Source organism: Monodon monoceros, unplaced genomic scaffold (assembly GCF_005190385.1).
Source record: "Monodon monoceros isolate NGI ecotype Baffin Bay Population unplaced genomic scaffold, NGI_Narwhal_1 Super_Scaffold_5, whole genome shotgun sequence".
Lineage (NCBI taxonomy): Eukaryota > Metazoa > Chordata > Mammalia > Artiodactyla > Monodontidae > Monodon > Monodon monoceros.
The window spans coordinates 14,367,573-14,429,313 of record NW_021703782.1 but is presented as its reverse complement, the minus strand read 5'-3'; the positions used below and the strand labels follow the sequence as shown (position 1 = coordinate 14,429,313).

General features: G+C 42.8%; 1 protein-coding gene across 4 annotated transcripts; it reads right to left on the bottom strand.

The window, feature by feature from the left end:
* Positions 1 to 2,809: 2,809 nt before the first annotated feature.
* ENTPD4 (ectonucleoside triphosphate diphosphohydrolase 4) lies at positions 2,810 to 42,920 on the bottom strand. Of its 4 annotated transcripts, none has more exons than XM_029201965.1 (13): positions 42,745 to 42,920; positions 34,076 to 37,153; positions 32,709 to 32,906; positions 31,991 to 32,196; positions 26,280 to 26,430; positions 25,426 to 25,529; positions 17,026 to 17,085; positions 16,613 to 16,743; positions 14,834 to 15,000; positions 11,192 to 11,516; positions 9,421 to 9,506; positions 8,346 to 8,507; positions 2,810 to 7,106 (listed from the first exon to the last, which is right to left on the bottom strand). In XM_029201965.1, exons 2-13 carry the CDS (start codon positions 34,081 to 34,083, stop codon positions 6,878 to 6,880), a joined length of 1,827 nt encoding a protein of 608 aa, XP_029057798.1. In that variant the 5' UTR covers positions 34,084 to 37,153; positions 42,745 to 42,920; the 3' UTR covers positions 2,810 to 6,877. The 4 variants fall into 4 exon arrangements, with proteins under 4 accessions (XP_029057798.1, XP_029057796.1, XP_029057795.1 ...); XM_029201963.1 differs by having other exon boundaries at positions 6,740 to 7,106; positions 16,589 to 16,743; XM_029201962.1 differs by lacking the exon at positions 2,810 to 7,106 and having other exon boundaries at positions 7,199 to 8,507; positions 16,589 to 16,743; positions 34,076 to 34,166; positions 37,058 to 37,153.
* Between the last annotated feature and the right edge of the window lie 18,821 nt (positions 42,921 to 61,741).

Sequence of the window (61,741 nt, the reverse complement as noted above, 5' to 3'; positions counted from 1 at the left end):
TGGCTGTTAGCTTTGACTGTGATGGCTGTTAGCTTTGACTGTGATGGTTGTTAGCTTTGACTGTGATGGTTGTTAACAGAAACTGTTACTTTTGATGCAGCTAAATCCATCCTTCCCCTCTCCCTGCATTTGGTGCTTTTGGGGGTGGGGTTTAAAAGGTGACTAACTTTAGGACGATTTAGAAGGAAAAAAAATTCTGAAGTTATGCTTAGAATAAGATCATATACAGAGATTATTTCCTCCAAGCTGGGCTTGGAGAAAATCCCCATCTTGTTTTGCCTCTACACATCAATACCTAATTTGGGGCGTTCTTTTTCCTTTTTTTCCCCCAGACTAAATGGTTAAGAAGGAAACCACCTGAAGTAAATTTGGTTCTCCTAAGTTTTTCTACATAAAGCTTTAAAATGCTTCACTCCCTTGACAAACTTTATGGCGAGAGGGAAGAGAGAGAGAGGCCTGGGATTCCACCCACCCTTCACACCACACTGCACGTGGTTTTAAATCTGCACGAAACTCTGCCATCTGGAAAGAAGAGAGAAGATTGAGAATAAAAGATTTGTAAAATATGTGTTTCCCAAACCCTCGGGACCTAAAGAGTTAGTGACTTGACAAAGCAACTAGCATTTTTTTATTAGACTACAGATATTCATGAAACACTGGGCACTATGTGGTGTTTTCTTTGTTGGATTAGTTATAAATGTCATGATCCATGTTCAAAGGGATTCAGGGATGGAACAGACAGACCGATGGACAACAGGGCCACAGAACGCTGAAGAGGATTTTAAAATGTAATTTGAACGTTATGGAGAATGTCCAGAAAATTCTGTCTTGCTGCCATGACCCAAATAAAGAATTTTACAAGGCTGGGTGGAGCCCATTGAACGTTGAAGTGTCTCAGTCTTTTTGAATTTAAAATCTAGGTAATAAAACAAGCTTGTGCCACGTGGAGAAGATGGGCTCTTAGGAGGAGAAAGTGCTGAGTCTGGTTCCTGGAGTTTAAGTCATGTGCAATCAGAGGCAAGAGGGTGATGAGTCCTTCCAAGACGGCCCGCTTCAAACTCTGATTATCACGAAAAGGGTGGAAGGTGGTATCAAAATTACCAATTATAAACCTGGAGGGACAGCGAGAAGAGCCAGCCTGGGACTTCTACAGAAATAATACAGTGAAAGAGTACGTCCCACCCTGGGAATTAGCAATGCACTCTGTCTTCTGGTGACCTGGCCACAGACCAACTTTTCCCCCTTCTCCTTTTCTCAGGAGAAAAAAAAAAAAAATCTCCTTTTCCCTCCCTTGAGTTTCTGTGTTTATACAAGAAGCCCGTCTTCTGTGTTCATCACCACCACGTTCTGTGAGAAGCTTTCAGCAGTTTTCTCAGGGTGGAAATCTTAAGGCCGGCCTTTCTTGTTTGGGCTTCTTGTTTGGGTCTCTGACACACAACGGGGCTGTTGACAGAAATGGTTAAGTGGCCGTGAAGTCTGGAGCCCAGATGCAATCCACCTGCCAAACAGGATCAAGGGTGATGGCGGAGATGGAAGGCCAAGCCAGCTCTTCAGCCTCAATGGAAGTGTTAACAGAAAGCAGGAGGGGGAGCTAAGCTTGCTGAAGACAAAGGAAAACGCAACAGATCAATCAACTCTCCTTTGTTAAGAGGCAGCAGATCACAGGCTGAGGCCATCAGGCTCCCAGACCAGATGGGGCTGGGAGGACCCTTCGGGGTGTAGCGTTTCCTCGGTGGGACGCTCAGCTCCAGGCAAATCCCCAATCTGCACGTTGGGCTTTGCAAAGGGTGCTCCTGTGTCTTTGATGACTTTCCATAAGAAGACAGTCTGTCTCGGACAGAGATGACGTTCACTTCCCTGCTCCCAGGCCAGTGAGCGCACCGCAAACCCCTCTGTGCAAACTATTAGCATTTCGGGATCTCAGGAAAAAAAAAAAAAAAAAAAAAATCCACTTGTGCATTCCAGACTCATGGGGCAAATGGAAACAGATGAAAAACAAACCAAAACCCAGAACAGCTGCCTTGCAGATGTTAACAGGGGCAACCACTGGAAGCAGGTACTTCCCTTCTTCCCTAAGATGTGGAATAAGATGTAGACATCTTTAGATGCCTTTGGTATATTTTAATGTATTTACCCTTAGACACAGAGGCCTATATTTATTGCATTGCCTCAAAAATTATTTAAGCAGGTTTTCTTTTAACATTATTATTCTTTCCTTTCCGTGGTCACAGGCTGGGGCTCCGCACTCCTGCGCTCACCATACGCCCACATTCCCATTTGTTGTTGTTTTTTTTTTGCAGTACGCGGGCCTCTCACTGTTGTGGCCTCGGCCATGGTTCATGGGCCCAGTCGCTCCGCGGCATGTGGGATCTTCCCGGACCGGGGCACGAACCCGTGTCCCCTGCGTTGGCAGGCGGACTCTCAACTACTGCGCCACCAGGGAAGCCCCTATTTTTGTTGTTCTTAACAGCCAGTCCCCTTCCCTTTCCATCTGTCTCTATCATCTATTCTCAGGTTATGGCTCAGGCCCCTCCTCCTGCAGGAAAAGCTCTATTTATATATTCTCAAGTAGCTGAAGAAGAGGGGCAGCGTCTAACAGATGTTAGCCACATGAACAACGGGATTCATGTTTCTCTAGAAATAAACCAACGGCTTTAAGCTTAGATCTAATTGCAAAACTGGCAGCAATGATTTTACTATTTATAAGACAAAATACGTAAGGTTGGATAATTTCTTTTCTTTTCCTTGTAGGTGTATATATAGTTAACGGGTACTTTTAAATGATAACCTTAAAAACCATAGTCTCGGGATGGCCTTTATTGTTGATGAAGGGGTTGCTATTACGCCATGGTATATATTTCTCCTTGTGAAATGCTTGGTTTCCCTGCACACAGGGAAACCCGCACACAGCAGAGCTTCACTACACGCACGCCAGATACAGCAAAGGCATGGAGTGCACAGTCAGACTCAGACAATTTATTTTACTGAATGTAGGTTCAAGTTCAACTAAGCATTCTAACAGGTAACATGATTCAAACATCAGAGAAAAATCTCTTTAAATCCCAAGAAAGCAAGCTCACACAGAATCTGCGGGCCATCGAATGAACTTTTTATTCTCGACACTCACCCGTGTGGAGTGTGGCCATGTGAGGTTGCCAAGTACAGAAAGTGATAGACACCACAACCATCTCCCGAAGATAATTATTCTTTGAATGGAAAACATCATTTAAATAAAAAACATTTAAAGATGCTCCCTTAGTTTGTATAATTCCTAAACGTAAAATGTAATCTTAGTAACAGAACAAAGAACTCTCCTTGGTTGGTCACATCATTCATTACGGAAGGGGAAAATCAATAAAAAATCATAAAAAACAAAACCCTGAAGTAGAAATAAATAACTAAATAATTTACTCATAGGTAGTTTTGCTGCATTGCACATTACCACACAAAATTCTAAAGCTGACTTTTTTAAAAAGCTTGGAAAACACATTTGCCTGTCGGAGTTTCTTGCTAAGTAGTGCATGCTTCTCAGAAGGAAAAGTATTCTATGCAGGCCTGAGTTTCAAATTTAAACACTGGGTAATCTAGAGCTTGCCCTCCTGGGTGCACAGCTGTGATGATGGGAGAGCAAGCGTCTCCCCAGCCCCCGAGGTGGGGAGTGCTGCAGAAAGCCAGCAGTTTAGGGTGAAAATGGGCAGAAACCACAGGTACAAATCAGTCTGTACTTTTAAATGGACTGTAAAATCTTCGAGACCATCCTCTGGAGGTTCAGAAAGGAGCAGCACAGATATGACGATGGAACAGAAGTGTTTACTGGAGGAGTCTTTCCACCAAGAGTTAACACAGAACATTGCTCTTTGCGAGGCTTTTAGCAAGTTCCCACCAGTCCAATTTCTCTTGCTTTCTGTTGCTAAAAGTGCTCAGAGTTTACGGCCTTCTTGGCCAGCCCTTAATTGATATTCTTTGCTTCCTGAGTTAAGCCCCTCCGGTGTTTGCCTCTCACCCCAGCCTGCACCTGCATCGCTGAGAGAAAGTTCCCGGCCGTCTTCTCGTCCCTGGTGCTGGGTGGAGAGAAGCTACTGAGCCCTTCTCATGACTGCAGACATCTCAACACAACACTGTGAGCCCTCCTGAACAGCACGTTTTAAATTTGGGTGGGGGGAAGGAGGAGTATGCTACTTGGTTTATTAGAAAACCGATCTTGAAAAGGATCTAGAGGAAAAGGTAAGTGAAATTCTGGTGCATAAACAACTATTTTGAGATTGAAGTTTGGTCACTTCTCTTGCCCCTCTTTTTGTGCTCACGGGTGGTAACTACCTTCCTGAATGAAGAGGACGCGGCTGTGTATCTGTTCTTGAACGGGACTCTCCACGCAGGGTCAGCAGATGTCTTCCGTAAAGGGACACTTAGTAAATATCTGAGGCTCTACAGGCCACGTGCAGTCTCTGTTGTGTATCCGTCACTTTTTTTTTCTTTAATGACCCTTTAAAAATTGAAAAACCATTCTTAGCCCAAGGGTCTCGTAGATTTTCCCTGTGGGCAAGTTTGCCAGGCCTGCTCCGGGAGTTCTTTGGCACGGGACACGGCACCTAACTGTGCAAAGTACAAGGCCGCTGGGCCTTGGAACCCTAATTTGGGGACTTCTTTTGGAGAGTGAGTTAGGTCCTTGCAGATGGATGCTCAGGCTTGGATCCTCCATGCTGGTCTCTACTGCACTCCCCAAATGGTACAGAGCTGGACCAGGTTAGCATCCTTTATTTAAAAAGTGACTATTTATCGTAGGAGGTCTTAATTTAGGCCTATTTAGATCTGTGCCTATGCTAGCTTATCCTTGCCTTGATTTGAAAGGCCAAATCACATATTCTAGGCATTGGAAAATTTTCATTCTGCAGGTCAGGGCCTTACTACTCCAAATGGCTGGCGGCAGAAAAGCTAACATGTAAACTTACTTCTTCACCACTAATGCCACCCACAGTCCGCAGGGTAAGCCTCCTTTAAGAAGTCAAGGAGAAGCACGCCAGTTCACTATGCCCCTGGGGTACCCATGACACAGCTCGTGTGTGGCTGCGTCTTGAAAAGGAACAGTGTTTACCAGGGACCAAGCATTTAAATAGCTGGAGACCAGCATTTCAGAAGCTGGATTTTTCGAGAGACATCTGTCTCCACCCTCTCTGAAACAAGTCTCTCTGCATATCAGATGCTATACCACCATGCAGCTCCCCTAACCTTCTTTATATTGGAGAGGCAAACTTTCTACCAATAATTTGTCCGTTGTTAGAATATTCACTTTGAAGAGCAGAATCACAGGATTTGCTTGTCTTTCATAAATCTGTAATCTTTTAAGTCATCAATATACGTGTATGCCACATTTTTAAGTAATTAATGGACGAGATGAAAATCTAAAAATTTTTTCTGAATTACATAAGGGCTTCCGTACCTGAATTCTTTCTCTCATCATTGATTTTTTAAAAAAGCAGTCGATGATTCTCGAAATATACATTTGTTACCAACTAGACGAATCTAGCTGTTCTGGAGTTAAGAAATAGCTTGTGCGCGCACGCGCGCACACACACACACACACACACACACACAGAACATCGCCTAAAAAACTATGTATGAGAATTCCCAAAGCTTCTAAACTAAACGAATAGGTGAAAACCCACTAATCTCATACATGCCAATCCAGTTGTCCTTTTCAGGTTTTTGTTTAAAACGTCAAACGTGTTTTCTTCAAAATGTGAGTTGATTTCTTGTGTTCAGTTCTTCTCTTCATTTGGATTTACAGTGGCCCTGCCAGCACAGCCTCAACCGCGACAGTAAGCTAGGTCTCTGAAATACGAGGGCAGGGGGGTACCAACTTGAAGATGGAAGAAACCGGAGCACAATTAAACAAGCACAAACGAGCTACTGAGAAATAAGGACGTGCCTGTTGACAAGCACCAGCTCCAGTTCTAACAACACCGAAACCAGTGAACTATGAATTTTCCAACTCAAAAACGTAGTGTTCTAAGGCCGCTGAAAGATGGCATGAAGAAAGTAACTACCTGTGGTCAGAAGAAGTAACGGTAACGGGGAATGATTCCTCTAAATGAAATGGAACAGTGCATTCTGAAGCGTGTGCTTTTAAAAGTGAGAGCACTGCACTCCCTCACTCTCTCCCGTCGGTGGTTTTCATACACAGACACGCGCACACTCTCACCCTCACACACACCACTCTCACCCTCACACACACACACACTCTCACCCTCAAACACACACAGCGCTCTGGTTATCATTTCACATTTTTCAGGTCTTTCACTATCAATTTTAAAAACTGTTACCTCTTGGTGCCTATACCTCTCTATTTTGGATATAAACAGTTCTGATTTTTTTAACCTGCAAAGAAAACAAACAGCAACAGCCCTGAACAATAAATAAAACTAAACATCTCCCTCTTTAGGTTAGCGCTTTCAAGACAGACAGAAAAAGGGGATGATCCGTCCAGTTGGTATGTGTGTGGTTCTGTGAAAGCGTCACCCCTCGGTCCCACCTCCCCTGACAGAGAAAAGCCTGCCGTTTCCCTCCAATATTAAAGTGCATCTGTTTAAAATCAAATATACCTTAGAGAACAACCAAAAATCTTAGTAATTTTTGGCAGATATCCTATGCAGCAAAAATGAAGTGATGTTCCCTTTTCCCTATTCCGCAACTTAAAGCTGGACACAGAACGGCTAAAGGCAATGCTTCTAGGACAGCAGAGTTTACAAACAGTGGATTTTGGTTTTGTTTCAAGGAACGAAAAGGGAAAGGAAAAACAAAACAAATGAGAACGAAGAGGAGAAACCCTGAGGCAAATATGGCTTTTCCGTTAGAGTCTTTCTGGGGCTCGAACTCCGGTTCATAAGGTGCTGGCGATCCTCTGGGACGGAAGGCCGTCCTCCAGCCAGACGGTGGTGGCCGAGCCACTGCGCGGGGCCCGCCTGTGAATGCGCCGCAGCCGCAGCAGGTAGAGGAGGATGGCGAGCAGGACCACCAGGAAGCAGCCCGAGAACAGGTAGTGATTGTACACAAAGGAGAAGCCCCGCCAGTGCGCGTGGCTGGCCCGGAAGGTCTCCTGCTGGATATCTCTGCCCACACGGGAACAAGAACAAACATGAGAACTAGGCAGGCGGGAAGTGTGATGTAATGATGCGCAGGGTGGGGTGGGAGGGGCCTGGTTTAGGACTCAGCTCTACAGACGGAAGCTGGAACCTCCGTCTCCCAGACTCAGTTTCCCCTCCTCTAAAATGTAGGATAATGTGGCCCAGCAGAGGGTAGCTGTAAGTATGAACACGATAACGTGTGAAAGGGTATTCTTAAGTCTGTAGCTGTTACCAGCATTATACTTTGGGTAACAAAAATCAGAGAAAGTTAGAACTGTGAGTGTTTCACTAATACACAGAAGCTAATTGGAATCAAACGACATGTTTATGATCAGCAACACCCACTACTCACAAGTTTTGCAGTTAACCCAGCTAAATGTGCTGCTGGGAGATGCTTAATTAAATGAAGGGAAAAAACAAAAACAAAAACAGCTAATACCTCATTTGTTAGTGAACCAGGGTTCTTATGGGGGGGGAGTCAACTGACGGCTAAGTCTGTGAACTTGAGTGGGAAAAAAGGCGCATCTTTATTTTACCAATCTCTGGTTGTAATGCAGTATTTTCACTGAACGTGAATGCAGACAAAAAACTATCGCTACTATAGTATCAGCAGAACTAGTGACTCTGTCCCTAGAGAAACTCACAGATCTTTTACATCACACTGTGGTGTTTTGCAGATGCCTCAAAATATCATCAACAGGCATCATTACACTGAACCTACAGGAAGTAAGTTCATTACACTTATTCGTACGTTCATTACACTCAACGTACGAATTCTGCTGCCAGGTCTTGCTATTTAATGTGTTAATAAAGAAGAACGTATACCACTGTGTCACAAATTTGTCTTCTGTAATATTTTGATAAATATACTGCAATACGATGGTTTCCTCTATAGCCTATGTATTTATATTATGCATTAAAAACAAGATTTTGAGAAGGGGTCCAAGGCCATAAAGGTTAAGGACCCTGGAATGGACCCTTCTGTGCAGGGGCTAGGGAACAGGCAGCTGAGAATAAGCACTTTTGTGGCGCCTTTGCTGGGATGGTGGGCTGGGAAGGGAGGAGGCTCCGGTGGGGAAGACCAAGTCAGACCTCCCCGACTCTCCCATTCTGCCCACGGCCAGCGCCAACAACACCCCAAACAGCCACACCCACTGCCCACGATGCCTCGGATGCAGGGAAGCATCTTCTGTTGGATTCTCATTACCAAATTCGCAGCCATACCTTAAGGGTAAAAAGCGGGTCCTGTAGAGGATTGCTCCGAGGGTCCACTGAACCTCCTTGTCGTACACTTGCAAAGCTGTCTTCAAATTTTTGTAGTTGACGGGAAATGAGAAGCCCCTGTGGAACACCTCAAACATCCAGGCGGATTTGAAGCACTGATACCTACAAACAGCACAAACGTGTGAGTGCGACTGAGTCACTGGGTGGGTCCAAAAGCACGTTCGTGGAGTCGGCCTTGCCCTCTGTGAACAACGGGGTTGCACAGGCTTCACGAGGCCTGCGCTCTGAGGGCGAAACCATCCGTACGCATCTCCGGCTGATTTGCTTGCTTTACGCCCTCTGTCCCACACCATTCACCTGTTAAAATCAATCTGCTCATGAAGCTTGGTCTCCGTGTAATTTCATACGTGGCCGCGGGAGATTTTTCCCCTCAGGCCTTCCATCACTTACTCAATTCAGTTCTGAATAAATACTGAGCAAGTTCCACCTTCTCTGGACCTCAGTTTCTTTATTATAAAATGACAAGACAGGCGGGTCCTTTTCAGCTCTGATAATCTATGATTCTAAATATTTATCAGAGGGTTGCTTTTTGCAAAGCACTGGGCTAAGCAAGTACTAAGACATCATAATAAATAATAAGATAGCCAATGTGCTTAAATGACATAATGAAAGAGGATTTTTAAAAAGCTACAAGTAACTATAAAAACAGAATATGATAAACGCCACAAGAGGGACCTAATGAGTGCTCTGGAGACTCGCAGAGAGGGATGGAGCCTAGCCAAGTGGACAGAGGAAGACTCGGAAGGGACAGCACCTGACCTCTGAGGTCTGGGCAGGACATCAACGAGGAGAGCATGCACAGGGGAATTCCAGGTGGAAGGAAGAGCAAAACTGAGCCCCAAACTGCAAGATACGTTTGAGCACGAGTATTTGCCGTTGGTCTGAAAGGAGCCTGGAGGAGGTGAGGAGGAGTAGGGACCGATGAGGACAGAAAGGTAGATTGGGGCCATGGTATGGCCAAGAATGGACACACAGTTTCTTCAACACACCCTGGGCTCAGCTGTCTACGACTTACTTGAGCCTGTGGAGGTCGGCGTGAGAAGCATACAGTCCTCGGTCAAAGCGTTCCCGCAAGATCGACCACTTTGTTGCGCAATAATCCTGAAAGAAATTTCACCCCAAAGAAATCACTAGGAAAGGTTTATTAAATTTTTTTCATTTTAAAAGTTTTTACCAAATTCATATTCATAACAAACATATCCTTCCAATTAGGAGACACACAAGCTTGTGTCTGTGACCCATGAGGACGAGACACACAAACACTCTGTGAATGCTTACTGATGAGCTGAGGCAATGCTTGTTCTTTGTCTTAAAATTCAGCCAAAGTTACTGTTAAAGAGAATCTCACTGCCCACAACCGACCTCCTCAAAGCTGCTAAGTTTCTCCCCGCAGTGACTGCATGTGACAGGCACAGACTTTTGGAAAAGTGAAGCGGTCCTTCAGCCAGTTCAGGCTGAACACCTGTGTCTGTGGCTATATGGTGCAAGGTTCTGGGAACACAAAGATGATTACGAGAGGCTTTGCCTTCAAGAGAAGGGAAAGAGGTGCCACCTTCTCCTGAAGTTATCTGTAACGTTTATATTAACAGCTAACATTTACTGAACCCTGTGTTGGCACCTTTTCTAAATGTAATGCTTCAAACAACTCCTTGACACAGCTGCTATTCCAACCTCTATTTAAAGGATGAAGACATTGAGGCTCACAGAGGCAGTGAAACTCACAACAGGGGATACAGAGAATGGCACTCAGCCTGGGGTGAGAGGGTGAGGAGGCATGTCAGGCAGAGGAAACACGACGGATGAAGACAAGATGGGAGGGAGCACAGATGGGAGGGAAATGAACAGATGTCTGATACGATTAGAGTATCAAGTGCTAGGTGGGGAGATGAGGCAACAGCGTGGGAAGGACACACTAAAATATTTGAAATTCATCCTGGAAGCAAGAGAAAGCCACTGAAGACTTTCAATAGGAGAGCAGGTGGCTGCACTTGGGTTCCAGACAGAACACTTGGGAGTGATGTGGAGGATGAACCACAGAGCGGGGGCCAGATGCAGGAGGACCACGGGGAGGCCCCTGCATAGTGCAGGTGACAGAGAGCGGCCAGGGCTGGGACGGCAAGGGTAGGACAGAAAGTAGGGAGAGCAGGGCTCTGAGAAAATGTATGACATACAATGACACGCTCGATGACTGCTATTACCGGGTGTACAGCGAGGGATGGCTGAGTGACAGGGAGAAGTCTGTAACTCCTGGGTTTGGGGGAGGGGAACTAGATGGTTTAGTGATGCCATGACCGAGACAACATAGCAGAACAGAATGGGGAGAAAGGGGGGTTGTCTGCAGTTGTGAAATCTAGCAGGCGCTGGGCAGGCAGATGTGGAGCCTCCTCCTGAGAGGCAGCAGCAAACCACGAACACGGATGAGACCATCCAAGAACCTGAAGGTCAGAGGACCAAGGGAGGAAGTGTGGGGTCACCAAGGCTGAGAGCCTAGGAAAGTGTCAGGAAGGCAGGGAGAACAAGAGAAAAGGGGTCCTGAAAACAAAGGGTCGGAAGCTGCGAGGAACCGTCAGATCAGAATTACACTATTACACATAAAAGACTGTCATCTGGGAGCCACTGATGGCCAGTGCAGTCTCACAGGGGACTTTCTGCTTCTGCTGTGACTATTATCTGGCCCAACCAAGGGAGCAGGGCTGCTGAGGTGCTGCACACAGCCTTTGCCCTCCCCCTCGCCCTGCTCTGGACTTGGGCCCGTCGCCATCTACCCTGGCTTCCTGGGTGGTTACCTTTGCAGCTCTTGTAAACGCGGCAGCGCTGTAGTCTCCCCCCATCCGTAGCACATCCTCAGTGCAGTAGTAGAATTCGGAAAAGCCGTAGAATTCACTGTTCTGGAAGTGAATCGGGGGCTGGTAGACCCCATTGAGGGAGGTCTGCGTCTCGTTTGTTTTGTTCATGAAAGGCTGGATGGTCTCTCGGCACAGGTCAAAGGCTCCCGTCCCCCGCAGGTACAGTGTCTGTCCATTCTGCTGGATTTCATCTTTAATGTCCAGGGGTAGGCAGGGGTCCAGGTACGGAGTATCAGGAGTCAGCCCAGTCTGTTTCCCCAGGAGCCTACAGAACAAAGAGAAACTTCATCACGAGACCAACAGAAAACTGTGTGAAGAAGAAAGTGGCTGCAAGTCAGTGTTTCTCAAACTCTGCCCTATGGAACACAAAAGGGTTCCGGGGGCTTCCCTGGTGGCGCAGTGGTTGAGAATCTGCCTGCTAATGCAGGGGACACGGGTTCGAGCCCTGGTCTGGGAGGATCCCACATGCCGCGGAGCAACTAGGCCCGTGAGCCACAACTACTGAGCCTGCGCGTCTGGACCCTGTGCTCCGCAGCAAGAGAAGCCGTGATAGTGAGAGGCCCGCGCAACACGATGAAGAGTGGCCCCCGCTTGTCACAACTAAAGAAAGCCCTCGCACAGAAACGAAGAACCAACACAGCAAAAATAAATTAATTAATTAATAAACTCCTACCCCCAACATCTTCTTAAAAAAAAAAAAAAAGTGTTCCGGAAAAATTAAGCTGGAAAACACGGACTCAAGCCCCTCCTGGAGATTCATGATACACATGTGCGTACAGCAGACAGCTGAACGGGGTCCAGTGAAACTACGACTTGGTCAGATTACTGACGCTTTCCGTGCCCTGTGACATAGGCTGGTGTCCACAGCTGCTGAGCGTCTGCGGTTAACAAGCTCCTCCCAGTGTCCTGCTCACTGCAGTCCAACGCCCACCACTGTGCTGTTCCCAGCCCCGTTTCTGCCACTAGTGCTTGTGATTTTAATTATATACAGATGAAATGTGACCATGACAAGAAGTCGCTGGTGCTGTTAAAGCTAAGGTTAGATGGCTTAGAAAAATATAATAAAGGCAGATCGCTAGAAAACCAGTGTCAAATTAGGTGTTAGCAAGATTAAAAGAAAAACAAGTTGGGAAAAATTAATAAAAATCCAGACGAAATTGGTATCAAATTGCTTCACAGATGTCTTTAAGGCCCTGGTATCCTTTAAAGAGAGCCAAAATGACATCAAGATGAGTGGGTGCAGTGCCTGCCAGAGAAATAGCCTAAGAAAAGCCTTTAGTCCAGAGCAAAAGATTGGCAAATGAATATACGTAAGTTAAAACAAAGTGCTTGGGGTTGATTCTATTTTTATGATTCTCTGTTTTAACTGAATTTTTAAGTTAACCAACTATTGATCCCAACTGCAGCAAATAACAGTTTCTATTGTGCTCCAGGCTCTGAGAAGTCCTGTAGAAATCTTACCTTGTTCACTGAAATGCCCTATGCTTACTACCTGCCAATGAAATGTCCAGATCTGTCATCCTACTATGTGTCCTCACCATTAAGCAACTGAGAAGTAGAAAAGAGCATACAACAGCTGGAGTTATGTTACTGTTTGAAACCAGGAAATCCCATGGGCCTAAAAGGTGTTTAACTATTAGGAAGGCGCCTGAATTTGATATTCAGTCACTGACATTAAGTCAACTTTTTACCTGCCACTCAACTGACAAGTTGTTTATTTCTAAGATCACGGCAACTCAAAATGCACTAAAAATGTTTAAGTAATTTAAAAAAATCCATCATCACTACTAATGGCCAAGGGATAAATATGCATCTCAAGGCTCAATTCATGACATATGTAAAAAGTGATGACTAACATTTATAATTATTATAAAAGTCCAAGATGAGTCAAATGTATACTTCATGTTACAGTTTTTAGTTGCTCTACAGCTAAATTAAAAAGTAGCACTGCAATGTCCATTGTATAACCTTCTTGACATTAAAACCAATTAGTAAAACTTAGGGTTGCAGAAGAAGGTGTTTCTCCAAAATTCTAATTTAAACATCACTTATAAAATATTTCTATTTTAAGACTATTACTAAAAATAATTATACTAAAGTGTGCTATGTAACATACTATTTTTAAAAAGAAACGGGGGCTAGTTAATCTCTCTTAACTAACGCTAACGTCTGGAGCAGACAAAGAACCAGTTTTTATTGCTTCTCCTATTCACACATGTGAATTTCTGGAAAATGAGGTAATGAATGGCTCTTGACTTGACCTTTCTTAAAGTTCAGGCCTCCACAGGTTTATTAAGATTAAATTGTAGCCATTATTTTATAATAACTATAAATGAAATATAACCTTTAAAATTCTGAATCACTATGTTGTACACCTGAAACTTATATAATATTGTACGTCAACTATACCTCAACAACAACAAAAAAGGTTAAAATAGATCAAGGAACTACACTATCATTTATTTCTATGAATCAGGATTTTTCTCCTCAAAATCGTTTCGTCAAAACAGAACAAAGGGGCTTCCCTGGTGGCACAGTGGTTGGGAGTCCGCCTGCCAACGCTGGGGACAGGGGTTCGAGCCCTGGTCCGGGAGGATCCCACGTGCTGCGGAGCAACTGGGCCTGTGCGCCGCAGCTGCTGAGCCTGCGCTCTAGAGCCCGCGTGCCACAACTACTGAGCTTGCGAGCCACAACTGCTGAAGCCTGCGCGCCTAGAGCCCGTGCTCTGAAGCAAGAGAAGCCACCGCAATGAGGAGACCATGCACCGCAACGAAGAGCAGCCCCTGCTCGCCACAACTAGAGAAAGCCCACGTGCAGCAACGAAGACCCAGCGCAGTCAAAAACAAAACAAAACAAAACAAAGCACAGTAATTAATACCATTTTACAAAACCCCAGATTTCAGATTTTTTTATTCATCCATATGGCTTTTCTGTTCTTATGGACTAATTTCAAATAAATAATTGGTATACACTTAAACTTATAAAGTAAATTTAAACTGTTGAAGTGTTTTTGCATATTTTCTATACCAGAATTCTTCATGAACTCATTTTTTAAAGTTTCACTGCTAAAGAGGTTTAAAATCACTAACTTTGACTTCTAGATCGTTTCTTTCTCGTGAGTAACTTCCTTCACTACGGTCTGATTCACTCAATAACCGCCAGGCTGGTTTCCCATGACACCGCCAGGACATCCCGTAACTCAATGCTATCATCGTTTCCTGGGGGCCTCCAGGACACCTGAGTGGCCCAGGTGCTGAGTTTCCGCAGGACTTTGCAATCTGGAATAGCATCACCCCAGGGTTCGAAAGTATTTTAATATCCTGAAAGTGAAACCTCTAATCCAGCAGGGGAGCCATGGGTCTGAGAGAACGAGAGCCTTCTTTGGAGGCGGGTGAGCTGGGGCCAAAGGCAGGACCCTGCTGCCCTTTCATTTCTTCTCCAGCTCAGCGGGCGGGGCAATAAACAGCTAACCGTGCTCATATGCTTCTGCTGACTGAGGCCTCCCTGCTTGGCCTGGATATGTCTTCTGTGAGGACAAACCGCGGTTTCAAGGTGACGGCCGGGCAATGGGAGGTGCTTTACCTGTTCTTTTGAACTGTGCTGGCAAATATTCTGTCCTCATATCTCTGTCGAGCAGCATTGCCACCAAACCCAAGAAACGTGGCCACGTAGACGCGGTACACGTGCTCAGTTTGGTGAACGTCACATCCCAAGTTAAATTCGGCCAATAAGTTCTTAGCTACTTCTTCCTACAGACGTAAGGATCACAAACGTTAGTATTTTAAGCAATACAAAAACAATTACCTCCTGTCAAAAAGAGGGATCTACAAAAATTCTCGTCAAAAAGGAGCAAAAATTTCTGCATCTGCATTTCCCAAGGGTCCTTCTAAGCATCCCTCCTAATTCAATACGACAATCCTGACTTAAGAAATTTCAGATGGGCTGCACATTTGTGATACTGATAGGACTTTTTGAAAAGGGGCATTGGCAATGTGGTTTCATATCCTCTGATCTAGTAAATCTACTTATGGAATCCTGTGCTTTGAAAATAATCCTAAACATTGAAAAGTCTCTATACACAAAGATGTCCTTTGCAATTCTGTGACAGAAAAAACTGGATGTCACCTATATATATAATTTCAAGTAGGGGTTAGTTAATAATGGTAATAAAGTTTATGGAGGAATATGCTTATGCACTGCTAAATAAAGGACAAAAATTGTACAAACAGTAAGATTATAACAACCATATTTTAAAACACTATAAACAGAAAAAAGGAATAAAGAGAAATATGCCAAAATGCTAACAATAATTTTTTTGGATGATGCATCCATGGGAAATTTTTTTCCAAACTTACTTTTCTATGAGTTTCTTACTTTATCTGAGGGGAAAACATGGCTTTGTAAAAAGAGTGTAATAGTTTCTAGAGGCATGTCTGGATGGGAAGCAGGAAACACAAATTGTAATACTTGAATTTACAAAGCATTTTCTAAGGAGCTTAATAAATACTTCAATAATGTTTACTGAGCTGATACGAGGTGTCTAGCAGGCCATTAGATATACTATATGCACTGTCTCAATCAGCCTCATGATAACCCTCTGTTAGAGGTACTTGCAGTCACATTTATAGCTGAAGAGGCTCGCTCAAAAAAGCTAAGTGACTTGCATAAGGTCCCAGAACTAGTGAGGACAGGATGACAATGCAGCTCAGGCTTGTCCAGCTCCACTCTTTTCTAACCACTCACTCTGCTAGGTATTAATCTAGAGCTGAATGGAAACAGTAATAAAGACATAGAGCAATTCAGGAAAGCATCTGGACACCCTCTACAGAAGGCCACCCAGCCTACTGGGAAACTACAGTACCAAAGGGGATGTGCAGAAATCACAGAGTAAACCATGAATTCAAAAACGTGGAAGCGGTGGATACAAACCTCTATCCTTTCCAGAAAAATCAAAAGCTGTCTGAGCCACACACAAGAGAATTTCTCCCAATTATAACTTAAGAAATCTGATACTATTATATTGAGTTTTACAATACCTGTTGAGAAAAGAAGTGACTGGAAATAGAAACAAAAACTCAAGTGTGTGGCTGACATATACACCAAAGGAAAATTCTAAGTAAGTTCAGAAAACAAACCAGCTGACTTCAATGAACAAACACAAACGGCTTAGTGGAGGTTTGCCTTGGTTTCCTCCTGTCTCCTTTCTCCTGGGCTGTGAAGGTGGTACCCTCAGCAAGACAGTAAAGATGTGTTCAGACTCAGAAAACAAAACACAAATGGATGGAGACATGTTAAATGAAAATCAAACCAAACAAGGAAATTTGTACAGATAATAACCTGCTGTGAGGAGGCAAAGCTTACAGTTTTGGGGACTTCGTATGCTATCTGGGTTGAGACGCCTCCCATGTCGAGAATACCGGCTGTTCTTTTACGGAGAATGGCTTTGCTGCTTTCGCTACCAGGGATGTTAACTTCCACAACTGCCTCATCATCTGGAAAGAATAAGAAACATCCACTGGAATGGAACAAATGCAGAGAAGCGGGATCTTGTGAAGAGTCATCCTGCTTTGATGGTGGGTTCAAGTGTATCTAGGCAGACCCAGCTTGCTCCTCCCGACTAAGATCAAGTTTCCTGTGTGACACAGTAGCACCTCCCACTCTGCTCCTACACACCCAGGTGTGTCACAACACTCAGCTCCTTTTTTATGCTTTGCATGAAATAGAAAAAGCCGTAATTTCCAGTTAGATACATTTGCTGGAAACACGATACTTACCATCTTCAATATGCTCGAATCGTCCAAGGACAAAATTAATGCCAATCCAAGCATACACACCTAGAGGCGTTATAAGAAGAGTAAAGTTTAAAAGTATTTTATATAATCCTGATCATTGCAGTCAGTGCAAACATTTATTTCATTCCCTGATAAGCTGTGAAAACGTTATCTGAAAAAACACATTTCTGTTGATGTATTACCTTTTCCTAGTGGTTTTCCAAGAACTCTCAGCTTTTAATTTTGTAGTTTCATACCATTTGCATGGGTTGAAAATATAATTCCCTAGACACTCCTGTTCCTTTGAAATTTATAGGTTGTTTGGAAATACCGGAGTTTTCACTTTTTATGAGGTTAAACCTATCAAGTACAAGGTTTTAAGACAAGTGAACTCTAACCCTTCCAGTCTTTTATCTCACACTTTCACTCAGTTCCCAAGTCTGATTCTCTTTTTATAACATTTTCTACATCGGACCTTCACCCATTTTCATTACTGCCTTGATTTAAGCTGGTACAGAGATCTAATTGACTTTCCTGCCCCTACTCTTCCACTCCAACCCATGCTATCCTCTGCTGGGCTGATCTACAGAACAAAGTCCAAACTCCACAGCCCAACAATTCAAGACCTGTCCAACTTGTTTTTAATTGAATAAATTTGGCATGTAACAATGTGTAAATTAAGGGGTACAGTGTCTTACTTTGATACGTTTATATATCGTAATATGATTGCCCTTGTAGCGATATTATTATATTACATCATTATAGTACAGTATTATTGTCTATATTCACTACGCTGTGCATTAACTGTCTATGGCTTATTTACCCACTGTTACAAGCTTCTACCCTTGAACACCATCAGTCTTATCTCCTGACCCCATCCCCTAGTAACCAACATTCTACTGTCTTTTTACACGTTGAACTTTTTCAGATTCCACAAATAAGTGATATCATATAGCACTTGTCCTTCTCTGACTTAACTCGCTCAGCATGATGCGCTCAAGGTCCATCCATGTTGTCAAAAATAGCAGGATATCCTTCCTCCTTTCTCATGGTTGAGTAAGATTCCACTGTGTATATCTACCACATCTTTTTTTATCCATCTGTCTGTTGATGGACATTTGGGTTGTTTCCGTATCTTGGCTATTGTGAATAATGCTTCAAAAAACACGGGAGTACGTGCATCTTGTCAAAATTCTATTTTCATTCCCTTTGGGCATATACCCGGAAATGGAATTGCTGGATCGTATGGTAGCCCGATTTTTATTGAGAACTTATTTTATTGAGGAACCTCCATACTGTTTTCCATAGTGTTGGACAAATTTTCATTCCCACCAACAATGTATAAGGGTTCCCTTTCCATCACATTCTCACCAGCACCTGTTGTCTCTTATCTTCTTAAGGATAGCCATTCTAACAGGTGTGAGGTGATAGCTCACTGTGGTTTTGATTTGTGTTTCCCTGATGATTAGTGATGTGGAGCATCTTTTCATGTGCCTGTTGGCCATTTTGACATCCTCTTTTGAAAATGTCTTAGTTCTTCTGCCCATTTTTAAATCAGATTTTTTGGGTTGTTGTTATTAAATTGGATAAGTTCTCTGTATATTTTGGATATTAACCACTTACATGATAGATGGCTTGCAAAAAGTTTCTCCTATTCTGTAGGTTGTCTTTTCATTTTGTTAATTATTTCTTTTGCTGTACAGAAGTTTCTGAGTTTGATGTAGCCCATTTGTTGATTTTTGCTTTTGTTGCTTGTGCTTTTGGTGTCATATCCAAAAAAACATTGCCATGACCAATCGATGAGCTTCCTCCTTTCTTATTGAAGTTGTACAGTATTGAGTCTTATGTTTAAGTCTTTGATCCGTTTTGAGTTAATTTTTGTGAATGGTGTGAGACAGGGGTCCAATTTCATTGCTCTGCATGTGTTTCTCCAGTTTTCCCAGCATCATCTGTTGAAGAGACTGTCTTTTATCCATTGAGCTTTCTTGGCTCCCTTGTCAAATATCAGTTGACCATATATGCCCGAATTTAATTCCAGGCTCTGTACTGTTCCATTGGTTGCTATGTCTATTTTTGTGCCAGCACCATACTATTTTTATTACTATGGCTTTGTAGTATAGTTTGAAACCCAGATGCCTGATTGGCCTTCTTCTTTTTTCTCAGGATTGCTTTGGCTATTCAGGGTCCTTTGTGGTTCCACACAAATTTTAGGATTGTTTCTTCTATTTCTGTGAAGAATGTCTTTGTTATTTTCATGGGGATTGCACTCAATCTACAGATGGCTTTGAGTAGTATGGCCGTTTTAACAATATCAATTCTTCTGATCCATGAACACGGGACATCTTTCCATTTGTTTATGGCTTTGATGTCTTTCAGCAACGTCTTTTAGTTTTATTGTACAGATCTTTCACTTCCTTGGTTAAATTTATTCCTAAGTATTTTACATTTTGAGTGCTTCTGTGAGTGTGATCATCTTCTAGATTTCTTTTTCAGATGCCTCATCATTAGCATAAAGGAATGCAACTAATTTCTGTATGTTGATCTTGCATCCCGCCACTTTACTGAAATAGTTGATTAATGCAACAATTAATCAATATTTTTGACTGAGTTTTTAGGATTTTCTTTATATATGAACATATCATCAGCAAATAGTGACGATTTTACTTCTTTTCTAATTTAGATGTATTTCTTTGCTTTGCCTAACTGCTGTAGCTAGGACTTCCAATATTATATTGGATAGGAGTAATGAGAGTGGGCATCTTTGTCTTATTCCTGATCTTGGAGGAAATACTTTTGGTTTTTCTCCATTGAGTATAATGTTAGCTGTGAGTCTGTCATATGTGACCCTTATTATGTTGAGGTATGTTCCTTCTACACCCAATTTATTAAGGGTTTTTGCTTGTTTGTTTGTTTTACCATGAAAGGATGCTGTGTTTTGTCAAATGCTTTTTCTGCATCTGTTGAGATGAAGTGATTTTTATCTTTCATTTTATTGATGTATTAACATTTATTGATTTACATATGTTGAATTGTTCTTGTATCCAAGGGATAAATCCCACTTGGTCATGGTGTATAATCCTTTTAAGGTGTTCTTGAATCCAGTTTGCTAATATTGTGTTGCTTTGTCGAGAATTTTTGCAGCTATATTTATCAGGATGTTCGTCTATAGTTTTCTTTTCTTCTGGTATCTTTATGTGGTTTTGGTGTCAAGGTAATGCTGGCTTTGTAGAATGAGTTTGGAGTGTTCCCTGCTCCTTTCTGGAAGAGTTTGAGGAGGATTGATGTTTTCTTTAAATGCTTGGTAGAATTCTCCAGTGAAGCCATCTGGTCCTGGAATTTTCTGTGTTGAAGTGTTTTGATTACCAATTCAGTCTCTTCACTGATTACCAGTCTGGTCAGATTTTCTACTTCCTGATTCAGTCTTGGAAGGTTGTGTGTTTCTAGAAATGTATCCATTTCTTCTGGCTTATGTAATTTGTTGGCATATAATTGTTCATAGTAGTCTCATGATTCTATGTATTTCTGTAATATCAGTTGTAATGTCTCCTCTTTCATCTCTAACTTGGAGTCTCTTTTTTTCTTAGTCTGGCTAAAGGTTTGTCAATTTTATCTTTTCTAAGCTCTTTGTTTATCTAAACTAAGAGCTAAGAACCAGCTCTTAGTTTTGTTAATCCTTTCTATTGTTTTTCTGGTCTCTGTTTCATTTATTTCTGCTCTAACCTTTATTATTTCTTTCCTTCTGCTAACTTCTGGCTTAATTTGGTCTTCATTTTCTAGCTCCTTAAGGTGCAAAGTTAGGTTGTTTGAACTCTTTCTAATTTCTTAATATATGCATTTATTGCTATAAGTTCTCCTCTTAGAACTGCCTTTGCTGCATCCCACAATATTTGATATGTTGTATTTCCATTTTCATTTGTTTTGAGATACAGTAAGTCCCCTACCTACAAACCTTCAAGTTGCGAACTTTCAAAGATGCGAGCGTGCATTCGCATGTGCAATCACGTAAGTTAATTCACATGTCTGGCATACACTGCCATGTGTGTGCATCCTTTACAAGTAGCTGTGCTTTTGTGCACTTTACTGTACAGTACTGTATGGAATACAGCAGTACAGTATCTTTATTTCAAGCCCAGAACCTGTGCCATCAATGTCAGATGTGAGTGAAATTGCAGCTTGCCCTCCATCTCCTATTGCTGACGATCCTTCAGCTCTACCATCTCCCACCTCCTCTCCCTCCTCCAGTCAGTAACTCTTCTTGCCTGTTTGCTCCACGCCAGCCCCTGCATGCCAGCTGTTGTACCATACTACTGCTTTTCAAGGTACTATACTGTAAGATTAAAAATGTTCTTTATTTTTTGTTTGTTGTTTTTTATGTATTATTTGTGTGAAAAGTATTATAAACCTATTACAGTACAGTACTATATAGCTGATTGTGTTAGTTGGGTACCTGTGCTAACTTTGTTGGACTTATGAACAAACGGGACTTACGAACATGCTCTCAGAATGGAACTCGTTCATATGTAGGGGACTTACTGTAATTTTAAAATTTCTCTTTTGATTTTGATTTCTTCTTTGACACACTGGTTGCTGAGAAGTATGCTGTTTAGTTTTCACGTATTTGTAGATTTTCCAGCTTTCTTCATGCTGCCGATTTTTTGTTTCATACCATTGTGGTCAGAAAAGATAGTTGGTATGATTTCAACCTTCTTAAGTTTGCTAACATTTGTTTTGTGTCCTATCACATGATCTATCCTGGAGAATGTTCCATGGGCACTTGAGAAGAATGTGTATTTGGTTGCTTTTGGATGAATTGTTTTGTATATGTCTGTTAAGTTTGCTTGTCCTGGTTCAATTCCAATGTTTCCTTGTTGATTTTCTGTGTGGACAATCTATCCATTGATGATAGCGAGGTACTGAAGCCCTTACTACTGTTGTATTTTTGTCGACTTCTCCCCTAAGACCTGTCAGTATTTGCTTAATATATTTCGGTGCTCAGGTGTTGGGAGCATATACATTTACAATTGTTATATCTCCTTGATGTATTGACCTCTTTGTTATTATATAAGCGTCTTCTTTGATACTTGTTATTCTTTTTGTCTAGAAGTCTATTTTGTCTGATATAACTATGCCAGCTTTCTTTTGGTTTCTATTTGCTTGGAATATCATCTTTTATCCTTCCACTTTGAGCCTATGTGTGTCTGTAGAGATGAAATGAGTCTCCTGTAGACAGTGTATAGTTGGGTCATTTTTTTTTTTTTGATCCATCTAGTCATTCTGTGCCTTTTGATTGGTGAGCCCAATCTATTTACATTTAATTATTTATGTGTAAGGATTTACTACTGCCATTTAATCTTTTGGTTTCTGGTTGTCTCTCAATTGTTTCTTTTTCCTTCTGTTTCCATCTACCTTTGAAAGTTCGTGGTTTTCCATGGTGATTTGCTTAGTTTCCCCCTTTTTTATGTTACTTATCTCTGTTCAGATTTTTACTCTGTGGTTACCAAGAGGTTTACATAAAATGTCTCACAAATAGTCCTTTTTCTGCTGATAACAATTTATCTTCATTCACCTGTAAAGGTCCCATCCTTTTACTTTTTCCCTTTTATATTTTTCATGTCACAAATTCTCTCTTTTTATGCTGCAATTTTGTTACCAAGTTGTAGTACCTATAGTTATTCTTAATGCTCTTTTCCTTTAACCTTTATGCTATAATTGTTTAATATACTATTCTAAAAAAGATTTAGTTTTCTAATTCCATTTACCACCTTAATCAGAGTTTTGTGTACTTTCATCTTTTCACTTCAGCTTGAAGAGCTCCTTTCCACATTTTTTGTAGTCTAGTGGTGGTGAACTCCCTCAGCTTTTGTTTATCTGGAAAAGCCTTTACTTCTCCTTCATATCTGAAGGATAACTTTACTGAATAGAGTATTCTTGGTTGGCAATTTTTATCTTTCAATACTTTGAATATGTCATTCCACTCCTGGCCTATAGCATTTCTCCAGAGAACTCTGGTGATAGCCTAATGGGGTTTTTTTGTAGGTTACTGTCTTTTTTTCCCTGGCTGCATCTAAAATTTTTTCATCACTGACTTTGGACAGTTTTAATATAATGTGTCTTGGATAAGGTCTTTCGTGTTGAAATAATGAAGTGTTCCATCAGCCTTTGGACTTGTATATCCAGTTCCTTTCTCAGGTTTGTGAAGTTCTCAGCTATTATATATCTGAATTCTCTCTGCTCCCTTCTCTCTCTCTTCTCCTTCTAGGATATCCATTCATCTTACGTTGGCTTTTCTAATGAAGCCTGATAGTTTTCATAGGTTTCTCCACTTTTTAAAAATCTTAGTTCTCTCTCCTCTTCCACCTGAAACGTTTCTATATTCCTACCCTTGAGCTCACTTATTCTCTCTTCATCTGATGTGCTCTACTTTCAATGCTTTTTAATGCATTCTTCATCTCATTTATTGAGTTCTTCAGCTCTAGAATTTCTGTTTGGTTCTTTTTTAGAATTTCAATCTCTTTGCTAAATTATTCTGCTTGATAATTTTATTCCTGAGATCACTGTACTGCCTTTCTGAGTTTTCTCATACCTCATTGAATTTCTTCCTAATAGCTATTTTGAATTCTTTACCAGTTAGACTGCAATATTCCATGTCTTTAAGTTCTGTTGCTAGAAAAGTGTTTTTCTTCTTTTTGTGATACCACACTGCTTTGATTTTTCATAGTGTTTGATGAAAAGTGCCTCTGTCACTGCATTTGAAGTAGCAAATGACTTTCCTATTTAAGTAAAGCTTTGTTTACTATCATTCTAACAATTCAACACACTGGTCACTAGAAGCCTTTGTTTTGTTTTCTAGAAGGTGGTACTACAGCACAAGTTTTTGGTTTTTCTTACCTGAGCTGACTCATCACTAAGGTTGGGAGTATGAACATAAAAAAAGCCAGTGGAAAGGGAAAAAAATGGATGGTGACAGAGTTGGGGAGATGTGTGCTTAGTACGTGGGGCTTTGAGTGTGCCATAGCCCAGAAGAGGATCCTTGAGTGAAGGTGTGGGAGTCCCAGAGGTCTGTGGGCTGTCCTCTTGCTAGAATACCAGGGCAGACAGCAAGAAACTCATTCTTTCAGCTCTCTCTGCCTTCTTCTCTCTTCTTTTTCTGCCCCAAGTTGCTGTGGTCTCTCCTCACAGAGTCCCTCCAGCTGCAGTACTCAGCCAGGTAAGCTCCCCACCCCAGCTTACCACCTTCACCCTCCACCTCTGCCACAGGTCGTGCTGGCCCACTGCCACCCCTGCTGCTCCTGGCCTGGCTCTGTAGCTTCCTCTGAGGTCCAATCCACTCACTTTCTTGGGCACTGATGAGTTGATCTCTTGGGTGTCCTAGTGTGCTGTGCAGAGGCACTTTTTTTGGTTATGGATGTCCAATTAGTTGTAAATCAAAGGGGAGAGAGAAAAGGAACCATGCACGCCACCATGATACTGACATCACCAAGACCTATCCAACTTTTAATATTACCACAACCTTTTGAAAGGGCCATCATCCCACCAAATTAAAATATTTTTATTCCTCTGTCCATAGTGCAGCTTTTCTGACCTGTGTTGACTCAAATCATTTCTTCTGCCTAGAATGAGCTTCCTATCCCTCTCTCAGAGTCCTAGCCTTACCATGATTTGGCATGCTGTGTTTATAATTATCCCTTGAGGCCTAGTTCAAATGTCACTTTCTCCATGATGCCCCTAGTTAGGAAAAAAAAAAGTCTCCTTCTTTCAAATTTCCATGATAGTTTTTCCTTATCTTCCTTATGGCATCTAAAACTCTGCCTTATATAAGCAGCTAACTGTGTACCTTACTTGTCTATAAACAGCTTGACGGCAATATGTGAATTTCGCCCAATTACTGGCGAAATGATAGGTGATTTTGAAATAAATGCTTTTTGGCCTCCATTTCTAGCAAGCTATTCCCCAAATAATTTCAGTGATTTGCCCTTTCATTCTCAAGTAGAATTATTTCTTTGAAAACAGAACATTTCCTCAGTGTATCAAAGTCAAGAATAATTTCCCCTTCCTAACAAGTAAATCAGTAGACGGTTCCAACAGTTCAGTAATTATCATAATTCCAGAAAGCTGTATAACTTAGGCAAGGAACACAAAGCTTTTCTATCAAAACAAGTCCAAAATATACTTCCTAAATGTGATGAAGACAAACCAAGTTATTTTTTAATGGCTTAATGTTTGGATTATAAAGACCAGTCATGTAAGAAACTGATTTTTCCATTTAAAAATTATAATATTTGAAGGCATGGTTTCCCAAATTTTAAGATGTTAAGAGTAATTTAATAAAGTGTACATGAGGAAGACTGGGAGGACTTAAAGGAATAGCTTCCCAAATTTCAAGCTGAAGACTAACATACCGACCTTCTTGTTTCCCTGAAATTACTTCTGCATGAGAGTCAGAAAACAGAAAGTCGAAGTGCACGGGGATGTCAGTCAGAAGGTCTTCTAGAATGGCTTTCTGTTGACTGTAAGACAATCCAAAAATTTACATATCAATATATTATATCCTGAATTTTTCAGTTTTAGAAAGAAAAAAAAAAAACCCCTATGGCTCTGGTATATCTTATGTGAAAAAAAAAATTTTTTAAACCAAAGCAGTTCATTGAAAAGACTGTTTATTTTAAGAAGGAATTTTCATGTAAAATAGACGGCGAGTGGGAAGCAGCCGCATAGCACAGGGAGATCAGCTCGGTGCTTTGTGACCACCTAGAGGGGTGGGATAGGGAGGGTGGGAGGGAGGCTCAAGAGGGAGGAGATATGGGGATATATGTATACATATAGCTGATTCATTTTCTTATACAGCAGAAACTAACACAACATTGTAAAGCAATTATACTCCAATAAAGATGTTAAAAAAAGAGAGAAGGAGTTTTCAGAAGTTGTGTAAATTATGTGATTCCGAGATGTAAAACTACAACTGCAAACAATCCTTAAACAAATAAAATAGAAAATCAGTATTTTTATGACAACTTTACAGTTTACTATTTATAGTCATAAATAAGTACATTAAAAGATATTTGGTGAGTTCTGGCTAAGGGAATAGGTCTGGTACTACTCCAGATTTGAAAAAAGAATTTTTAATGTCTTCCTTTTGATGATGATGATGGAAGAGGAAGACAAGGAGGAGGGAGATGACGGGGATGAAGAGGGAGAAAACCCACCACAGCCAATACCACCACCAGGCTGGCTGGCCCTGCCCTCGTGGGAAGGATCACCTTTCGGGGAGGATTCTCATTCCAGCTGTGCAGAGAATGTAGAGAGGGGTCTCTTTGTGTTTTGCCCGTGGTACATGCTCTGCAGCGAAGTTCAAGAGCGGAGAAATGTAATCACTGACTTTCTCTGGAGAGGTAGCAAACTCTGAAATGCCTACAGAAAAAGGACACTCATGTTAACAAGTAGATACTTTAGCTTATAAGGTATGCTTCTTCATAAACTGTCACTGTTTGCAGATGACATGATACTACACACAGAAAATCCTAAAGACACCACCAAAAAACTACTAGAGCTCATCAATGAATTTGATAAAGTTGCCGGATACAAAATAAACATACAGAAATCTGTTGCATTTCTATACACTAACAACGAACTATCAGGAAGAGAAATTAAGGAAACAATCTCATTTACCATCACATCAAAAAGAACAAAATACCTAGGAATAAACCTACTTAAGGAGGTAAAAGACCTGTATTCTGAAAACTATAAGACACTGATGAAAGAAACTGACGACAACACAAACAGGTGGAAAGATATACTGTGTTCTTGGAATGGAAGAATTAATACTGTTAAAGTGACCATACTACCTAAGGCAATCTACAGATTCAATGCAATCCCTAACATTTTTCACAGAACTAGAACAAGTAATTTAAAAATTTGTATGGAAACACAAAAGAATCCGAACAGCCAAAACAAACCTAAGAAAGAAAAGAACTGGTGGTATTACACGCCCTGACTTCAGACTATATTACAAAACTACACTAATCAAAACAGCATGGTACCGGCACAAAAACAGACATATAGCTCAATGGAACAGAATAGAGAGCTCAGAAATAAACCCACACACTTACAGTCACCTAATCTACAACAAAGGAGGCAAGAATATACAATGTAGAAAAGACAGTTTCGTCAGTGAATGGTTCTGGGAAAACTGGACAGCTATATGTAAAAGAATGAAATTAGAACATTTTCTTGCACGATATACAAAAATAAACTCAAAATTGATTAAAGACTTAAATGTCAGATCAGAAACCATAAAACTCCTAGAGAAAACATAGGCAGAACACTCTTTGACATAAAAAGTAGCAATATTTTTTTTGGATCTGTCTCCTAAGGCAGAGGAAAGGAAAGCAAAAATAAACAAATGCAACCTAATTAAACGTAAAAGCTCTTGCACAGAAAAGGAAACCATCGACAAAACAAAAAAGACAACCTACTGAATGGAAGAAAATATTTGCAAGTGATATGACCAACAGAGTTAATATCCAACATATATAAACAGCTCATACAACTCAATATCAAAAAAAGCAAACAACCCGATTAACAAATGGTCAGAAGACCTGAAGAGGCATTTTTCCAAAGAAGACATACAGATAGATGGCCAACAGGCACATGAAAAGATAATCAACATCCCTAATCATCAGGGAAATGGAAATCAAAACCACAATGAGATATCATCTCACACCTGTCAAAATGGATATCATCAAAAAGACCATAAACAAAAAATATTGGCAAGGATTTAGAGATAAGAGAACCCTTGTACACTGCTGGTGGGAATGTAAATTGGTGTCACCACTGCAGAAAACAGTATAGAGGTTCCTCAAAAAACTAGAAACAGAACTACCATATGATCCAGCAATTCCACTCCTGGGTATATATCTGAAGGAAACAAAAACACTATTAGAAAAGATACATGCACCCCAATTTTCACAGCAGCATTATTTACAATTGCCAAGATATGGAAGCAACCTAAGTGTCCATCAACAGATAAAGATGTGGTATGTGTATGCAATGGAATATTACTCAGCCAGAAAAAAGAATAAAATTTTGCCATTTGCAACAACATGGGTGCACCTGTAGGGTATCATGCTTAGTGAAATAAGTCAGACAGAGAAAGACAAATACTGTTTATTATCACTTATATGTGGAATCTAAAAAAATACAACAAGCTAGTGAATATAAAAAAAAGGAAACAGACTCACAGATATAGAGAACAAACTAGTGGTTACCAGTGGGGAGAGGGGAGGGGGAAGGGCAAGATAAGGGTAGGGGATTAAGAGGTACAGAAGAAAAAAAAGTTATGCTTCTTTAACAAGGCTAATTTGAGAGCAATTCACACTACACACCATACACTCCTAGTTTTCCCCTGTCCCTCTGGCAACTCCTTCCACAGTGTCTCGGCTGTTAAGTGACGGTGGTGCTACCTGTTCAGTCCTATGCTCTCTTCTGAGTCATCACAGACCTAATTGAGCAACTATTGTGTGTCAGACACTTGGGATCAGCTGCACATGAGCTCGCCCCTGCCCTTGAGAAACATGCCCCCACTGTCCTCAGCAGGTTCACTCACTCCCATGGCGGCCATCACCATCTATGCCTCAGATCTCCAAACCTTAATCGCAGCCATCCAGCTCTCTTCCCCAACCTCCAGATCAGTATGTAGTAACTGTCCACTGGACACAGCCATGTGCTTGTCCTCACAGCAACATATGTAAACCCAAACTCAACTTCCACTGTAAACCTGGCTCTTACTGCTCGTGACCTACCTTAGCAGCCCCAGCCAGTATCCTGGATAAAATCCCTCTCCCTCACCCCAACGTGTGTTCTGGGTTTCACTGATCGCCTGTCCTTGGCTCTGCTCACACTATGTCACGTCTCATCTCTGCTGGACACCACCAGCCTCTACCAGCCTGCTGCAGCACATCCTACTCTCAAGTCCTGGCAATCCCCAACCACTCTCCGTGGTCTGAGATCTTCCTGGTCTGAGATCCTCTGGTGGCTCCTCAATGCCCTCCAGATAAAGCTCAGCTCTAGAACAGCATAACGTGCCCTGAGCACTCACCTATCCCATCTCTTGCCACATTCTTTCCATTTGGCTTCAACTAGACTGCATAAAATTTCTGTAATGCATCATACTCTGGCCTTAGGGCCCCTGCAGCTCCACCAGGAAGGGGCTTCTCTTTGACTGCCTCCCCCCCCCCACCCCTTTCACCTGGCTGACTCCCGCTCACCCAGTGAACTATGCCCTCTCTGGAAGTCCTCCCTAACAGGACCCTGAAGGCGAGCTCTCATTACATTCCATGCTTACCCCTACCTCTCGGTGGAGCACTCATTCCATCTCATCGAAACTACCTATTTACTTGCCTGTCTCATTTCAACTGGAAGTTTCTTGAGGGCACAAACTGTGTCTTGTTCAAATTTATTCTCAGCACCTGACACAGTCTCTTGGCAAATAGCAGGTGCTCAACAAATATTTGTTGAATGAGTACATAAGTGAATGACTATTTCCAGCTGTCATTTAGCCTACAACATTAAAGCTGAGGGGGATTTTAGAAGTCCAAAATTTATTTCACAGATTAGGAAACTGTGGACTCAGAAAGATTAAGCGATCTGTCAAAGCAATCAGCATCAAGCAATCTAAAAGCCAGATTTTTTGGACTCCACATACATTGCCATTTCAATGGACACCAAGCCCAAAGCTATCTAGAATCTATTAAGTAAGGAAATTTCTAGAGTTTTGCTATAATGCTATACACAAGAGCCCATGCTTCAGGACAGAGAAGTACTATAAAAAGGTACCTGAATTTCCACTTCAAACATTTCCTGTAGCATCAAAGAGAATCATATTCAGACTGATTTTAATGAGATTCTGGTGTGTACCCTGGGATGCTATGGTAGCTGCCCCTTGTTCTCAGGGGACAACTCCAAGGCATGACAGTTTTCATCTTATTCCATGAGAGCAGGTAATCACTGATGGAACCTGGGATGTGAAGCCAGACGAAATGCAAAGTGCTTTACAGAGTTTAATTTTTTAATTTTCTGGTGAATTTATTTGGTCAATATTACTTTAACCCTGAAAGTGTTTCTAGATTTAGAGACACATAAAAATGTAAGAAATGGGAAAATAGAAAACGGAAAGTCATTCACTAAGACTTACAGAGAAAATGATCTTCTATGAATAACTTTAAAAAAATGTTCACGGGTTGGGCTTCCCTGGTGGCGCAGTGGTTGAGAGTCCGCCTGCCGATGCAGGGGACACGGGTTCGTGCCCCGGCCCGGGAAGATCCCACATGCTGCGGAGCGGCTGGGCCCGTGAGTCATGGCCACTGAGCCTGCGCGTCCGGAGCCTGTGCTCGGCAACGGGAGAAGCCACAGCAGTGAGAGGCTCACGTACAGCAACAACAACGACAACAACAACAACAAAAAAAATGTTCACGGGGGCTTCCCTGGTGGCGCAGTGGTTAAGAATCCGCCTGCCAATGCAGGGGACACAGGTTCAAGCCCTGGTCCCGGAAGATCCCACATGCCACGGAGCAACTAAGCCTGTGCGTCACAACTAGTAAGCCTGCGCGCCACAACTACTGAAGTCTGCACACCCTAGAGCCCATGCTCCGCAACGAGAAGCTACCGCAATGAGAAGCCTGCGCACCACAACGAAGAGAAGCCCCCGCTCGCCGCAACTAGAGAAAGCCCGCACGCATCAACAAAGACCCAACTCAGCCAAAAATAAATAAATTAATTTAAAAAAATGTTCATGGAAATGTACTCTGGTATCAAAATAATGCTTATACAAGACGCTCAGAGTAAGTTCCCTCTCTTTAACCTGAAAAATGAGGTAGAGATTTTGAATTTTCTGAGCTATATGCTGGTGCCAAGCTGCCCAAACCTCAAAGAACAGTCAACCTGTCGAGTGTTGCCTGAAGAAAGAAGTGGGACTGACTTATTCACTGAAGAATGAGTAGGATGCAAAAGGTCTACAGTCCTGGTAGACTGTTTTATGAGGACAGGTTTTCTTATCAGTTAACACTAATCTCTTTTTCACTTACATTTTTGAAATGGGAGATAGTAAGCTATGACAGCTATTTTTTGTCAACATTCTCTAATATATTCAAAGATAAATTCTTCAGAATTTTTTATTTAATATTTTACTATTCAACACATTAACTAAATGAAACAAAAGTGCTGAAACTCTATTAAGATCTATGGTCCAATCACATCAGTGATTATCAACTATCAAGACGTAAGGTGCCTATTTCAAGGTACTCCTGAGATCTTCCATTCCTAACACTCTTGACAGAAGGGTGCTGCCCGTGGAAATGATACAGATACAGAAAAAGGTTGAGAACCACTGATTTAAATTGTCTAACGAGGAAGGCAAATCCCAATTTTTACATAACACACTGACTTAGAAATTACAGTATCTTTAAAACTAGACATAGTGATATCAGCTCTTCTAAGTTCTATTGTCACTCTTCTTAAATAACCTAGATGATTAGAAATGCACTGGGGTAGCAATTTTTAAAAATAACAAATACATACCAATGTATTCAAGTACAGATATCCATGAGTTATCTGAAATTACCTTGTCATTAAGGATAGAGACCAACGGCTACCAACTAGAAAACAATCCCTCCATAATTAACGTCAACTAGCCAACATTTGAGCAGACACCATAAGTAAAGGCACTATGGTAAATGCTGCAGGAGACAAAAAAAGACAGACAAGGGTTTAGGCTGTTTTATGAAGGCATTAGTCACCTTATGCAAGATGAACAGAAAAGGGGAAACAGAGTGAAACAAGGAGATCAACTGGGTCCTGGTGTGAGCTCTGAATGAGGGTGATGACTGCAAGGAGAGAAAGGGAAAGACGTGAAAGCCAGCACAGAGAATGAAAAGGCAGAGCCTGGTTACCAGTCAGGTATTTATCATTCACATACCGGGTTTTATTTTCATAACCACAGGCTTTCGGTTTTTATCCCGCATTTGCCTGATATCCAACAGATCATGAGGATTGCCGTTATGCCTTGGCCAGCAATAAACAAATATCCGAGACCCGCTGCTACCACAGTCCACCACGATACCATAGTTCACATTGGGGTTATTGGTGTCTGTAGCTTCAATGTCAGTAACTCGCGCCAAGTACCTTGTTTAGAGAAACAAACACATACTTTTAATGAGACAGAGACTATCAATGATGCAAGAAACAAACACCAAATCAGTGATCTCTAAGCTGTGTGGTAGCACCACCGTAACACTTTTACAACTGCCGAATGATTAAAAAGTCAAAAGAAAACAAAAAAAGTGATAGTGATAAAAGTCATCTAGAGCAGATACACACTCATCATTCCTTTAACTAAGTTCAAATAAGCTCTGAAAAGCAAAACTCTATTTCCAAACTATCAACATTAACTGAGAAATCAGCTTAAAAGATATCACAGGAGAAGCTTATGCTTAAATCCTCTTATGATGTGGATTTGGTGGTAAATGACTAAACCATTTCAAACAGTTTAATTTTTCATGCTATGCTGTATTCGGTACAAAATCTGTTTCCTCCAGCCACCTGCTCCTTAAATTCCATCCAAGTCCCCAAAGTCTGGAAGTCATCACATGAAGGTATGGCATCCCATCTAGAAAACACATGTTTTCTCCTCCTACCTTTGAAACTTCTTATCTCTGGAGAGCCGCCCATACTTATTTCGGATTATGACAACGGAAAAGTATAAAAGTGAGACAGCAGCAGCCAGAACGCTAATGACGAGAATCTGGCGTAAGTTGGTGTTCAGAATTCGGGGACACCCCACTGGAGAGATGCTGAAATGCCAGGAAGCCGGAAGAAGACAGGAGATGCCGATCCTGAAATTTCAAAAGGCAGGTTTAGCTAAAGCAGTCTGCTCCAGAGAGGCCTCCCCTCACTTCCACTGATCTGAAAGTTAAGACATTCAGCTTGAGCTGCCCCTACTTCCCTGCTGGTAGGTTATCGGTATACCTGCATCTTCCACGTTGCTATTTTGCTATGTTAACTCGTTATTATAAAATTACATGAATGAGAATTCAGCCCTGATGACACTTCTGTGTTCCCCCTTTCTGGAGAGTATTAAGTAGTTTTATTTGTGCCCGGCTTTGTTCCAAAAATAGAATTATAGACAGCTTATAGGAATAAGTTCAATAAGATAAATAAGTAAATCTATAATGAAACCAGGTTTAAGGAGGCTGAATTTAGAGCCCAGAAACACATGTAATAAGGAAAGCCTGCAAAGGTGGCTGAGCATGATAGCGACCAAAAACCCTGTCTGTTACAGCAGAAACATAAACAGCCCAGGAGGAATAAGATTTTCTAACACTGAATCCCGAGGCCAATCTCTCCCGTGCTGATTGTGTGAGAAAAAGGGAAAAAACAGTATCTTTAACAACATCCCCGTAGCAGTCAATAAATACGTTTTGTATATCCTGTGTTTTTAGAAATATTCCTGAGACATTTTTGCAAATAAACTTTCTTCTCAGTTTGTCAGGAATGAGAGACTATTATTAGGCTTAAAAAACAAAACAAAACAAACCTTGCTGTCTTTGGGATAAATTCTATTGTTTACTGTTAATTTCTACACTCTTCCCTTTAAAGAGTGCTTCATGAACTAAAACATCTCACAGAAGGGGGAGGGATCCCGCTAACCCAATGGAATTTTCTATTTGTAGTTTCTGGTCTCCATGTGGGTTCTTGGGCCACGCCACGGAGTTTATCACCCCTCCCATACCTCCGAGGCTTACAGGCGGTCATCCTGTGCTTAATACAACTCCTCCCAGATTCCAACATGTGTGCCCTTTACAGTAAACTACATGAACCCCACTTTCCTTCTGTGACAGGCGCCCCCCTGGGGCCCTGGAAGAACAAAGGTGTTACACAGAAGTGTAGCACGACTCTGAACACTTCTCACTTGGGATTTAGAATCATCCCCCCTCTCGAGACCTGCTTCTGTGGCACCAAATCTTGGGTTTTACAGTGCCGGTGATTCGGCACCATCACTCACCTCCCCATGCTGGCAGGTCAGAGGTCAGGCGAGGCCCTGGGAGTCAGTCCTCACACACCATTACAAAAGGCCTCCTGGTGCCAGAGCCCTCCTGTTCCAGGAAGCGACAAAAGTCACAAAGACAGCACAAGCCAAGGAGACGCTATGTTCTTTATCAAGTGCCTGCTTAAGCCCAAGCACACGTAACCTGGTCTGTGATCCTTGCAGCGGAGCTCTCAGCTCAGTTTATTTTGAGCAACGCACTTCGAAGTTAATTTCATGCTATCAGAGACATAGGCCTAAATCAAAAGAGATAATAACAGTCTGGCATTTTTACCTAAATGCGAATCAGTGACGCCAAAATACAGGTCACCGAACAGGTCTTAACCACCTTATGGTGCTGATTAAGGAAGATTAGGGGTGGGAGTAGGAGGCAGGCAGAATGAATAACCGAATGGGAGTCTGAACTCTCCATTCAGCTGATAAATACCTACTAGATCACTCTTTTATGTACAAAGTACCACGCAAGGCACCATGTTCCGAGTGAGCTCTGTCACCTTCACCGTGGCTGCCACTCCTTCAGCTCCCAGACCTCAAATCACAGGAGAACAGGAGGCCGGGGCCTCCTTCCAACCTGCCGGATCCGAAGGACGCGTGATCCTGGGTCTCCTTCTTGGTCTTGTGGCACCGATGTACCTCTTCCAGGCCTCTCAGGACAGCTGTCTCCCCTAGTCTGCTTCTTAGCTCTTGAATGATTCCTTCTCAGGACCCTCCACGTCTTGGCGTTTCTGCACATCCTGTCTGCTCTGTTCCCCAGGTTCTCTGTCTTGGCTCCAATCTCTCTAACTCTAATCTCTGTTCCTGGTCAACTTCACTTACTGCTTCAATGATCCAACAGCTCAGAACTTTCTTTCTCCACCCCAGGCTTCTCCTCTGAGCTACAGATACGTATCTTCAAGCACCTACCAACACCCCCATCTGAACATCGCACAGGCCCATGAGAAACACTTCTAAAGCTGAACCCTTCCACTGTACCCTCATCCTCTCCTCCCACGCTCCTCCTCTCAGTCTCAACCCCACCGACTGCTCAAGCAGAAACTAGGGAGTCGTGCCTGACCCCTCCCTCCTCCTCATCCTCCCGAGCCGACTTCTTACCGAGTCCTTCCATTTCTCTAACCTCCGTTCCTCTAAAGCCTGTCCCTTTTCTTAGCAATCTCTTACTCTTACCTGGCCTATCAGGACAGCAGCCTAACTTGTCAGTCTCCCACCTGCAGTCTCAACCTAGCGGCTCTCCAGTTCCTCACCCCATAGCTTCAGGCAGATTCTTCAACAGAAACTGACATCCACCCCATCCCTGCTCAGGTCCAGGATCCTGTTAATCTTGTGCTGGAAATCCTCCAACGGCTCCCCTTGCAAGTAAATAAAGGCCAAAGGCTGTACCCTGACTCCCCGTTCTACGGGATCCGGACATCTGTTACTGCTCTGACCTCACCGTCCCTCTCCCTTTCCTCACTTCACTCCAGCCACACTGGTGTCAACACTGTCTTCACACACGCCAGGCACTGTCTGGTCTCAGAGCCTCTGAATGTGCTGCTCCCTCTGCTTGGAAATAATCCATATGGCTTATTTTTTCACTCCCTTCAGATCTTTACTCAGTGTCACCTTCTCAGGGAGGCATGCCCTGGCCACCCAATCTATAACTGCAAGCTCTCCCCTCCATCCAGCTCCCTTCCCTGGGTTATTTCTCCTCCTTAGCATTTACGTATTTATTAACTTTTTTTTTTTTTTTTTTTTTTTTTGCCACACCACATCATGCAGGTTCCCAGTTCCCCAACCAGGGATCGAACCCATGCCCTCTGCAGTGGAAGCTCGGAGTCTTAACCACTGGACCACCAGAGAAGTCCCTTTATGAACTTCTTATATAGTGCTTATTATGTGCCAGGCCCTGCTGAAATGCTTTGCAAATACTAATCTATTCCTCCTATCGACCACCAAGGTAGGTACTATTTGCATAATATTTTACAGATGAAGCCAGGAGGCTGAGTAATGTACCTGAGGTCACACAACTAATAAAAGGTGAATATAAGTAAAAGAGCTGGGATTCAAGCATGTGAATCCATACTCCTATCCTGTCCTCTAACACACTCTGTGTGTGTGTGTGTGTGTGTGTGTGTGTGTGTTTGCATTTCTCTTGCTCATGTGTCTCCTCCTCCAGAATGCCAGCCCCACAAGGGGCCAGATTTAGGTCTGCTTGGCTGCATTCCCGGCGTGGCAGCCCCTAGGAAAGGGCCTGGCAAGAAGTCAAGTTTCAGAGTTCTGGGACCGAAAAGGGTCACAAACTTATACACTAGGGTAATCTTTCCAAAAGGAACAGTAATCATGACACCTCCCCACCTCCCAATTTTTCTCTCTCACTCAGGAAAAAGTCCTAACTCCTTAGGATGGTAAAGGAGGTCCTTCTCGATCTAGTCTTGCGCTATTCCATACAGTAGCCATTGCCACATGTGGCTAAAGTAATTTAAATTAAAAATTCAGTTTCTCCAGACTCACAGATATAGAGAACAAACTAAGTGGCTACCAGTGGGGAGAGGAAAGGAGGGAGGGGCACGTGAGGGGTAGGGGATTAAAGATGTTCATCACAGTATTATGTATAATAGCAAAACACTGTTCTAAACTAGTGTGCCTTATAGGGGGGTGGATTAAATTAAACATGGTCCATGTATGCAATGGACTACGATGTGACTGTTAGAGGTGCTGACACAGATCTACATTTACTGACATGGAAAGATACTCATGATAGGTTAAGTGAAAAAACTAACATCATGCATAGAGAGGAGAAAATGGAAGGAGAAAAACCAAAATGTTAACAGTGGTTAGTTATTTCTGAGTAGTGAGATAATGGATCATCTCTATTCTCTTCCCTAGGCTTGCCTAGGTTGCTTAAAGGGCATATATTAATTTTATCATCAGAAGAAAACAACAGAACTGTCTTTAACAAGCTACCTTTGACTGATATCTCCAGTTTCCGGCATCCAGTCCTCTTCTGGATATATCAGGAAAGCCCGTCTTCAAAACTCTTCATGGTACAGGAATTCCAGTCTGAACATTTAAAAAAATCGATAATTATGTGATAGCTGAACTACGAACAAAAGAAAAGCATGTTTAATTAACAGCTTAAAGTCAAGGTCCTTGGGGGAAGAAAGGCCTTTCATGATTCAACGATTTGTATTATGAAGTGACATGAAGGGCAGAGAGGAGTAATACGACTGACTCCAATCTCAAGGCTTCCGCAGATTGGTAATGGAGAAAATACCAATACCCAAGAAATAATCAAGAGAGTAACAGAAGGCAATGTTAAATTATCTGGACTCCTGCTGTACCAGTTCAAAGAGCACGGTGAAGGCTACAGGTTAACAGAAAGATTCCTGCAGGTGGGAAGTAGGCTTTGGATGGGCGAGGAGAAAAGAGAGTACCTTTCAAAGAAGAGGCCCTGTTAGGATGCACCATGGCAAACTTAGTAAATGTTATTTAATCCGTTGTTTGTCTTAGGCCTTTTTTTTTTTTTTTGAGATATGAGATGACTTTGACAAAGAGGATGAATAGATATTTTTGTAAGTTACAAAATTTGTGTTTAAAGACAGACAGAAAATAGGACAGCTTGTAAATTGCTAAAGTAATTACTTTCATTTAGGACAAAAGTATGGCTGAATATCACCCAGCAGACAACAATACGGTAATTTGATCTTAAAATGTAAACTCCAGCTGTATTTGCAGCTAAGAGTCTTGGCACCAGGGTTTAGGGTGGCAAACTCTTAGCAGTATTACATAAAACTGCCATGTTTTTAAAAGGCCTAAGTTATGTGAGGCCCATCACCAGAGAGATGCATTAACTCGAATTCTTTCAGCTCATGGGGCCCTCCCTCAGCTGAACGTTCTTTAGCGGAGTGAGGTCCACTGGGTCCTGAGTTAAAGTCTTTTCAGTAAGTTTCTCATTGACAGTCCTAAGGAAAACAGTGAAAACAATACAAGTCAACTGCAAAGTGAAATGGCTCCCACAGCGAAAAATGCAGGATGCAGTGATACAGACATTAGCAAATTCTGAAATTACAGGCAAACAAAATCACAGACAAATGAGACTCTGGAAGAGCTAAACCTGAGTAAGAACAGGTAAGATGCCACAAAGGGTGCTTCAAAAAAGAATAATATGAATATCAAAAGATGACAAGAGAAGCTGGAAATATCAAAAGAAGCCCACAAACAGGCAGAATTCTGTAAGAAATGACCGTCCTGGTGGGAGTGAGAGGCCAAAGTGAAGTGAAGGATGCTGTGTGGCACTCAGCTGTGGGAAAAATACATCAAAACAACTTGATTCGTTTGTTGTTTTAAGAAGAATGCACGGTAACACGTGTTGGCAAGGATGTGGAAAAAGAGGAACCTTGAGCATTGTTGGTGGGAATGTAAACTGGTGCAGCCACTAAGGAAAACATTATGGAGGTTCCTCAAAAAATTAAAAATGGATCTACCATATGATCCAGCAATTCCATTTCTGGATATTTTTCTGAAGAAAACAAAAACATTAATTTGAAGAGATATATGCACCCCTGTGTTCATAGCAGGATTATTTGCAACAGCCAAGATATGGAAGCAAGTAAAGTGCCCAAGAACAGATGGATAAAAAAATTGTGGTGTATGTATACAATGAAATTATTACTCAGCCACAAAAAAAGAATGAAATCTTGCCATTTGTGACAACATGGATGGGCCTGGAGGGCATTATGCTAAGTGGAATAAGTTTGACAGAGAAAGACAAATACTATATGATTTCACTTATATGTGAAGTCTAAAAAACAAATGAGCAAACATAACAAAACAGAAACAGACACAAACGTACAGAGAACAAACTGGTGGTTGCCAGTGGGGTAGGAAATGGGAGGAGAGAAACAGGTGAGAGAGATTAAGAGGTACAAAATTCCAGTTACAAAATAAATGAGTCACAGGGATGAAATTTACATAGGGAATATAGTCAATATTGTAATAACTTTGTATGGTGACAGATGGTAACTAGACTTATGGTGGTGATCTTTGTCGTAATGTACAGGATTATCGAATCCCTATGCTGTGCACCTGGAACTAACATAGTGTTGTAGGTCAATTATGCTTCAATTTTTTTAAATAAGAGAAAAAAGAAGAATGCACATAGTTGCATTTATGATCGACATTTTCTTAATATTTAAAATTTTATTTATTTATTTTAATAAATTTATTTATTTATTAATTTTTTGGCTGTGTTGGGTCTTCATTGCTGTGTGTGGGCTTTCTCTAGTTGCGGTGAGTGGGGGCTACTCTTTGTTGCGGTAGCTTCTCTTGTTGCAGAGCACGGGCTCTAGGCACGTGGGCTTCAGTAGCTGTGGCTCGCGGGCTCAGCAGTTGTGGCACAAGGGCTTAGATGCTCTGCGGCATATGGGATCTTGCCGGACCAGGGCGCAAACCCGTGTCTCCTGCATTGGCAGCAGATTCTTAACCACTGCGCCACCAGGGAAGTCTTTAAATTTTATTTTTCAATAGCAAGTCCTAATCAAACCTCTTCCCTACCTCTCACTGTTCATTTGCAAACTTCTGGTCCCCATTTTAAATGATCTTTTTCTAGTCATACTTTTCCCTGCATCTCCTCTGTAGTTTCCCAGATCTGCAACTCTGACTTCCCTCAAGTTTCAGTTCCACATCCTGAGCTTACAGTTACCACAAACTCATTTAGTCTAAGATTGTGCTCCCAAATCTTTTTGACACAAACTAATACCACCTTCCAAATTCCCCAGGTCTAAGAGGAGTATCACTGTGGACTGGGGTCACCTGATTCTTAACCTTGATTCCCAATTATCTGTGTGTTGCTACTCTATGTCATTCACCAGGTCCTGTCAATTCTTCCTCAAACAGTCCACACATCTAAAATGACCACAGCAGACATCGCTACCTCAGGATAGGTCTCTAGGCGGGTCACTAACCTTCTGCCTTCACGGTGAACACCGTTCTTTGGAAACATTTCTTTGTAAAACGTTACCTTCACAATACAACCAGCTCAAGAAAAAATCTAGAAACAATAAATGCTGGAAAGGGTGTGGAGAAAAGGAAACCCTCCTGCACTGTTGGTGGGAATGTAAATTGATACAGCCACTATGGAGAACAGTATGGAGGTTCCTTAAAAAACTAAAAATAGAACTACCGTACGACCCAGCAATCCCACTACTGGGCATATACCCTGAGAAACCATAATTCAAAAAGAGTCATGTACCACAATGTTCATTGCGGCTCTAATTACAATAGCCCAGACACTGAAGCAACCTAGGTGTCCATCGACAGATGAATGGACAAAGAAGATGTGGCACATATATACAATGTAATATTACTCAGCCATAAAAAGCAACGAAATTGAGTTATTTGTAGTAAGGTGGATGGACCTAGAGTCTGCCATACAGAGTGAAGTAAGTCAGAAAGAGAAAAACAAATACCGTATGCTAATGCACATATATGGAAGCTAAAAAAAAAAATGGTACTGATGAACCTAGTTGCAGGGCAGGAATAAAGTTGTAGACATAGAGGATGGACTTGAGGACACAGGGTAGGAGGTGGAAGCTGGGTCCAAGTGAGAGTAGCACTGACATATATACACTACGGAATGTAAAATAGATGGCTAGTGGGAAGCAGCCGCATAGCACAGGGAGATCAGCTCAGTGCTTTGCATTGACCTAGGGGGGGATAGGGAGGATGGGAGGAAGGCTCTAAAGGGAGGGGATATGGGGACATATGTACGCATATGGCTGATTCAACAAAAACTAACAGTATTGTGAATCAATTATACTCCAATAAAGATCTATTGGGACTTCCCTGGTGGCACAGTGGTTAAGAATCCGCCTGCCAACGCAGGGGACACGGGTTCAAGCCCTGGTCTGGAAAGATCCCACATGCCGCAGAGCAGCTAAGCCTATGTACCACAACTACTGAGCCTGCGCTCTAGAGCACGTGAGCCACAACTACTGAGCCCGTGTGCCGCAACTACTGAAGCCTGCATGCCTAGAGCCCATGCTCCGCAACAAGAGAAGCCACTGCAATGAGAAGCCCACGCACCGCAACGAAGAGTAGCCTCCACTCGCCACAACTAGAGAAAACCCGTGCGCAGCAACGAAGACCCAACACAGCCAAAAAATTAGAAAAAAAAAAAGAACCTTCCAGAGCCTACAGGTCAACAACAGCGTCCCTGTGTGGCATCTGAGACCTTCCATCCGTCAAACGGTCCCATCTTATTTTACTAAACTGTCCTCTGCTCAGCCCTAGATAACATCTCTCTGCTCTAGTGAGGTGGGTCTCTCCTCTCCCACACAAGCAGTCCTCCTTCTTGCCTTGGGCCATTACTTAAGTCACTTCCTACTAAGTAATATGTCCTGTTCACAATATTACACTTCTTTCAAGGCACAGGTCAATATCCTTTGCCAGGATTTAACCAGTTATATTTCCCAATGTTTCTCCCCACTCTGAATCTTCTCTTTATTCATGTGTAGTTGAATTAAAATAAACATGCTGAATAAATATGTAGAGAATATAAATACCTAGATAACTTTCATTTTGTTTCTTCTTTCTAGACTATATACGTAAGGGTTGAGATCATGCATTCCTATTAGGCCTGGAAGGATGTAAACCACAGATTCAATATGCAACAAATAAATCAATGTTAAGGTTAACAATGGAATAAACAAACTACTTACACAAATTAATACTCCATTTTATAATTCTGCTAATGTGTCAAACAGAATGAACAGACCTGATACAAAGACACAATAACATCAAATATAACATAATACAAAGAATATAATTCTTTTAGGCCTCTCCAAGGCTGGAAAATTATTTTCATTACACAAAGCAGTACACAGTAAAGGCTGTAATGTGAAATTAAACTAGGGATCTGAGTCTCTAATTTAGAATTCTTTAATAACCTAGTTTATCTTTCAGCATGGAAGCATCTCTTTTCTTTCCTAAACAGTCTACACCAGCGTTCGTCTCACTGGGGTCTGAGAACTCCTGCGGTTCTGAGTCAAATTCCAGAGGAATGAGCGAACTGTCCCTTTAAGAGGTGTCACGCATTACTCGAGTTTGTGAAACACTGCTCTTACCATCACTTTATTGCCCAACTAGCTCTATTTTTCCAAAGGAGCTAATCAAATTTAGATTTTAGAGAAACCTAAAGCATGAAACTTGGTAAAAGCAGAGTAAAGGAAAAACGATGCTGACTTGTAAATGTCATGACAAGGTGGCAGGTAAGACCCGCAGGGTCCTCGGTGCAGCATCCTTCTCCCCGGCCAGGTCCCTCCCCATGCGGCCCAGACCCGCGCCCACTACGTGTCAGAGGGGAAATCCAGCGCGGTCACCGGAGCGGGCGCCGACAGCACGACTGCCAGCTTTCTCCCGCCAGGGGCTGGGGGACAGCACCTGCCGCCCGGGGTCACGGGTGCTGACGGCTGGCGCCCGGATGTGGTCGCGCGACCCGGGCGGCGGGGAGGCAACGGCGCGGGAAGGGCCCCCGGGGCAGAGTGGCTCGTCCGCGGCCTCGCTGCCCCGTCGGGCCCCGTCGGGCCCCTCTCCAACCGTCCCCGCTTCGGCCGCCCACCCTCCCCTCGTCCGCGCCGGAAAGGCCGCCTCACCTGCTCGGCAGCGTCCGACTCGGCGGTCGGGGTTCCCGGGAGCGGGGACCCGCGAGCGGAGCGCATCACGGCCACCGCGGCGAGGCGGCGCCGGCAATGCAGTCGCGGCTTCCCGGCAGCAGCTTCCCAGTAGCTCCGCTCCTTTCCCGCAGCCGTACCGCCAAAACACCACCCCGTAGCCACCCGCGTCGCGTCACCGGGAGCGGCGGGAGCGCGCACGCCGCGGGGCGGGGCCTGCGCCGCCGTGACTGGCGTCCGAGCGCCGCGCTGTTCCGCGGAACCACGCGGGTGCAGCTGAGCTCAGGGAATGCCGAAAGTGAAAGTGGCATCACGGAACTAACCAGTACTGTGGCTTGGTTACCGCCGATCCTACAGCGAGGCGCAAAGTGCTTATGACACCAAAGGTCATTTTGTTTTTAATTAATTAATTAATTAATTTTTGGCTGTGTTGGGTCTTCGTTTCTGTGCGAGGCCTTTCTCTAGCTGCGGCGAGCGGGGGCCACTCTTCATCGTGTTGCGCGGGCCTCTCACTATCGCGGCCTCTTTTGTTGCGGAGCACAGGCTCCAGACGCGCAGGCTCAGTAGTTGTGGCTCACGGGCCTAGTTGCTCCGCGGCATGTGGGGTATTCCCAGACCAGGGCTCGAACCGTGTTCCCTGCATTGGCAGGCAGATTCTCAACCACTGCGCCACCAGGGAAGCCCCGCAGTTGTTTTATTTGTGTTCTTTAGTATTATGGAAAACAACACTTGAAAACTTAAGAAGGACTAGGCATTTTTGCTCGACTCGACATTTCGTTTTGCAATTTTGCCAGTAGCTATCCCTATTTTATAAGCGGGGAAACGAAGCTCAAACTCATTCAGTGACTCTCTTAAGGTCCACATAATTAGTAAAAGCCAGGATTTCGTCCTTACCAAAAGTTGCATGTTTCAGAGCCTACTCTGGGTTAGAGCACCTCCAACACAGGCAATGGTTATGAGAAGAAATGGTGAGGGGAACAGCACTAGTTCCAGAGAGTAACCCCAAGACCTGGACTTAGCTCAAGGCCCCACTCTAGCTTGACAAAAAAAAGTGCCTTGAAGTCACAGAGCTGGAAGAGACCTTGAGAAACACAGCTTTTTATCCTTTTTTCTTTTTTTTTTTTCTAAACAGGTGAATACACTGCTTCCCAGAGATAGAAAGTGACCAGCCAGCCTAGCCAGTTTAAAATATTTTTAAAAATGAGAGTCCTGGAAACGTCTCCTCCATTACTTGTGTCAAGTAAAACAAGCTTGGACAAAACTAGTAGTCATAAATTTTAAGCGGAATCCTTGGTCCAGCACCAGCTTGGGTTAAATCTCCTTGTGGTAGCATTTCATCCTTGGATTCAGATACTGTTCATGGAAGAAGGCTAGCAGTGACCAAGGAGTCTTGTGCTTTAGAAGTAAATACTGTCTTTTAACTATTGCTCCATACCAGAATCATAAAGCCACAGAAAGTTCGAACAAAGAGACCATAGTTACTATCTAGACCAAACCATCTCCTTTTACTGTTAAGGAACCTGGAACCCAGAGAGACTGAATGTCTTGCCCAAATGCCCTAGAGGCAGAAGGGGAAGCAGAACCTCTGGTTCTGACTCCTACTTGAGTGCCCTTTTATGGCAATCTGTTGCTATTTTTAAAAAATGACCAGTTTGGATAGCTTACACATTAGAAAGCTCTGTGACTTATACCTAAGGTTAGCTTTCAGAAGCTGAAGTAGTTGGCCACCGACATGCTATGATTTTAGGGCCAGGACCCCTCAAAATTACGTGTGTTTCAAAGTCCTTACCATCTGTGTTACTGGTTCATATTATGGTAGTCTCTCTCTCAAGGAGGCCTCTACCAAAATGCCACACTAGAATTTTCACACCATCAGTATTTCCTGATAATTCGTATACAACAATTTTCTGGTAAGAGCTAGAAAAAAAAGTATAAAGTATGAAAACATGGAATATGCTGCATTAGTTTCCTAGAACTGCCATAACAAATTAACCCCAAACTGGGTGGCTTAAATCAACAGAAATTTATTCTTTCATAGTATGGGAGGCTCGAAGTCTGAAATCAAGGTGTTGGCAGGCCCATGCTCTCTCCGAAGAGTCTAGGAGATGATCCTTCCTTGCCTGTCAGTTTCTGGTTGTTGCCGGCAATCTTTGGCATTTCTTGGTTTGTAGATGCATCACTCCAATCTCTGCCTTTGTTGTCACGTGATGTTCTTCTGTGTGTCTCTGTGTCCAAATTCACCTCTTCTTAAAAGGACAGCAGCATATTGGTTTAGCCACACCCTCTCCCCTCCCAACCAATGCAATATGATTTCTTCTTAACATGATTATATCTGTAAAGACCCTGTTTCCTAATAAGGTCACATTCACAGGTTCTGGGTGGACATGAATTTTGGGTGCACACTATTCAACCCAGTACATGAGAGGACCAGCCCGGTTTTGGTCATCAGGGAATGCTTCTCTGAGGAAGTGATGTTTGAGGTCACACCCGCAAGATGAATAGGAATTAACCAGAAGATGGATGAAGTCTGGGCCTATATGAAGGAGTAGCGCTTCAGGCAGTGGAAACAGCAAAGAGGCTCTGAAGTGGGTAGAAGCACAGCTGTCAGAGTGAGCCATCAACTTATTCTCCCTTATTAACAGGAGAAATAAAAAAACTAAGCTAATAGGAGACAACACTTAACTGCGTACTTTATGCCAGGCACAGTTCTAAGAGCATTAAAAAACATTTCAAATAGAATGGTAATGAAAATACGTCAGAATTCATGGAATGCAGCCAAAGCGGTACTTACTGAGAAATTTATAGCTTTAAAAGCTTATTTTTGTAAAGAAATAAAAGTTTGAAATCAAAGTTTCCACCTTAAGAAGTTAGGATAAGAAAAGAAATTTAAAACCAGAGCAAATAGAAGGAAGGAAGTAATTTTTAAAAATAAGTTGGACAAAATTAACAAAACCACAAGTTGGTTCTTTGAAAATATTAATAAAATTGATCAATTCGTAGGGAGATTGATCAGGAAAAAAGAAAGAAAACACAAATAATCAAAATCAAGACTAAAGGAAGAACATCCTTACAGATCCTACAAAAATTTAAAAAAATAATAAGAAAACATAATGAACAACTGTATGCCGGTTTCAACAATTTAGATGAAATGGAAGAATTCTTGGAAAAATACAATTTCCCAAAATTGACAGAAGGAAAAATCATATGAATGGCCCTATATCTTTTATGGTCCCCAGAAGAAAATTCCAGGCCCAGATGGTTTCACCAGTAAATTTTATCAGCTGTTTAAGAAGGAAATCATACCAATCTTATATAAACTCTTTCAAAGAAATAGAGAAGGAGGGACTATTTCCTAACTCACGAGGTCAGAATAATCCTGATTCCAAGAGATAAAAAAGAAAGAAAATTACATACACATCAATATCCTTTATGAACATAAACACAAAAATTCTAACAAAACATTGGCAATTAAAATCCAGCAATATCTATCTAAAGAGAGTAAGATAGCTTAACCAAATGAGATTTTTTTCAAGAAATGCAAGGTTGGTTCAACATTTTAAAATAATCCCTATTATTCACTACATAAACAGAATAAAGGAGACAATTCATATGATCTCAATCAGTGTAGAAAAAAACATTTGACAAAGTTCAACACTCTTTCATGATTTAAACCAAAAAGCTTTCATCAACTATAAAGGGAATGATCTTCCTTAGTTTGTTAGCATATTTACAAAAGAACTACAGCTAACATGGTTGCAAGGTCAAAGTACGTTATTGCAAGTCTGTGTTTTGAAAGTATTAAATCATTAGAGAAATGCAGATCAAAACTACAATGAGGTATCACCTCACACCAGTCAGAATGGCCATCATCAAAAAAATCTACAAACAACAAATGCTGGAGAGGGTGTGGAGAAAAGGGAACCCTCTTGCACTGTTGGTGGGAAGGTAAATTGATACAGCCACTGTGGAGAACAGTATGGAGGTTCCTTAAAAAACTAAAAATAGAACTGCCATACGACCCAGCAATCCCACTACTGGGCATATACCCTGAGAAATCCATAATTCAAAAAGAGTCATGCACCACAATGTTCATTGCAGCTCTATTCACAATAGCCAGGACATGGAAGCATCCTAAATGTCCATCGACAGATGAATGGGTAAAGAAGATGTGTCACATATATACAATGGAATATTACTTAGCCAGAAAATGAAACGAAACTGAGTTATTTGTAGTGAGGTGGATGGACCTGGAGTCGATTATACAGAGTGAAGTAAGTCAGAAAGAGAAAAACAAATACTGTATGCTAACACATACATATGGAATCTAAAGAAAAAGAAAAAGGTTATGAAGAACCTAGGTGCAGGACAGGAATAAAGACGCAGACGTAGAGAATGGACTTGAGGACACAGGGAGGGGGAAGGGTAAGCTGGGACGAAGTAAGGGAGTGGCATGTGCATATATACACTACCAAATGTAAAATAGCTAGCTAGTGGGAAGCAGCCACATAGCACAGGGAGATCAGCTCGGGGCTTTGTGACCACCTAGAGGGGTGGGATAGGGAGGGTGGGAGGCAGACACAAGAGGGAAGAGATATGGGGATATATGTATATGTATAGCTGATTCACTTTGTTATAAAGCAGAAACTACAGAAACTAACACACCATTGTAAAGCAATTATACTCCAATAAAGTTGTTTAAAAAAAAGAAAGTATTGGGCTTCCCTGGTGGCGCAGTGGTTGAGAGTCCGCCTGCCGATGCAGGGGACACGGGCTCGTGCCCCGGTCCGGGAAGATCCCACATGCCGTGGAGCGGCTGGGCCCGTGAGCCATGGCCGCTGAGCCTGCGTGTCTGGTGCCTGTGCTCTGCAACGGGAGAGGCCACAGCAGTGAGAGGCCCGCGTACCACAAAAAAAAAAAAAAAAGGAAGTATTAAATCAGAGTTTCAAAAATGGATGTGATGTCTGGACTGCAGAAGTCATCCTGTAACCATGAGGCAACAGTGATGCAGATAAGAAGCCAATACTAAATATGTTGAAATAGAAAGAGAGAGTTGCCTAGGTCCATCATGGCATCACTAAATCACTAAAATAATACTAGCCACTGATGTACATCTTACTCCTTGTTATGAGAGGAGAACAAGGCCTTTGTTTATTTAAATTACTTCTGGCTGGATATTCCATTACTTGCCATTAGGTCTCAGAGGCAACATGACTTGTTCAAGTTCCTAAAACTGGAAGGGATGCAGGATGATTGAATGTGAAGCTAACTAAACTGGAAGGTGGAAACCTGGATCCCAGTCCCTGCTATGCTATTAATTGACTGCATAAGCTTAGAAAAATTTAGTTTACCTCACTGGTTCTCACCAGCCATATGTAACTTTAAAAAGGGAGTGGAGAGGTGACTAGGTTGACCTCTGAGGTCTAAAATCCATGATTTCTAAGAGGCAAAAGAGACCAGAAACAAGGTCCTCCCTTCCTCCTTCCCCTCTCTCCCTCCTTCTCCACCTCTGCTTCCTCATTATGAAATCTAACATAAGATAGAACAGCTCTTTCCTTTTTAAATTGAACTCCAGATTCTTTTAAAACTGTGCATGTGGGAATCTTAATGAATGGATTAGGGCCAGTGAAAACCATCAGTATTTAGAACCCAAACAGCATTTCCTTTAGTTATCTTTCTGGAAAAACCTCCAACATGGCCATAGCTTGGCATTCTGTTGGCTTTGCTCTCCAAATGTTTTAACCCATCATTCCAGGGAGACTAAATTGGCAAACGGGCCCTCCTGGCAGTCTGTAAGTGTTGGGAGGAGGTGACTGTGAGGCACTGGATGTCATGGAAACAAAGGAATCAAGTGACCCTTGGAAACAATGAGTCCTATTGCCCTCCTCCGTTCCTGTCTGCCTTCCAATGCACGCGTGCACAGACTGGTTTTTGAGCGACTTGGCTAATAATCCTATATATTTATACAGCATTTGTCTTCAAGAAGACCATAGCACTTTACAGACATGACCTCATTTATGAGCCCAGCCTTCCTAAGGCAGGGAATGGGCCAGGAGAATTCTTATTTTATGGAGTTTTGTTACAGAGTGAAAGCACTTGAGATTCAGAAAGAGAAAGGGACTTGGTCAAAGCAGCATCAAAATTCACAGGGTTTCCTTCAAACTTTTCTCATCACAGCATGTGTCCAACTGTACCATAAAGGGGTCTAGTGGGATGTGGATCATTACACACACATAAACATACACACACACAAAATAGGGAGTGGAAATGGTTGCTTTTGCTGCCTACAACCATCCTTCTCTTTTCGGTAACAGTACCTTGAATTTCTGAAGCAGTATGCCTGTCTCGCACTCAGTCCATTTGGGTCAGGACATATGACCCTGGCCTGGTTATGCAGAGTAATTTCATTCCCTGACCCTGTGATTGGCACATGAGTCCTGCTGTTCTGATCAGATATAAGCTACATTCTTCAATATCAGCTTCGTCGGCGAAAAGATGACATTTTGATTTTTGTACAGTTTTTGTTTCATTTCTCAAATCGTTCAGACTTGGGCAGGAAGCAGCAGGTTATTTATTGGCTCCCTTGAATCTCAACATTTCTGTGTTCCTTCCTCACCCCAGCTAACATATCATTCTCCTTCCCAGAATCCTTTGTTAATTCCTCATCCCCTCTAGGTTACAGTTGAAATTCCTAGCAAATCAACTCTGGGAATCAGTGGGGTGATTAGATTTTTATTGACAGGTTGGTCTAATACCCATCTCCTTAGCATGACACCCCAAGGCTGTCAGCTTTTTAAGCCTCATGTCATATATTCTAACATGCTTAACTACTTGCTTGCTCCTAAATTGTTCCCTATTTTCATGCCTCTGGGTCTTTACACACATTTCCTATGGCTGGAATACTTTCTTCTTCCTTGACTGCCTGGAAAAAAAACCCTCCTACTCATCCTTCAATTTGCCCCTTGAAATTGTGTGTTGTCATGTGACCTCCCCAGGCAAGAAAGTCTTTCTCCTTTATCGCTCAACACCGTTGTTTGGTGTAACTGTTGTTGGTCTTTGCTGCCATCTTATTCCTCTGTGCATTCCTAGCCTGGAGCAAACATGAATTCAATTCAAAAACACATGCTGTGTGCCCACATGTGTCTCTCTCGTTCCCTGCAGAACTGAGAAGGTTCTAGCTACCTCGCCTTCGGGAGAAAGAAATAGATTTCACCCCCCTCCTACTGCAGTGGACTTTTGCGCTAGCTCCAAATTCATCCCTGTTTGAAATCCATGCTGTATTTTTTAGGGGAGGTGCTCAGTAATGTCTACTGGAACCGAACTGAAGATTTCATCTTGTCAAGTCAGGCTAAGCTTCATCTGCCAGAAACGTTGGAATTCCTATTTTGTTATCCAACTCACTCATTGTACTTCTTAGCTTTTTTTTTTCCCCTTCATTCCCGACACCTCCCTAAGGAATGTCTTTTTAAATATTATTTTAATTAATTAATTTACTTATTTATTTGGCCGTGCTGCACAGCTTTTGGGCTCTTAGCTTCCCCAACCAGGGATCAAACCCAGGCCCCCTGCAGTGGAAGTGCGGAGTCCTAACCACTGGACCGCCAGGGAAGTCCCTGTCCTTCTTAGCACTGAATAATACTTATTTGCCTAGACACATCCCGTCTCCCATATCCTCTCCCATTAACCTGTGATCTCTTTGAAGACAGGGACTGTCTTAATACAGAGCGAGGCACTTAGGAGGTGCTCAAAACATGTTTGCTCAGTAATTAGTGAATGAATGAATGATATTACTTTCCTTCTTGATCAAAGGGAGACGTGGATGAAGATAGATAGAGCTTGGCCAAAGAGGTCTCTTCTCTGCTTAGCACCTTTCAAATTCACTGAAGAGAGGGGACAGAAAAGGGAGAGAAAGCAGTGGGTGATCCAGAGATGAGCTTTATCTTTCCTTACAATATTCTGATCCTACTTGCCTTGTGTGCCTAGCAGGAAGTTCTGGAGGGTTTCTGGACTTGGATGGTGAATTTTCCACTTGTATGATGCAGGTTGAGCCCTAGTTTTACATTTTCTCATCATTTTAGTTGGAATTGGGGATGAGCAGTCAGATGTGTAATTTCAGCCCGGCATCCTTCTGTGGGATGCCTCCTCTGACCCCCGTTTACAATGGCAAGCTGTCCCCCTTGGACTCCACACCCTCTACACACATCCCCTGCTTTACTTTTTCTCTGTAGCTCATATCTATCTGACGTACTACAGATTTTCTGATTTTGTTAGTTTACTCTTTGTCTCCCTATATCAGTCAGGAGGTAGAAAGAATATAAGCTATTTAAAGGAAAAATTTAACATAAAGAGCTGTTATCTAGTAGAAGGTGGTTAATGACTAAAAGGTGTAAAAGAAGAGGTTTCATGAAGGGATGCAGAAGAAGCAGGTGCAGAAAAGCAGCTACTATCTCTGGGCTGGGGCAGGGAGTGGACAGGAAGGAACTGAGGACCCAGGGGGACATCCCCCAGCCCCCTTTCTGTCCCCATCCCAAGGCTGTGGTTCAGAACTTTTCCAGTAGGGTGTGGCTACCTAGGACTGCTACATAATACGCAGACTCAGGGCAAAACGAAAATACAAGGATCTTTGTTCCAAAGTTATTAAGAATTTCAACACATTGGCAGCAGAACATGAAGTCAATCAAATGCAGGGCTTTCCTGAGTGCCAGGGCCCATGGCTGACTGCGGAATTGTGCAGCTCTGTGGCTACTGCAGGAATGCATAGCCTGCTGGTGGCAAAGAAATTTGCCGGAAGGTATGGGCTGGCCTGGATCTGTGGAAGCCGGCTGCTGTGGCCTGAGGGTGTGGACTGGCCTGGGCCCCGCTGCTGTGCAGAAATGGGCTGGTGGAGTGGGGAGAGCGTGGCTTAAGGAGAGAGCCAGGTCTTGATAGTTCACCGATTTTCAGTGTTATAGAAACCATAGCTTCATACCCTTGTCACAAAGATATATTTTCGAGTTAGAACAATACCACATTCTATTTACTCGTGTGTTATCTGGATTTATAATCTTGAACATCTCTAAACAGTACATGTACTCTTACCCCCAGTCCTACAAATGTCTGTGGCAATTCCGGAGGGGAGAAAAGAGAAGGACCAGCCCCCTGGAAAGGGCGACACGAGATAAGATTGAAGATGCAAAGAGACAAATTAGTGTGAGGCGGAGGAAAGATTTTTTTTTTTTAACTTTTTAATTTTATTTAATTTAGTTTTATATACAGCAGGTTCTTATTAATTATCTATTTTATACATATCAGTGTATATATGTCAGTCCCAATCTCCCAATTCATCCCACCACCACCCCCCTCTGCCGCTTTCCCCCCTTGGTGTCCATACATTTGTCTTCTACATCTGTGTCTCTATTTCTGCCCTGCAAACCGGTTCATCTGTACCATTTTTCTAGGTTCCACATATATGCGTTAATATACGATATTTGTTTTTCTCTTTCTGACTTACTTCATTCTGTATGACAGTCTCTAGATCCATCCACGTCTCTACAAATGACCCAATTTCGTTTCTTTTTATGGCTGAGTAATGTTCTATTGTATATATGTACCACATCTTCTTTACCCATTCATCTGTCGATGGGCATTTAGGTTGCTTCCATGACCTGGCTATTGTAAATAGTGCTGAAATGAACAATGGGGTGCATGTGTCTTTTTGAATTATGGTTTTCTTTGCGTATATGCCCAGGAGTGGGATTGCTGGGTCATATGGTAGTTCTATTTTTAGTTTTTTAAGGAACCTTCATACTGTTCTCCACAGTGGCTGTATCAATTTACATTCCCACCAACAGTGCAAGAGGGTTCCCTTTTCTCCACACCCTCTCCAGCATTTGTTGTTTGTAGATTTTCTGATGATGCCCTTTCTAACTGGTGTGAGGTGATACCTCATTGTAGTTTTGATTTGCATTTCTCTAATAATTAGTGACGTTGAGCAGCTTTTCATGTGCTTCTTGGCCATCTGTATGTCTTCTTTGGAGAAATGTCTGTTTAGATCTTCTGCCCATTTTTGGATTGGGTTGTTTGGTTTTTTTTAATATTGAGCTGCATGAGCTGTTTATATATTTTGGAAATTAATCCTTTGTCCAATGATTCATTAGCAAATATTTTCTCCTATTCTGAGGGTTGTCTTTTCACCTTGTTTATGGTTTCCTTTGCTGTGCAAAAGCTTTGAAGTTTCATTAGGTCCCAAGTGTTTATTTTTGTTTTTATTTCCATTACTCTAGGAGGTGGATCAAAAAAGATCTTGCTGTGATTTATGTCAAAGAGTGTTCTTCCTATGTTTTCCTCTAAGAGTTTTATAGTGTCCGGTCTTACATTTATGTCTCTAATCCATTTTGAGTTTATTTTTGTGTACGGTGTGAGGGAGTGTTCTAATTTCATTCTTTTACATGTAGCTGTCCAGTGTTCCCAGCACCACTTATTGAAGAGACTGTCTTTTCTCCATTGTATATCCTTGCCGAGACTTTTTTTTTTTATTGTGGAAAAGTAGACATAAACGTAAAATTTACCATCTTAACCATTTTGAAGTGTATAGTTCAAACGTGCTAAATGTCTTCACATTGTTGTACCATCAATCTCCAGAACTTTTTCTTTTTGCAAAACTGAAGCTTTGTACCCATCGCCCATTTCCCCTCCCCTCAGCCTCCTTCAACCAGCCTTCTACTTTCTGTTTCTGTGAATGTGACTACTCTAAATACCACCTATAAGTGGAATCATACAGTATTTTATCTTTTGTGACTGGCTTTTTTTCACTTAGCATAGTGTCTTCAAGGTTCATCCATATTGTAGCATGTGTCACAATTTCCTTCCTTTTTAAGGCTGAACAATATTCCCCTGTTTGTACATACCACATTTTGTTTATGCATTCATCTGCTGATGGATACTTGGGTTGCTTCCACGTTTTAGCTACCAGGAATAATGCTGCAATGGGCCTAAGTGTACAGATATCTCTTTGAGGCTCTGCTTTCAGTTCTGTGGGGTATATGCTCAGAAGTTGGATTGTTGCATCATACAGTAGCTCTATTTTTAACGTTTTGAGGAACCACCACACTGGTTTTTTATAAGGGCGGCACCATATCGCGTTCCCGTCAACGATGCACAAAGGTTCCATTTTCTCCAAACCTTCAACAACACTTGTTATTTTCTGGGTTTTTGGTTTTGTTTTGATAGTAGCCATCTTGATGGGTGTGTGGTGGTATGTCACTGTGGTTTTGAAAACTCCTCTTGTTTTGAAATAGAAGGGAAGGAGGGCAGGATGAGTGAAGAGGCAGAGCTAATGTGGAGTAAATCAGAGGGACGCTGAGGTAGCTCATAGCTGATCTCCATTTGGTCCACCATTTTGGTGGCGAGAGAGAGAGGAAGGTGTGGACCAGGTAAAGGCTGGTGGGGACTGGCCAGGGTTAAAATAGGAGCCAGCGGCGGGGATGAGACAGGTGAGTCAGCTGGCGATGATTATAAAGATAAAGTGAGCAGTTGTGGGGTTCCATCTGAGGTCAGGAGGCTTGAATACATAATGGGCCCAATCCCAGTTCTGTGACTGTCTCCAGCAGCCCAGAAGAAGGGAAGGTGCAAACAGACTTGGCGGGGCTGCCTGGACTGGTGGCTGAAAATCCCCTTCTTGTTTGTGATGGGCAGGCGTGGGCTGGCAGAGGTGGAGCTGGAGACACAGCCATGCTTGCCTTGGGTGTTTGGTGTGGAAATGGCTATCGGAGTTGGAAGAATAAAGAAATTGTGAGATGAGGGTGTTAGAAGTGCCAGTGAGAACCACGCTTCCTTGTCTTGTGATCAGGGACCTAGGAAAAAAAAAACAAAACCTGGGTAGAGGGCCTTCCACAGAAAGCCAGGTTTCCTTATGTAAGACATTGGGAAGAGTTTGTTTAAGGAGACGTTCAGGGACTTCCCTGGTGGCGCAGTGGTTAAGAATCCGCCTGCCAGTGTAGGGGATGCGGGTTCGAGCCCTGGTCCGGGAAGATCCCACGTGCCCAACTAAGCCCGTGCGCCACCACTACTGAGCCTGCGCTCTAGAGCCCGAGAGCCACAACTCCTGAAGCCCACGCGCTTAGAGCCCGTGCTCCAAAGTGAGAGAAGCCACTGCAGTGAGAAGCCCACGCACCTCAACGGAGAGTAGCCCCCGCTCGCTGCAACTAGAGAAAGCCCGTGCGCAGCAACGAAGACCCAACGTAGCCAAAAATAAATAAATAAAATAAATAAATGTATTAAAAAAAAAAAAAAAGTTCAGCAACACAGGGAAATATAGTGGAATGCAGGCTCCCCAGAGCAAGGATGATCAAAGCGTGATGCCAGGACCAACAACATCAGCTGCATCTGGAATCTTGGGAGAAATGCAAACTCTCTGTCCCACCCAGGCCCACTGCATCAGAAACTCTGGGGCTGAGGCCCAGTAATCTGTGTTGTAATAAGCCCTCCATGTGATTTCGATACATGCTCAAGTTTGCATCCTATATCCCAAGATATAGTATAACATCCTAGTAGAGGGTCAGACAGGGTAAAGTGAAGAAGAGAAGGAGTAGAACGGAAGTGCATTCAAACTGAGAGCTTGAGAGGAGGAAACAGAAGTCAGGGACATCAGGTGGGCAGCACCCACAGCCCGTAGAGCCACAAAGCCCAGGAGGTTGGGAGATTGGTTGGAGGTGGCCAGAGAAGGCTGTTTTATTGGCTGGATTTGGAAGAATGAGTAGAATTAGTCAGACACAAGATTCCAATGGCAGTGATAATCCACAGGTGAGAAGGCTCAACCAGGATTTCCAAGTCCTGGAACCACTTACAGGTTATGAGACCTTGGACAAGTCATTCACTTGCTTAAGCTCCTCTTTTCTCAAAGGCAAAATGGAGATCATATTCCCACTTAATTTGAGTCGTTGTGAGGATTAAATGAAATAATCCAGATGAAGGGCTAAGCACGGGCCTGGCATGTAATAAGAGTTGATAAAAGTCAGCTGTTAATGCTTTATAAAGGAACTTCTTGTTTGGTAGGAGAAGGTAAATCGAGAGAGAAATGAGATCTCTATAAATGCCTTTCCTAACCACACCCTACCCTACACATACATGTTGGACAATTAATGTTCATTGATAATTAGTCTCACCTTCACTGTTGTCACGTGCTCAGTAGTTGTTCAGTCGTCATAATTTTCTTCATATCGGTACCATCATAAAAGTGTCTTTGGATAGGAAACTAGTGGTGGGGGCTGTGCCTTCTTAGGACTTAGCTCGCTCGGCCTAGAGTCCGGCACAGCTCCCACGGCTGCAGCCTTTAGGAGGCGCTTTAGAAATTAACAAGCCCTGACTTTCCTCGTTCACACAGGGAAACCGAGGCAGGCCCAGGGGATGTGGCTTGCCCGACACAGATGGTGGCATAAAAATGATGAGTAATGCGGCATCTGCTTCCCCAGTTAACCTTTCAGAGGCTGGGGAGACAGGTAGAGACAGGTGTCGCCAACCCTCAGGGCCCAGCCTAGTGCAGTGAAAATTTCCCAGATACACAGAGGGTGTCAGGTCAGGCTCAAATGTGGCCCCCCGGGAACCAACCTCACTGTAAAGGACCTGTGTGTACAGCTGGATTCCTGCTCCCCTGCTGGGGAAGAGCCTGGCCTCCTGACCTGCCAGGCTGTTGCTTGTTATGTTTCTAAACAGTATATTCCAACCCTGCTTCCTCAACAAGGAGCCTGCTGCAATTCTTACTCTGCTTCGGGACTTAGGTCTAGAGGTTTATGTTTCTTCCTGGCCTATCCTTTAATATAATGATTATAATTGAAGACATACTTTAAGAAGGTTAAGGAGAATATTTACCACACCCTACCATTGCTTCATTTTTGGGTACATCTCCTTCCGTGTGTATAGATCATTTTACATTTTTGCAGTCATGGCACACCTCGGTCCATAAGAGCAGTGAGTGTACATCTACTGTGGCTCCCATTAATTACTTGGTGCTTGGTACACATAGCATGTGGTCAATAAAGGATTATTGAATGAACACCATTCTATAATATGCTGCTTCCATTTAGCATAATAAGAATATTTCCCTATTTTCCATAGTATGAATCATTGTAATTTTTAATGGTTGCCTAATAGCATGGAATAGTAATGTACTCAAGGTTTCCTTCCATTAGAATTTTGACTCTTTGCTTTGTCGTTGTTGTTTTTACTGTTACAATTGTATTGTAAAAAATTTCATGCATATTTTATTGAACTTCTTTGGAATTAGTTTCAAATAAAAAATACCCAAGAAGAGTATGATTGCATTACGGAGGTTTGGATAACTTCATGATTCAATGAGTAATTTCTTAAGGGGACCATGCTTCCTGGTAGAGACAATCCATTTGTGCCCTCTCAACAGTGTGTACTCATGTATCTATTTCCAGAGTGTGTCCTAGTCAATGATGAGAGGCACGGAAGCTATCCCCAAGAGCCCCTTAATTCAGAGCTCTGCTGAGGAGTCTGAAGACGTTCATCGGAGGCTCACTTGGTGGGACAGAGTAGATCTTTCGGCTTCTGAGTAATAAAATAGATTATTAATAGACATGGTGCTTTTCCCACAGGTCCTGAAACAAAAGTCTCTAAAGGCAACACAGCTCCGGGTGGCCCTTGCTTTGACGCGGAGTGAGACTTTGAGATCTCAAAACCCAAAAAAGGCCTGTATGAGCTTTTCTTTCTCCTCTAACAAGTCCCCATAAATTTAGTGGCTTAAAACACTGCAAATTATCTTACAGCTCTGCAGAAGTCTGACATGGTCCTTGCTGGGCTAAAATCCACAGGGCTGCCTCCTTGTCTGGAGACTCTACGGGAAAATCCTTTTCCTCGCCTTTGCCATCTTCTACAGGTTGCCCACATTCCTTGGTTCGGGCATGGCCTCCTTTCTCCATCTCTAAAGCCAGCAACATCACATCTCTCTCAGGTCCTTCTCCCGTTGTCATCTCTCTCTCTCTGACCGTTGGCTGGAAAGGTTCTCTGCTTTTTATTTTTCTTTTAAGAGTTGATAGTGATTTTATTCTGCTACAAGCCACTTTCTGTAAATTTGACTCTTATCCCCATTGTGACACTTATGTCACTGGCAAAATTATTTCCAGGTTATCATTCTGCTTTTAAAGAGCTAATGTGATTAGATTGGGCCTGCCTGGATAATCCAGGAGAATCGCCCCAGTCCCAAGGTCCTTAACCTTAATCACATCTGTAAAGTCTCTTTGGCCATGCAAGGATGAAAGGTAACGTATTCACAGGTTTTGGGGATTAAGAGGTGGACATTTTGGGAGGGAGGGATGATTCTGCTGACCACGAGATCTAAAATAGACATATATTTTTAAATTAAAAATATATGCATTCACAGAACGTATTCGTTATTCTGAATATGAATTCAGAATACATACACATTACATATGCTCATATACATTATTCATTCACTTGTATAATGAATGATTAAATTGGGTGAATCAAGTACAAAAGTATGAGCTCGGAGAACTCTTCATCACCCAGTGGTACTCAGAGAAAATCCTCTGGGATGCCTCTCCCTCACCTCCGACACCAAGGTTAAGCCCGCATCTCTGGACCACTGAAACCGCCAGTCTCCCTTCCTGTCCAGATCCAGGCTCTGCACAACTGCCTGTCCTGTTGGGGTGGGGGTGGGGGGCTGGGGCTGAGGGGTGGGATACCAGTCAAAGTGAAGGGGCAGGGGAGCATGAGGGAGACCCTGAAGGTGGCCCAGTGCCTTGAGAGCCTGCTGAGGATGCCCCTGTTTTCAAAGCTCTGTTTATGGGGATTCCTTTCGCAAAAACAGCATTTTCTTCCTTGGTGGTCGTCATCCTTTTGCCTTCCCAAGCTGCTGCATTCTCTCCACCTGGATCTTGTGTTTAGGAAAAGTTCCCCTGGAGAGGCTCTCTGATGAATGACCCTGCCAACAGGTGGGGTGTGCGTGTGTGTAGCTGAAAGACTGGATTAGCTGAGGGTTTTTTTTTCTCCATTTGTAACTAACATGAATGGAAATACAAGGGAGGGTGTAGAAGGGCGTTCCAGTTTCGTTCCAGAAAGCCTGGAAGGTGAAGGTGTGAGCTGAGAGAGGGCTCTGAGTTCAGGGATATGCATCTGATGGCAAGCGGGCAGCAAATGAATTTCTTTGGGGATGCTACGGTGGTTCTGGACCCACCTGTTAGAGCGAACTCGGAATCTGAGCTCTACAGGGATCCTAAAGCTATGTTGGTCCCAGAGCCTTTTCGGAGCCCTAGAGTGAGGCTTCCGACTCACCACTAGATGGCGCCCGAGCTGTGGCTCACCGCCGCCGCGCGGGAAGAGGGGCCGGAACCGGGTGGGTCTGAGGCTCCTCTGAGGAGCTGGGTGATCCCTGGGCTGCAAAGGGTCGCTCACGGAGATCCACCTGGTAAGACACAGCCACTCCTGTCCCTGCATCGCTGAATTTCACTTTAGTATCCCCCAGGACTAACCTAGGCAGTTTTTGCTCTATTCTGTGGATCCCATCATAGATTAAAAAATGGTCTTTTTGTTCCTGGGGCTCCAGAGAGAAAAATGAAAATTGAAAACCTATTTGTTTAGTAATCATATTTTATTTGTTTATGGGCAACACTGAGCCAGAGTGACTTGGGTTTAAGTTTTGGCTCTCATTTTCTGGACAGTCCTTTCTGGGCCTGTTTTCTTACATGTAAAAGGAAAATAGCCATCCCTGCCTGATGGGGGTGTCTACGAGTCAAATGCGACGAGGATGCAGTTGTGTCTAGCACAGCGCCCAATGCTTAGTAGGCACTTTGCAGGGGGCCAACCCCACTCACCTTAAGACCCCCTCAGCTATCTCAGTGCCTGGGGTGTAGACAGTAGGCGTTGTGAGCAAGTGAAAAAACGAGCTCATGATTAGGGTTTACTGACCTTGATTTTACTCCACGAACCTCCTATTACTGAAATATGAAGTTTTGTCCAGGGTTCAGAAGGTTATATCGCAAAACTCCCGCCTGCAGATCCTAGCAATCTGATTAAAGGAGACAAGGTTAACCAAAACACATTTAAGAGAGAACACAGAAACTAATAAATGAAAAATGATTCCAAATGTATGATACAGACTGGCTATAATTAAATTTGTAGTTCCTCCAACAGGGCTCAGTTTCTCAAATTCTGACGTTCATGCTAGTTTACATCTGCATTGTTTGTCAATAGTAGGCTGTTTGTCAGATGCCGGATATTTTGCTGGGAAAGAAGAGGCCTCATTTTGCAGCAGGGACATTATGTCTAGAAGGCAGACCTGCCTGGGAATCCAGGAGGTGTCATGAGAGAGGCAGGTTCCTGGGGATGGGATGGAGGTGCCTGGAGACAGAAAAAAGGAGTAAGAAAAGGGAAGTGACAGGGTATCAGAGGCAACATTTAGCCACTGTATTATTTAGCTGATGATTTCTTCCTCCTTCCGAGTATGAATCAAGTCATAGAGTTTAAATCTGGAAGCTACCTTAAAAATGTTCTGGCTAGATCTCCAAAATAGGAGGCCTTATACAATACCTCTGACTAGAAGTATTCAAATCACCGCTTAAACACTCTTAGGGACAGGGAACTCACTGCCTTGGAAGAAAACAACTTTTTAAAAAAAAATTTAATTTAATTTATTTTTTATACAGCAGGTTCTTGTTAGTTATCTATTTTATACATATTAGTGTATATATGTCAATCCCAATCTCCCAATTATCCCACCTCCGCACACACCCCGCCGCACTTTCCCTCCTTGGTGTCCATACGTTTGTTCTCTACACCTGTGTCTCTATTTCTGCCTTGCAAACCAGTTCGTCTGTACCATTTTTCTAGATTCCACATATATGTATTAATATACGATATTTGTTTTTCTCTTTCTGACTTAACTTCACTCTGTAGGACAGTCTCTAGGTCCATCCACATCTCTACAAATGACCCAGTTTTGTTCCTTTTTATGGCTGAGTAATATTCCGTGGTATATATGTACCACAACTTCTTTATCCGTTTGTCTGTTGATGGGCGTTTAGGTTGCTTCTGTGACCTGGCTATTGTAAATAGTGCTGCAACAAACATTGGGGTGCATGTGTCTTTTATAAAGCCACTTCTTCATTAGACAGTTCTACTTGTAATTATTAGCTCAGAACTTTCCTCCAGCTTTTACACATTGGTGCTGATTCTGCTCTGGAGCCACGTAGATTACGTTTCCTCCCTCTTCCAGAGGTCGGTTCTTCAAACTGCCAAGAGCTGCTGTCAATCACATGGTCCCTTTTCTCCCCAAACTTCCCCACAACCTTCAGACGTTTGCAAATGACCCCTTGCGTCTCCTAGACCACAAACTATATGGTGCTGAAGGAGTGAGCCATCACGGGGAAACCATCTTGTGCCTTGGCTTCCCCCGCTACGCCGTGACACAGCACTAGATGGCGCCATGGCCAAGGCCCCATTCTGGTGCTCTGGGTATTCAGGACGAACATGAAGATTGCCCACTTCCTCTAAGAGTTATCGGTGCCAACCTCATCATGCCTCATATCCTTGTTTTCCTCAGCGACCACCAGAATCCAAAATCCCAGCCTCTGCAGTTATTCAACATCGCCCTGACCCTCATCCCCATCCTGCTCTGTATGTACCCAATGTGGACATCGTATGTTTGCCCAGCCAGTACCCTGCCCTCCTGCTCTTGATGACAGCATTGCAGTTTTCCTCCGAAGAACCATTCCATTACTTGCCAACGTGAGGTTCTGTCCACCAGGGGTGAGCAGTGGACCCAGGACCATGGCCACTTAGAGACACCACCACACTAACCACAGTGGATGGGTCAGGTTGGGATTTCACTGCGGTGGAAGGGAAGAAGCAGGCACTGAGGACCATATCCACCTCTAGCTGTTGGGCAGCCATCTGATGTTGGGTGGGGAGAGGCTGCCTGAGAGTACAGCCAAGAGAGAGGAGAGAGGAGCAGAGAGACGGAAGGGAG

Coding starts and splice junctions, on each gene's coding strand:
- ENTPD4 (XM_029201962.1), bottom strand. Junction 25,530..26,279: donor ATGAGAATCCTCCCCGAAAG/GTGATCCTTCCC, acceptor ATTGTCTTACAG/TCAACAGAAAGCCATTCTAG. Junction 16,744..17,025: donor ATTCGAGCATATTGAAGATG/GTAAGTATCGTG, acceptor TATTCTTTCCAG/ATGATGAGGCAGTTGTGGAA.